The following is a 72,089-nucleotide window of genomic DNA, read 5'->3' as shown; positions in this document are numbered from 1 at the left end:
TTCCTAGCTTACAGATGTGCATCCTCACGTGAGGAAGAGAGGGCTCCAGTGTCTCTTCCTCTTCTTATAAGGATGCCAGCCCTATTGATTTAAGGCCCCACTTTTATGGCCTCATTAAACCCATATCACCCCCCAATAAGCCCTATCTCCAAATACAGTCACATTGAGGGGTTAGGACTTAAGCATATGAATTGAGGGGGCATATTCAGTCCATAACATTCTGACCCCTGGGCCCCCCCAAATTCATGTCCTTCTCACAGGCAAATACATGTACTCCATCCTAACAACCCCTAAGGTTTTAATTTATTCTAGCATCAACTCTAAAGTCTAAAGTCCAGAGTCTAATCTAAATAGCATCTAAACCAGAAATGGGTGAGACTCATCCTAAAGAAAAATTCCTTTCCTAACCAGACAAGTTATATGTTCAAAATACAGTGGGGAGGCAGGCATAGTATAGACATTCTTGTTCCAGAAGGAAGAGACAGGAAAGAAGGAAAGGGTGACAGGTCCCAGGCAAGTCTAAAACCTAGCAAGAGAAATTCCATTAGATCTTAAAGGCTTGGGTATAATCCTCTTTGGTTTGATGCATTGCCCTCGGGGCCCCTGAGGTGGCAGTGTCACCCCCAAGACTCTGTGGGCAGCCCTGCTCCTCCAGTTCTCTGCTGAGAGCCCCCACCATGGCTTTTTTCAAGGGCCCCAAGTTCTGAAACCAGGAAGGAAACAGCCTTGCCCCCTGGGCCTATGTTAGGCAGCCCTCTGAATCACCTTCATATCATTCTGTTTTCTTGAAGGATAGCCCATGTTAGCAACCTTCCTTCATTCTGTCCCATTTTCTTGAAGCTAGCAGCATTTCTGGTGGTATAATCTCTATTTCTGGCATCTACTGAAGTGACTGATTGGATCTATGGTTCATACTCATCTTAATTTCATTAAAAGGCTGTTCAGCCACCCACACCCTTAGAGTTCTCTTCAGAACATCTACTTCATTTTTTTTGCAATGGATAGTTTGAGAATTTTCCAGTCTTTAACTTCTAGTTCCTTTTTGCTTAAAGATTCTTTCTTCAACTCATCTCTTTCCTCTTGTATTTTATTAAAAGTAGTAAGGATGACTAAAGCTACATCTTCAATACTTTGCTTTAGAAATCACCTTTCCTAAATACCCAGTTTCATTGCTGGCAAGTTTCAGTTCAGTTCAGTCGCTCAGTTGTGTCCGACTCTTTGCGACTTCATGAATCGCAGCACACCAGGCCTCCCTGTCCATCACCCAACTCCCGGAGTTCACTCAAATTCATGTCCATCGAGTTGGTGATGCCATCCAGCCATCTCATCCTCTGTCGTCCCCTTTTCTTCCTGCCCCCAATCCCTACCAGCATCAGAGTCTTTTCCAATGAGTCAACTCTTCCCATGAGATGGCCAGAGTACTGGAGTTTCAGCTTTAGCATCATTCCTTCCAAAGAACACCCAGGACTGATCTCCTTTAGAATGGACTGGTTGGATCCCCTTGCAGTCCAAGGGACTCTCAAGAGTCTTCTCCAACACCACAGTTCAAAAGCATCAATTCTTCAGCACTCAGCTTTCTTCACACTGACTGACTGGATCTACGGTTCACACTCATCTTAATTTCATTAAAAAGCTATTCAGCCACCCACACCCTTAGAGTTCTTTTCAGAACATCTACTTCATTTTTTTTTTGTGATGGATAGTTTGAGACTTTTCCAGTCTTTAAGTTCCAGTTCCTTTTTGCTTAAAGATTCTCTCTTCAACTCATCTCTTTCCTCTTGTATTTTATTAAAAGTAGTAAGGATGATTAAAGCTACATTTTCAATACTTTGCTTTAGAAAACTTTGCTAAATACCCAGTTTCATTGCTGGCAAGTTTAATCTTTCACAAAACACTAGAGCACAGTTCAGCCAAGTTCTTATCCATTATATAATAAAGAGCACCTTTCCTCCAGTTTCCAATAACTTATTCCTCACTTCTACTTGAAATTTCATGAGAATAGTCTTTAACATTCACATTTCTTCAAACATTCTGCTAAGTATTTTCCAAGAAGATGCAGGCTTTCTCTCTAGCTCTCTTTTTTTCTTTCTGAGCTCTCACCAGAATCACCTTTAACATCCATGTTTCTATACCACTAGTCCCTTAATCACTTCATGGGAAATAGATGGGGAAACAGTAGAGACAGTGTCAGACTTTATTTTTTGGGGCTCCAAAATCACTGCAGATGGTGACTGCAGCCATGAAATTAAAAGACGCTTACTCCTTGGAAGAAAAGTTATGACCAACCTAGATAGCATATTCAAAAGCAGAGACATTACTTTGCTGACTAAGGTCCGTCTAGTCAAGGCTATGGTTTTTCCTGTGGTCATGTATGGATGTGGGAGTTGGACTGTGAAGAAGGCTGAGCGCCGAAGAATTGATGCATTTGAACTGTGGTGTTGGAGAAGACTCTTGAGGGTCCCTTGGACTACAAGGAGATCCAACCAGTCCATTCTGAAGGAGATCAGCCCTGGGATTTCTTTGGAAGGAATGATGCTAAAGCTGAAACTCCAGTACTTTGGACACCTCATGCGAAGAGTTGACTCATTGGAAAAGACTCTGATGCTGGGAGAGATTGGGGGCAGGAGGAGAAGGGGACAACCCAGGATGAGATGGCTGGATGGCATCACTGACTCGATGGACGTGAGTCTGAGTGAACTCCGGGAGATGGTGATGGACAGGAAGGCCTGGCATGCTGCAATTCATGGGGTCACAAAGAGTTGGACACAACTGAGCGACTGAACTGAACTGAACTGAGTCCCTTAATGGCAATATAGACTTTTTATTAGCATGCACCTCAAACCTCCTCTGGCCTCCACCTATTTTCCAGTTCCAAAGCAGCTTCCACATTTTTAGGTATTTTTTACAGCAGCATTCCACTTCATGGTACCAAAATCTATATTTGTCAGGGTTCTCTGGAGAATCAGAACCAATAGGATGAATATCTATATAGAAATAGATTTGTTGTAAGGAATTGTCTCACACAGTTATGGAGGTTGACAAGTCCCAGAATCTGCAGTCAGCACCTGGACCCATAAGAGTTAATGGTGTAGTTGCAGTCCAAGTTCAAAGGCCTGAGAACAAGGAGAGCCAATGATGTACAGTTAACCCTTGAACAACATCAGTTTGAACTTTACAAGTCCATTTATATGCAAATTTTTTCACTAAATACTTACTACTCCACCCAAGGTTGGTTGATTCTGCAGATGCAGCTTTGCAGATGAAGGCTAACTGTACAAAGTTATGCTTGGGGTTTTTTTTTACTGAGTTGAGGGTCGGTGCCCCAACAGTGGCATTGTTCAAGAACCAAGTATAGGCAGGAGGATGGCAACTCAGCCGCAGAGGCATTGCTCTCACTTTACAAAGCAGCTGTGGGGTGACTTTTGTGATGGGGATAAGAAGGCGATTGATGAACCTTCTTTTACAGCTTCCGTGGAGTGGGACATGCAAGTGGTGACAGGGTCTTCTCTGCTCAGCCCTGCAGGGCTAGGGCTGGAGGAGATGCCATCTAACCCACGACTGCTGTGGTGGTTGAAACCAGAGAGGTGCTCCATGTTCCAGTATGCACAGTACCATGCTGTGCTCCCTGACTCTGTGCACCTCCCCTGGGACCTGTTGAGAGCCCTTGGGGCCAAGAGCTTCTCCAGAGTCACAATAATGTAGTTTAGGAGGCTCCCTTCCTCGTTGGCCTTGAAAGTTCCCTCAAAGGCAACACTTAAAACCTTTTACTCTGTAGTTCCTGTGAGATTTCCATTGGTTTCCATCTGTATTCTGCCTATGCTGCCCTGACTGCCTCTAGAGGTCACGTCTGCCTTTCCAGTGACAAAATGGTGTGTTTCCTCTTAAAAGCAAAAGCCATAGTAAATGCACCCGAGATGGATATTCACAACACATCTCTACCAGAAATGGTTGCAAATCTGAAAGAGAAGATGATGTTAGTGCATACTCATTTAAATTTGCTCTTCAAGATTCTAAAGGAAGTGACTCTTGATTAGTTCAAGCCAAAAGACTGATCCAGAATCAAAGCTGGAGTATCAGGGTCAGGCCTTATTGCTGTCTTCAACAATAGGTGCTATTTGATCACTTCCCAAAAAAGATCAACTTCAGGAATGGATGAGAGGGGCTTCCCTGGTGGCTCAGTGGTAAAGAGTCTGCCTGCCAGTGCAGGAGATGTGGGTTCCATCACTGGTCCAGGAAGATCCTACATGTTGTAGAGCAACTAAGCCTGTGACCACAGCTACTGAGCCTGTGCTCTGGAGTCTGGAAGCCGCAACTACTGAATCCACATGCCACAACTACTAAAGCTCACGCACAAAACGGCCCATGCTGTGCAACAAGAGAAGCCACTGCAATGAGAAGCCCACGCACCACAACTAAGAGAGCAGCCCCTGCTCACCACAACTAGAGAAAAGCCTGCACAGCAGTGAAGACCCAGCACAGCCAATAAATAAATAAAATTATAAAAAGAAAAGAAATCAGCTGTAGCTCCAGTCCAAGGACTGGTGGTCTCAAGATCCAAGAAGAACCGATGTTTCAAGTCCAAAGGCAGGAAAAAACTGATATCCCAGCTCAAAGGCTGTCAAGTAGGAGATGTTCCCTCTTACTCCTCTTTTTGTTTTATTCAAGTCCTCAACTGATGCTTAGGCCCCACTCACATTAGGAAGGCCAGTCTGCTTTACTCAGCTGCTGATTTGAATGTTTACTTCAGTCCAAAACACCCCCACAGACACATCCAGAATAATGTCTGACCAAATATCTGGGCATCCCTTGGCTCATTCAAGTTGATACATAAAATTAAACATCACAGTTCTCAACCTCATAAATCACCTTAGATGCATAAGTGCACATTGCAATCCCACTTTAAATTGGAGCTTTAAAAACATACCATTCTATAGTCCTACCCTCAGAAATCCTTATATAGTTGGTCTGAGGTGCATCTTAGAAATTTTCAGAGCTCCTCTGATGACTCTTAAAATGCAGTTAAGATGGCCAGATAAAGTGCTTCAGCAAGCAATCTTTGAAGCAGAGAAGTCACATGGGAGCACTTTATGTGTGTGGCTCAGCCACCACCAACTAGCCACTAAGAGACTGTTAATTCATTTAGTTGAGGGTCCTTTATACATTCCTAACCATAACAGCAAAAGAAATATGTAGCAGTTTAACAACATGCTAAGTACACATTACAATAAAACTGAAATCAAAGGTACAAAGCTTTGGGGGGTAGGAATAGAGATCCTTTGGATGGAGGAGATAATTGCTTTACAATGTTGTGTTAGTTTCTATTGTACAACAATGAGAATCAGCTGTAAGTATACATATATCCCCTCCCTCTTGAGCCTCTCTCCTACCCCATCCCCATCCCACCCCCTAGGTCATCACAGAGTACCAAGCTGAGCTGCCTGTGCTATACAGCAGCTTCAGTGTTGGGGTATTATTTAAAATTTTCGTGTCGATAACCTATAGAGCTATGATATGGGCTTCCCCAGTGGCTCAGTGATAAAGAATCCTTCTGCCAATTCAGGAGATACAGGAGATAGGAGTTCGATCCCTGGGTTGAGAAGATCCCCTGGAGGAGAGCGTGGCAACCCACTCTAGTATTTTTGCCTGGAGAATCCCATGGACAGAGGAGCCTGGTGGGCTAAAATCCATAGGGTTGAAAAGAGTTGGGCACGACAGAAGCAACTGAGCACACAGAGAGAGCTAAGACATGTAAAGCTTGTGTTTCATAATTTATGTGTTTTTTTATTCCATGCGCTTTTAATCATTTAGCTGTTTGACAGTTACTACTATTTCCTCTGTAAAGCTGGGGACACTTGCCCTCCTTCTTTTTCCCCAGCCCTGTGCCTTCAGCCAGGAAGAGGGAGGGATAACTAAAGGGGCTGCTCACAGGATGTTTGTTAGTGGCAGATGCTGTTCCAGGCCCTGGTCTGAACCATGAAGTTTAGCCTCCTGTGTAGGGAGGAGCTGGGAAGATGACAGAGGAAAGGAACTCTCCTTGGCTGAGAAAGACAAGGGCCTCGGTGTGAGTAACTTTAATGTGTATAATAGTAGTTTTGGTCCTTTCCATGGTGATGCTAAGAACTGAGAGTGACACTTCCTTCTCTGAGCAACTTACCCACTCTGGGGTGGCCTAAGTAAGGCAAACCAAAATGGCGATGTACTGTCTAGGTGAGGTTTTGTTCGGTATTTGCTCAATATCAGTCCAGAGAGACACAGAGGTACATGGAAATGTTTTGCATGGTAAACAAGGGCCACATTGTATTGTTCCAACTTTTGCCATTGAAGAATTATGCAAAAACTCCCAAGACTAAAAGATGCTGATTCCTTAAGAACTTACTGATAACTGAGAAAACCATGGAACCAACCCTGTAATGTAGTTTAAAAAATAAGTATCACAGTGTAGACAGTTGGGGAAGATGGATGGTGGTGATAGGTACACAATAAAGTGAATGTACTTAATGCCACTGAATTGTACACTTAAAAATAGTTTAAATGAATAGTTTAAATGATGTAGAGGAAAAAAAGTTCTATATTAAAAAATAAAGGCATTTCATATTCAGAATTAACACCACCTTAAATACATAATACCAAAACAGAAGCCCTGAAGGCTCTACTGTCTAAATTACAAATTCTGGGTTCAAGTAAGCACCAGAGACAAGAAACGGGATGGCAGAGAGGTCTTGACTATGCAACCACCACCAAACACTCAGACTTTTCTATTTCCCTTGTGGTTTTCAAGATGGCAAAGAGACTCAAAAGTTTTTCCTTAGTTGAACTAGTGTTTTGATTGCAGAGAATCAACAGGAAGGGAGAGAGACAGGGAGAAATCTTCCTCAAAGCAACCAGAAGAGTCCGGGCGCCCACCAGACCCGGACAGCCGCGTCCAGCCCGAGCTGCCCTCGTCCTCGGGCTGCTGGAGCCGCGGTGCTGCCTCAGAGCGTCTGGCAGCGCGGCCCACCCCGGGGGAGAGCTCCTAACTCCCAGGGCCTCCTGCGGCTTCGAGGCGGGAGCAGAAGCTTCTCCCGCCTCCCTCGCGCTCCCTCGCCTTCCAGGTTCAATAAGGATTACATCATGGAACAAGAATGCGGGGCAGCCTGAGAATCAAAGCCGTCACAATCAGCGGCTGGTTAACTGTACTGTTGCTGAAACACATCCTTCCCACCCCCTCCGCTCTCCCCTCCCCCACCCCAGACCTCTGCTTTTCGTACTATTAAGGATAGCATTATTGGGGAGAGGAAAATCTGATCAAAACTGTCGGCCGCCAACAGCAGACTTTCTATGGATTCTATAAAGGCCACCTTAACGATTTCCCTAATTAATGGATGACATCTTTGGCTGAAGGAGAGGCGATGGATTCGACTCCGTCTTCGTCTTTGTTAACCTTCTAATTAACTTTCGTAGGTCACCCAGGTCTCCCAAACCTAAAAAGTGAAGAGGCCCATTGTGCCAGGAGCAGTAAACTTACTTTTTCTGCTGGGGTACTTAAAAGGGAGAACGATTATAGGCTGAGAAAAATAACTCCATTTAAAAGCTTTGTGGCTGCAGAGAATGCATAGGTCCCTCCCTTAGAAAATAATTGAAACACCTTTTATACCAATATTTCTATGCATAATAAAAACAAATTAGCAAAATGCATCTAAATTCAGCAGCACTTTCAAATTACCTTTTTTGGAATGTAAGCCTCTACAAGTCAACAAAGGAGCAGGAGTTTAGAGAGAATATTGCAACTGCAACAGCTCTCAGTCTGTATGCAGAGTGAGTGCAGCATTGGGCCAGGCTGGGATATCTGAGTCACCTCCTGGAAGAAATGCTTCTAATTTACTGCCTTTGCCCAGGCAGGGTATGGACTGCCAGTGAGCAAGTCTTTTTTTTGGATAGCATTGTCTTTGGAAGTTCAGAATGTTTAATGGTCATGGTGAAAAACAGAAACCACCATCGTAGAAAAGCCAGAAAGCAAGTGAAACTCCACCATGATCACTGAAATTGATAAAACACATTTTAAAAATATAAGAAGCATTCTTGTTGGAATTTTCATTTTGGTAGCTTTTTCAGACTATGCAGATGTGTTGTGGTTTCTGCCCCAGTTCCTTGGCATCTCTGGCCCAGCAGAGGAGACACTGAGGGAAGAGCAGGCGCTCAGCCTAAAGAGGAACTGAAATGAAGGCTGCTTTAAAGGAGAGCTTTGCCTAAAGGGAATGAGGTTCCTAACCCAAGGACAACAGTAGTGTGACTTTACTATTGTTTTCTGATTACAAACAGAACCAGAGTTAATTGTAGAAAAGTATAAAGATTTTAAATACTGTCAATATTTTAATCATGCTTTCCATTCATTCTCCTATGCATCCTCAAATTTTTACCCATTTCATTGTTATATTCTTTTTTTAGTTCCTGTAATACCATTTTTTTCTGTATTAAAAGTGAGAATAAGATCTTGTCCTGCCCACACACCCAGATTGAAGGTGCAGGGGTGACTTTAAGAAATCTCTTTTATGGGATGCTGCCACTTGTGGAGAAAACAGTGCTCTCATGCATTGCTGTGGGAATTTAAATTGCTATACCATCTCTGGAATAGAGAGAAATTTGAGGTACTAATGTCTCTTTAGGAAGCTTCCCTAGAGATATAACTAGCATAAGTACAAAATGACATATGTAGAAGTTACTCTTTGTAGCACTATTCATAATATATTGAAAGCTATCTAAATGTCCACTAATAGGGGACTGGTTAAAGAAATACAGTATATCCATTGAGTGGAATATTATGGAGCCATAAAGAAGAGATGAGTATGCTCATTATATGCCAATTTGGAATGATCTTCATAACAGCCTGTTGGGTAAAAAACAGCAACAACAAAATGCAGCAGAACAACAATGGTGTAAATTATGCTATTTGTAGGGAAAGGCGAGGTTTAAATATTCATAAACATTTTCTTCTAGTAGCAGTTATCTTGGGAGAAGAGACCTGAGTGGCTGAGGAACAACTGTGGGAGGGAGAATGCTATATAACTTTTGTATCTTTTGAATTTGTACTGTGTGAATATGTTGCCTATTCGAAAAATTAAAACATAATTTTAAAATGTCAAAAAGAGAAAGGTTGCCATTTTCTAATCTGCTCTGTGCATAGCTCTATACAATTCAAGGGTAGCCCAGTCATGAGACGTCCTATTCATTTCCATACACTAAATAGCTTATTTTAGATTTCTCAAAGTCTGCCTAGATTAAAAGACCCCTAAAATGGAAGGTACACAGTCACTCTCTCTTTGAAATCTTTAAATGTTTCTTAATGAAAACAGAATAATGCATTCTGTGATTTAATTGTTCAAAATTAAAATTTAACAAACTGTTAAGTCTGTATAAATGAAACATTCATGGGCTTCATCAGCACGTACATTGGGACAAATGCTTTGGGCCTCAGAATTGTGGTGATACTTTGAGATGTGCCAAGAAACATATAAAGAAGTCAAATAAAATATTTTGTTATTATTCTGCTGTTTATTTTGGCTGCACAGCATGGCTTTCAGGATCTTAGTTACCCGACCAAGGATTGAACCCTGGCTCAAGGCAGTGAAAGCATAGTCCCAACCACTGGACTGCCAGGGACTTTCCAAATAAAATCCTGTATTACACAAATTCTTTTTGCTCACAATAGTCTGATTTACTTGTATCAATCAGTTTAACTTATTCATGGTTTATAAGCTATACTATTTTTAGTGATTAAACGAAAACCTGGAACCAGTGTTACCCTCTCCTCATTCCTCAGCCCAGTCTGTCAAATGGCATTGGAAATGATTAGGCTGAACATATGAAATTAGTGTGTGTCAGTGGTACAATAGCAGCAGTTTCAAATTACAGCCTAATATTTTTCATCATCTTAATGTTGTTGCCTATAGCTATATAACAGGGATATTGTTACAGTTGTCTGTCCACCATCCATTTCTCCTTTCTTCCTTGTTAGCAGAATTCCCATTTAATTCCCATTTAGTAAGGCAATAAATCTCAATTCAACTATATACATGGGATTCTCATTTCTTTCATCTGTGACTGGTTTAGATTTGGGCATGTGATACCGTTCTAGGCCAATGAGATATAAGAAAAGACAACTAAAAGTTTCTGAGATAGATTTCTCTTCCACCAGACATTTTCAGGTCCAGATGGATTGCCCAGAGTTCCTGCAGTCATCTTGCTACTGTTAATACAAAATGTGCAGACATAATGGGCATGCTAGATGACACAATAGGAGAAAGGAAGTTGGATCTGCATAATAGTACTGAGTGGTTGTATTAACCAGCTCTGTAATCCTCTGACCTTGTGCTTCTTGTTAAATGACATGATAATTTTCTGCACAGTTTAAGCCATTTTGAATTGGTTTTCTGTTACATTCCAAATACTAATAGAACATTGTGGTAAATATTTTTACCACTTTAAGTGGTGTGAAGCCCAGGTAGTATCCTGTAAAAGCTCCTCAAGAAAAAAAAGCTACTCAAGTAGTTGTGTTTTGTAGTCCTCTAGTAAAAATTATCTTAAATCATAAAAATATATGCCCCCTCAACATCTTTAGTCATTAGTGAAATGCAAATTAACACCATAATGAGATACTGCTTCACACCCACTAGAATGGCTATAAGCAAAAAGATGGACAATTACAAATGTTGGCAATGATGTACATTGCTGATGAAAATATAAAATGATGCAGCCACTTTGGAAAATAGTTTGGCAATTCCCCTGAAAAGTTAAACATAGAATTATTGTATAACCAGATAATTCTACTCCTAGATATATATTCAAGAATATTAAAAATATAACATTCACACAAAAACATACATAGGAATGTTCATAACAGCATTATTCATAAAAACCAAAAGGGAGGAAAAGCACAAATGTTGATAAACTGATGAATGGATAAATAAAATGTGGCATATTCATATATAGAATATTATTTGGTAATAGAAATGAAATACTGATGCATACTACAAGATGAATCTTGAAAACATTATGCTAAATGAAAGCCAAACATAAAATACCACACAGTATATGATTTCACTTATATGAAATGTCCAGAATAGGCAAATTCATAGAAACAGAAAGTTTCAAAATACATATGACAAATTTGTTAAAAGACTAATTTTTATGTAATCAAAGCTGCATTTTTGCAGTCATTTAAGCAAAAATGAGTGAAGATTCTATCCTCCAGAAAACTATAAACTTCATGAAAGCATTGTCCCCCTCCTGGGTCTTGGTGCCAGCACATCCAACTGGACCACACACACTGCAGAATACGTAAGTGAATGGATCTTGGTGCATTTGCTGAACAATTCTGGGCTTAGTTCGTAAAATAGGCCTCTGTTTACTTATCTGCAAAATGGGGCTAGAGCAGTAACTACTTTAGAGGATGAATGTGAGGATTAAATGAGATATGAGAGCTCATTTAAACTTTGCAGAGTTCCTGGGACATAATAAGCATCAATAAGAGGTAGTTATTGCTGTTTTGTTTTATTGTTGTTTTAAGTATTAGCACTATTATTATATTTTGGAACCTTATGCCCACTCATCACAAGATGTAGAAATTTCTTATCAGCTGGCATGAACAGTTCTTGAGTGATATTGTTTAAGTATATATTCATTCTTATAAATTAAAGAAGAAAGGATTAGTAATTTTCAGGGTTAGTAATTTCCAACAAAAATAGTTGGAAATTCAGATTCAACAATCATAGGATTTTATAACACTATATTAGTACATGAAAAAAATTTACAAAAGTATAGTAGATTTGCTATTGTTCAGTTGTTCAGTCATGTCCAACTCTTTGCAACCCCATGGACTGCAGCAAGATAGGCTTCCCTGTCCTTCACTATCTCCCGGAGTTTGCTCAAACTCATGTCCATTGAGTCAATGATGCCATCCAACCATCTCGTCCTCTGTCATCCCTTTCTCCTCCTGCCTTCTGTCTTTCCCAGCATCAGGGTCTTTTCCAGTGAGTCAGCTCTTTGCATCAGGTGGCCAAAATATTGTAGCTTCAGCTTCAGCATCAGTCCTTCCAATGAATATTTAGGGTTGATTTCCTTTAGAATTGACTGGTTTGATCTCCTTGCTGTCCAAGGCACTGTCAAGAGTCTTCTCCAGCACCACAATTCAAAAGCATCAATTCTTTGATGCTCAGCCCACTTTGTGGTTCAATTCTCACATCCATACATGACTACTGGAAAAACTACGTGTGCTTAGTCGCTCAGTCATGTCCAACCCTTTGCGACCCCATGGACTGTAGCCCGCCAAGCTCCTTTGTCCATGGGCACTCTCCAGGCAAGAACACTGGAGTGGGTTGCCATGCCCTCCTCCAGGGTATCTTCCCAACCCAGGGATCGAACCCATGTCTCCCGCATTGCAAGTGGATTCTCTACTGACTGAGCTACCAGGGAAGCCTGGAAAAACCGTAGCTTTGTCTATACAGACAAAGTATAGACAAAGTAATAGCCCTGCTTTTTAATATGCTGTCTAGGTTTGTCATAGCTTTCCTTCCAAGGAGCAAGCGTCTTTTAATTTCATGGCTGCAGTCACCGTCCACAGTGATTTTGGAGCCCTAGAAAATAAAGTCTGGCACTGTTCCCATTTTCCCCCCATCTATTTGCCATGAAGTAATGGGACCAGATGCCATGATCTTAGTTTTCTGAATGTTGTGTTTTATTGAATTTCTATAAATGACCAGTCTGAAACATTATTTTTCTAAACTATTTTTCATATACTCCTCTAAACTTAGAATACCAGAGTCCTTAAGTTAACTTTAGGTTATTTTTCAGCCTCTGTTACAAGTTTATAAATTGTCTCCCTCATCCCCAACCCTTCCCACTTACCAATTTATAACATGTATCTTATTTGAATGAAATATTTTTCACTATATGTGAAATTTAACTTATACTCATAGGATATAGATTGAGTCAACAATTGTTTGGGGGTAGGTAGGGGTGTGCTAGAGGCCAAACTTTTCCTCCCATCTCAAGGAAAAAATTTAGGTAAGTGATTTATCTAGTGTCACATAACCTGCTAATGGGATTTTAAAAGGAAATTCAGGACAAAGGTACTCTTCTTTTCTGCTGCTACAGCACACAAACTGTCTCCATCATACAACACATGGGCAAACAATAGACAAGCAGCAAAACATTTCCCTAGCTGTGACATCAAATATTATGAGGACAAGCATAGGGAAAATGAAAAGTACATAGTTTTTAAGTGCATTCTTCCAGGTTTCAATCCATATTTTGATCATTTATATGTTCACAAGTTTCCATTAGGTCAATATGCTTCATTAATCCTGTTTGCCCTTGTGAGAAAAATATAGCAGCCAGGGGAAAATGGGGAAAAGATGAGCAAATAAGTGATTTGCTGGAGAGGTTAGAAAATCTGTCAGAATCAATTCTGTGTATTCACACCAACCCTTAACTACCCTCTCTTCACCCCACAAAAATAGAACAGACAGTAGCAAAGAAATAGGAGATCTTCTGATACTAGGCAGTAATAGAGTTAGCTGTCACCAAACTGGGCCAGAAATAATGGATGGCAACCTCACCCTTGCACAGCATTCCTAGTATCAGTTCCTTTCCCTTTCTTCTCATTACCAGTAAGACCCACCTACAAGGGAGAAGATTTCCTCCCAGTGTGAAGAAACTCACATAAGTTGGATGTTTTCTCTGCTGAAAGGTTATATCTTGTTTATGGACAGGGTTCTCTATGGTTCTTAAAAGTCCATGGGGAGAGGGGCCCTGTGGAGATGGATTATTCCTCATTTCCCCAAAATTTAATCCCTTCATTCAATTCCCCCTTTCTGATTCCTCTCTTCCTTTCTCTTCTCTCTTCTTATTTTGTGCCTCCATCTCAACTTTCCTTCCCTTCTCTTTTATCACATCAGTCTTTAGTAGTATATTAATGTTACTCAAAGTGATAAAGTCTTGATTCTGAAATTCTAAGTCTTGATTCTGAATTTGTTTTTCTAAACAAGATAGGTTTAACATTAAGAACTACAGGTGGCCCAGCATCCCTTTTTATATCCATCCATCCACCAAACAAAGAGGCCATATATTTATCTAGGGATGTATTGTATAACATAATTCAGTATACATGCAATTTATGTATACATGTACCTTAAAGAATCTTCTGGATCTGTGTAAGGGTCTTTGAAGTTTCTTCTGCATGTTAACTTCTCTCCTAATCCAGATGCCACTGCTCTTTGTGACATTTCAGAGAGGTCACTGAGCACCATCCTTATAACCCTCTAGAGAAGAACAATGGAATGCAGAACTTTTTTTTATTACCCAACCTTTTAGTATTCTTCTTTTTCTTTTCAAGAAACTTCAGTCAAGTCCTAGGAGGTCTTACCACTAATACTGCTTTCTCTCTATTCAGTCCGTATTTACACTCTGCAGAGAAAATTATGAATGTATCTGTGTTCACAGATTTATACATTTCCTGTTTTATGTGATTACTCCCCAGAAGAGACTACCTTGAGCCTCTGCCTAAACCAGTCTTTCTGGCCTCCCCATGATTATGCAGTTCATAGAATCACAGCTTTTACAAATGAACTTCCCTCCTGATTTGGAATTCTAAGAGCTCCAACTATAATTAACCTGTATATAAACTATAGGGATTTGAAAAAGGTAACAAATGTTAGAGACTGCAGCTTTTCAAGCTATATATTTCATAAACAAAATGCAAGCTTAAATTAGAAGCTGGAAAAATATTTTAGTTTTAGCAAAGCAGGTTTTTAAAATCTGCTAATAAAAAATTCATAAATTCTGGAGGAATTAATCTAAAATATTGATACTTCCCACATAAATGCATCAGATGATCTAAATGTATAACCATTTGGGGAGTTTTAATTTTTCTAGCATGAAAACAAGTTTTCTGACACTGGAATATCTTATTTGAATATGGTTTTATACAGTGTAAAAGCTTAGTCTTATATACTGTGCATAAGGAAAACCCATTTGTGTTTAAAATAAAAATTCCTCAAGATATTTTAGGTTCTTGCTGTGTGCTATGTATTTAAAGATAAATTACATTCTGAGTATAAAGTTGTTTTTGTTTATGTAGAAGAATATAAAGAAGAAAATAATTGATAATTCCACCATCCAAATAACCACTATTCATATTTTCTTTCAGTCTTTTGCCTATGCATATATTTTGAAATTCCTTATTTAGACTTTCACTGTTCTGTTTTAAGCAGTAAAACTTCATACTGAGGCAAGGCTTGATTTTTAGTGACAGGGAGGGAGAAAAAAAGAGGAAGATCAAGGAAGAGGAGCATGGAGGGCACAGGATTCTCTTGCTTTCCTTCCTACTGACTGTTGACACTACTCTCCCACACCTTCTTCTAGAGGCACTCCCCAAATCCTCAAATAGAAAGAACACACACACACACGAAAGAAAACTTTTCCAAACCTGAAAAACATTGTGAACCTACTGATAATCACTGTGAAGAAAACATCAGCATTCTCTATGTGGCTAGCTGGGTTTCCCTTGTAGCTCAGATGGTGAAGAATCCACCTGCAATGCGGGAGACCTAGGTTTGATCCCTGGGTTGGAAAGAGCCCCTGGAGAAGGGAATGGTAACCCACTCCTGTATTCGTGGCTGGAGAATCCCCATGGACAGAGGAGCATGGCAGGCTACAGTCCATGGGGTCTCAAAGAGTTGGACACAGCTAAGAGACTAAGCACACAGGTAATTTGTGGATTTTTGCATTTCTATATTCATCTGTTTCTAGGCTTCTAAGAAATCATGAATATCTTTTTTAAAAAAGAATTGACAGTATATTTTTAATCACCTGAAAACACCCTTTAGAATCTAAAATGGGTATGCCCATTATTCTTATCCCCCTGCAGTATATCAACAGTAGTAACTCTTCTCAGCCTAACGCACTGTCTATTTTTAGCTTGAGATACTTAATGAATTTTGACAAGGTTGAGTAAATATCATAGTTTTCCAGAATAGCCTGCATCATTATGACCTAGAACTTAAAACAATTGTGTCTTCCTTTTCCTATAGTTTTGTATGAAAAGCACATTTACCACAAGAACCCCTGGAGAAGGGAATGGCTACCCCTTCCAGTATTCTTGCCTGGAGAATTCGTGGACAGAGGAGCCTGGCAGGCTATAGGCCATGGCGTCACAAAGAGTCAGATATGACTAACACTTTCACTTTCATAGTACTCATAGTAAGCACTGTAGGCTTATAGTAGCACTAGACTGTGAAAACAGTAGCGTGTCAGCCTCCTAAGAGGATGCTCAATGTCTCCTCAGACCTATTTTCACTGAAGCCTCCAAGAAAGACATTACTGTATTGTGCTCTGTGATTGGACTATCATTTCACCACCAGAAATTATAGCACTGGCTTCTGTTTCTAGCACTTTGGTGGATTTGCTGCTGCAAAAGTTAGTTTTACATGGCAACTTGGCTAGGCTATGGTGCACAGTGTTTGGTCAAACACTAGTCTACGTATTGCTATAAAGGTATTTCTTAAATGTGGTTAAAGTAAATTTTTGAGTAAAGCAGATTACTCTCCACAGTGTGGGTGAGCCTCATCCACTCAGTTGATGGCCTTAAGAGAAAAGACAGGTCCCCTGAAGATGAAGGAATTCTGCATCCAGACCTGCCTTTGGACTCAAAACTGTAATATCTACTCTTGCTAGAATTTCCAGCCTACCAGTCTGCCCTGTGAATTTTGGGTTTGCCAGTCCCCACAGTCTCATGGGTCAATTCCTTAGATTCTCTCTATAAATATATTGTGTTGGCCAATAAGTTCGTTTGGGTTTTTCCGTAACATCTGACAGAAAAACCTGAACAAACATTTTGGGCAACCCAATAGATATATACATATTCTATATTGTGATAAAATATAATCTCTTTCTTTGGAGGATTGTGACTTACACAGATACCCTGAATGATAATCTCAGCTAAGATGACTAAAATGTTTGTTAAAATATTTTTTAAATGGCTTTTTACATACATCACTGAGCCTGCGCAAAATGGAAGGCTTTTTCAGATCCCAAAAAGTGAACTAAAGCAGGAATCCTGATAGATAAACAAGTTCCAAAGCCAGCTTTCACCCTGAAACTTTCCATCAGACTCTGGAGACCCTGAATCTCAACTCTGAGATGATGGTCAGGGATTGCCTAAAGTGGGGGACCTGTTAGGAGAATCTTTACATAAAGTTGAAAATACAAAGAACTACATCCTCAGTGTAAAGATAAATTTAAAAAAAAAATAACCTCTGTCCCAAAGAGGGATGCTATTGCAAGGACATTTGCCTATCTTAATGTTGACACTGGGAAGACAGAAAGAAAGAAAAAACTTCCCTAAGAATTTGGAAGCACAATAAGATCCATCACAGGAGACCTTTCTACCTAAATCCATACCACCTATATAACCTCTCAAAGTTTGGAACTATAAAATTTGAGTATTTCAATATAAAAGGATTCCACGTTGGTAGTACAACCAAGTAACTCAGCCAGAAAGAGCAAGTGCGGATCTCCCCCACACCAGTCTATCTCCAACTCTGGCTTTTAAGAATCCCCATAGATAAACTGTCAAGACAAATGAGAAGCTCACAGAAGAAAAACTTCATAAAACCTAGGAAGAAATGTGGTACCATGAGGATAACAACCAGAAGCAAGCAGCAGACATCAAAAGTGGTCCTGCAAAGACATCAAATATTGACATTAGTGACCAAATACAGATTTTATATGATTAATGAAATAAAAGAGAAGCTTGAAAATATTAGAAAGGAATAAGACATTATAGAAAAACATCCAAGCAGATCTGATATGGAGCCAAATAGCACTTCAGGAAATTTAAAAAAAAATTTTTAATGGAGGAAAGTGACTTTTAAACAGCTGTTTAGGCCCCATGAAAAAAAGAATCAGTGAACTAGAAAATATATTTAAACATTTTCCAGAACACAGTCCAGGAGACAAAGAGACAAAAACTATAAAAGATGTATTGAGTTTTATAACTCCTTATCAGAATTCAGGATCTAACAGAGTAGGGAAAAAGTAACTTCCAAAGAGATAAAGAGATAATAATAGAGGAGAATTTCCCAATATTGTTAAAGGCAACAGTGATCAGATTCAGGAAGCCAAGTGCATCCCAAGCATGATAAATAAAATCTATATGGAGAATTCCAAAGGGTTTCCATGACTGTAAAAATGTAGAATTCCAAAGGGGAGGGAAAACTTTAAAAGCAGACAGAAAGAAAAAAAGATCATCTGTGAATGTGCAGCCTTAGACCCAATAACTGACTTTTTAACAAAAAGCAGTAGGAACATGAGCGTGCACAGACACACACACACACAATAGCAAAATCATCATCAGTGTGCTGAGAGAAAATAACTATGAATAAACCTAGACAGCATATTAAAAAGCAGAGACATCGTTTTGCCAACAAAGGTCCATATAGTCAAAGCTATGGTTTTTCCAGTAGTCATGTACAGAGATGTGAGTGTTGAACCATAAAGAAGGCTGAGTGCTGAAGAACTGATGCTTTTGAACTGTGGTACAGAAGAAGACTCTTGAGAGTCCCTTGGACAGCAAGGAGATCAAACCAGTCTATCCTAAAGAAAATCAACCCTGAATATTCATTGGAAGGACTGACGCTGAAGCTGAAGCTCCAGTGCTTTGGCCACATGATGCAAAGAGCCGACTCACTGAAAAAGACCCTGATGCTGGGAAAGATTGAAGGCAAGAGGAGAAGAGGGTAACAGAGGATGTGATGGTTGGATGACATCACTCACTCAATGGACATGAGTTTGAGTGAACTCCCAAGAGACAGTGAAAGACATGAAAGCCTGGTGTGCTGCAGTTCATGGGCTCGCAAAGAGTCAGACACGACTGAGCGACTGAACAACAACAAGTATTATATTCCCAGTGAAATATCTTCTAAGAATGAGTGTAAAATATATTTTCAGTCAGCCAAAAATTGAGAGACTTTAACATCTGGTAGACCCTCACCAAGGAAAAGTTTAAGGAGTGTAATCCAAAAAGAAGGAAATATTAATAATCAGAAAAAGTGAAAGTGAAGTCACTCAGTCTTGTCCAACTCTTTGCTACCCCATGGACTGTAGCCCACCAAGCTCCTCTGTCTATGGGATTCTCCAGGCAAGAATACTGGAGTGGGTTGCCATTTCCTTCTCCAGGGGATCTTCCCAACCCAGGGATCGAACCCAGGTCTCCTGCATTGCAGGCAGACACTTTCTCTGAGCCACCAGGGAAGCAGAATAATCAGAAAAGATACAGCCAAATATGTGGGTAAATCTAATAAATTTGATTTTATTAATAATTTCTAATCTGTGAGGGGAAAGTAATTAACTAGAATTGGATTCCAAAACTACAAAAGGATACAGTGAAAAGATCTCTAAGGTCCTCATATTGTTTAGGAGGAAAAAAGATACTGATTAACCTTTTTAAGTGAAAATGTTAAAATAGCTAGGCAACCACTAAAAGAACAGACACACAGAGACCATCATCACCCTAATACCAAAACCAGACAAAGATACTGCAAAAATAGAAAATTACAGGTCAATATCACTGATGAACATAGGTGCAAAAATCCTCAATTAAATTCTAGCAAACAGAATTCAATAATATATTAAAAGGATCACCAGAGATGCAAGGATTCTTCAATATATGGAAATCAATCAGTGTGATACACTATATTAACAAATTGAAAGATTAAAAACCATATGATCATCTCAATAGATGCAGAGAAAGCTTTCAACAAAATTCAACACCCATTTATAATAAAAACTCTCCAGAAAGTAGGCATAGAAGGAACATTGCTGTTGTTCAGTTGCCCAGTTGTGTCCAACTCTTTGTGACCCGATGGTCTACAGCACCCCAGGCCTCCCTGTCCCTCACCATCTCCCAAAACTTGCCCAAGTTCAGGTCCATTGCATCATGATTCCATCCAGCCATCTCATCCTCTGACACCCTCAGAGTTATGTTCCTCAGAAGGAACATACCTCAACATAATAAAGCCCATATATGACAAACCCACAGCAAACTTAATTCTCAACAGTGAGAAACTGAAAGCATTTCCTCTAAGATCAGAAACAAGACAAGTGTGCCCACTCTCGCCACTATTATTCAACATGGTATTGGAAGTCCTAGCCACAGCAGTCAGAGAAGAAATATCATATATTAACACACATATATGGAATCTAGAATGGTACTTATGAACCTATTTGCAGGGAAGGAATAGAGACTCAGATAAAGAGAATGGACTAGTGGACCCAGTGGGGGAAGGAGAGAGTGGGACGAATGGAGAAAGTAGCATCGGCATATATACACATGTTTTACCATGTGTAAAACAGATATCTGATGAGAAGTTGCTGTATAACACAGGGAGCCCAGCCTGGCACTCTGTGATGACCTAAAGGGGCAAGATGGGGAGGGAGTTGGAGGGAGGCTCAGGAGGGAAGGAAGATTCACACACACACACATACATATAGTTATGACTGATTCACGTTTTATGGTAGAAACCAATACAATACTGTAAAGCAATTTCACTCAATTATAAATAAATTGAAAAACAACAACAACAAAAAAGAATAGACACACGAAGAATATAACTTCCAAACAAAAAGTTCTCAATCAATGCAAAGTAAGCAAAAGGAGAAGAAACAAAGAAATATAAAGCAATAAAAAGATCACAGTAATAAATCCAAGTACACATATCAGTATTTATAATAATGTAAATGTATGAATAAGTAAATGTACAGTTTAATGATAAAGATTATCAGAATGAATTAAAAAATTATAAACTTGTTTAAAAGAGATTCTTAAAACATAAAGTTACAGAAAGGTTGAACGTCAAAGGATGGAAAACCAAATATTAACAGAAGAAAGCTACTGTGGCAAAATTAATATCAGAGAAAATAAACTATGGCCAAAGCATTACTAGAAATGAAAACAGTTGCCACCTAATTCACCAAGATGTTGAGAGACCCTGGCAGTCCAGTGGTTAAGACTCCATTTCCTGATCAGAGAACTAATATCCTACTTGCCATGCAGCCAAGAAAAAAAAGATAATGTCAAGTCTATACCTGGGTGTACCCACAATCATATATATCCTTTTAGTTCAGCAAAAATGCAAAGTTACTGCCATTACCACTGCTATTCAATATTGTATTCAAAATCCTAACCTGTGTAAGTATGACAAAAACAGAAAATAAGTTAAAGGTTTAGGGATTTTTAAAAAAGATTAAAAGGCTGTTATTTACACATAATATTATTAGTCACATAGAAAACTCAAAAGAAACTATAGGTGAATTATTAGAATTAATAAGAATTTTTCAGTCAGTATATACTTCCATATAGCAAAACTATCAATAAGAAAAGATAACTGTGAAAGAATGCCATTATATAGCAAAAATATAATAAATCTGGATACAATCTAATAGAAGTTGTGTACCTCATTTATAGAGAAAAATAATACCTTATTGAAAGGAATATTAAAGAAGACTTAAATAAGTACCAGGTTATTAGTAGAAAGCTTCAACATATGAAAACGTCAATTCTCCCCATATTGATTAAATCCAATTCTGATGAAAATCCCAGAAATAATTTTTTCTGGAACTTGACAAACTAATTCTGAAATCAAAATGGAAGAACAAAGGGTCAAATGTAGCCAAGTATACCTAAGAAAAAGTACAAGGTAAGGAGAATTCCCCTCCTGATTATTAAGACACAGCATACAAGCTAAGTAAGTAAGAAAATAGGATGCTGGCAAAGGGCTAGATAAGGGGGGTAAAGGAATTATGATAGGGAAGCTGGAAATAAATCAAGGCATATATAGAGACTTGCTTTTATAATAGAGTGGGCACTAAAGATAAACAGAGAAGAGATTAAACTAATAGTACTAAGAAAATTTATTAAACAACTGTTAAGAAAAACCTAAATTGAACCCTTCAGTGCAGTTCAGTTCAGTTGCTCATTTATGTCCGACTCTTTGCCATCCCATGGACTGCAGCACGCCAGGCCTCCCTGTCCATCACCAACTCAAACTCATGTCTATTGAGTCGGTGATTCCATCCAACCATCTCACCCTCTGTTGTCCCCTCTCCTCCTGCCTTCAATCTTTCCCAGCATCAGGGTCTTTTCAGTTGGGTCAGTTCTTCGCACCAGGTGGCCAAAGTATTGGAGTTTCAGCTTCAACATTAGTCCTTCCAGTGAATATTCAGGACTGATTTCCTTTAGGATGGACTGGTTTGATCTTGCAGTTCAAGGGACTCTCAAGAGTCTTCTCCACTACCACAGTTCAAAAGCATCAATTCTTTGGCCCTCAACTTTCTTTATAATACAATTCTCACATCCATACATGACTACTGGAAAAACCATAGCTTTGACTAGACGGACCTTTGTTGGCAAAGTGATGTCTCTGCTGTCTAGGTTGGTCATAACTTTTCTTCCAGGTTGTACCATCTTTTAATTTCATGGCTGCAGTCACTATCTGCAGTGATTTTGGAGCCCCCAAAAATAAAGTCTGCCACTGTTGCCACTGTTTCCCCATCTATTTGCCAGGAAGTGATGGGACCTGATGCCATGATCTTAGTTTTTTGAATGTTGAGCATTAAGCCAACTTTTTCACTCTCCTCTTTCACTTTCATCAAGAGGCTCTTTAGTTCCTCTTCACTTTCTGCCATAAGGGTGGTGTCATCTGCATATCTGATTCCAGCTTGTGCTTCATCCAGTCCAGCATGTCTCATGATGTACTCTACATATAAGTTATATAAGCAGGGTGACAATATACAGCCCTGATGTACTCCTTTTCCTATTAGGAACCAGTCTGTTGTTCCATGTCCAGTTCTAACTGTTGCTTCCTGACCTGCATATAGATTTCTCAAGAAGCAGGTCAGGTGGTCTGGTATTCCCATCTCTTAAAGAATTTTCCACAGTTTGTGGTGATCCACACAGTCAAAGGCTTTGGCATAATCAATAAAGCAGAAATAAATGTTTTCTGGAACCCTTACCTCACACTGTATATAAAAATTCACTCCAGTTGGATTAAAAACTTAGATATGGAAAGGTGAAGCTATAAAAGTTCTGGGAAACAGTTCAGAAGCACATTACAATCTTGCAGTAGTGAAGGCTTTCTAAAATAAGACACAAAAACATCAACCAATGAAGGGAAATATTGATAAATTCCACCATAAAATTAAAACTTTAGTTCATCAAAAGACATTAGAAGACAAATGAAAAGACAGTCACTAAAGGGGAGAGAAGATTTGCCATTCCTATAATTCAGATAATAAATTAGTATCCAAAATATATTCAGAAATTTCCAGCAAATAAAAGCCCAGGACCAGACAGCTTCACAGCAGAATTCTACAAAAAATTTAGAGAAAAGCTTTTTCATTTTCATGAATTGGAGAAGGAAATGGAAACCCACTCCAGTGTTCTTGCCTGGAGAATCCCAGGGATGGGAGCCTGATGGGCTGCCATCTATGGGGTCGCACAGAGTCAGACACAAAGCAGCAACACCTATCCTACTCAAACTCTTCCAGAAAATTGCAGAGGAAGGTAAACTTCCAAACTCATTCTATCAGGCCACCGTCACCCTAATACCAAAACCAGACAAAGATGCCACAAAAAAAGAAAACTACAGGCCAATATCACTGATGAACATAGATACAAAAATCCTCAATAAAATTCTAGCAAACAGAATCCAACAACATATTAAAAAGATCATACACCATGACCAAGTGGGCTTTATCCCAGGGATGCAAGGATTCTTCAGTATTTGCAAATCAATCAATGTGATACACCACATTAACAAGTTGAAAGATAAAAACCATATGATTATCTCAATAGATGCAGAGAAAGCCTTTGACAAAATTCAACATCCATTTATGATAAAAACCCTCCAGAAATCAGGCATAGAAGGAACATACCTCAACATAACAAAAGCCATATATAATAAACCCACAGCAAACATTATCCTCAATGGTGAAAAATTGAAAGCATTTCCCCTTAAATCAGGAACAAGACAAGAGTGCCCACTCTCACCACTGCTATTCAACATAGTTTTGGAAGTTTTAGCCACAGCAATCAGAGAAGAAAAAGAAATAAAAGGAATCCAGATTGGAAAAGAAGAAGTAAAACTCTTACTGTTTGCAGATAACATGATCCTCTACATAGAAAACCCTAAAGACTCCACCAGAAAATTACTAGAGCTAATCAACGAATATAGTAAAGTTGCAGGATATAAAATTAACACACAGAAATCCCTTACATTCCTATACACTAACAATGAGAAAACAGAAAGAGAAATTAAGGAAACAATTCCATTCACCATTGCAACGAAAAGAATAAAATACTTAAGAATAAATCTACCTAAAGAAAGAAAAGACCTCTATATACAAAACTATAACACTGATGAAAGAAATCAAAGATGACACAAACAGATGGAGAAATATACCATGTTCATGGATTGGAAGAATCAATATAGTGAAAATGAGTATACTACCCAAAGTAATCTATAGATTCAATGCAATCCCTATCAAGCTACCAACAGTATTTTTCAGAGAACTGGAACAAATAATTTCACAATTTGTATGGAAATACAGAAAACTTCAAATAGCCAAAGCAATCTTGGGAAAGAAGAATGGAACTGGAGGAATCAACCTGCCTGACTTCAGATTATACTACAAAGCTACAGTCATCAAGACAGTATGGTAGTGGCACAAACACAGAAATATAGATCAATGGAGCAAAATAGAAAGCCCAGAGATAAACCCGTGCACCTGTGGACACCTTATCTTTGATAAAGGAGGCAAGAATATACAATGGAGAAAAGACAGTATCTTTAACAAATGGTGCTGGGAAAACTGGTCAACCACTGGTAAAAGAATGAAACTAGAACACTTTCTAACACCATACACAAAGATAAACTCAAAATGAATTAAAGATCTAAATGTAAGACCAGAAACTATAAAACTGCTAGAGGAAAACATAGGCAAAACACTCTCTGACATAAATCACAGCAGGATCCTCTATGACCCACCTCCCAGAGTAATGGAAATAAAAGCAAAAATAAACAAATGGGACCTAATTAAGCTTAAAAGCTTTTGCACAATGAAGGAAACTATAAGCAAGGTGAAAAGACAGCCTTCAGAATGGGAGAAAATAATAGCAAACAAAGCAACTGACAAAGAATTAATCTCAAAACTATACAAGCAGTTCCTGCAGCTCAATTCCAGAAAAATAAATGACCCAATCAAAAAATGGGCCAAAGAACTAAACAGACATTTCTCCAAAGAAGACGTACAGATGGCTAACAAACACATGAAAGATACTCAACATCACTCATCAGAGAAATGCAAATCAAAACCACAATGAGGTACCATCTCACACTGGTCAGAATTGCTGCTATCAAAAAGTCTACAAACAATAAATGCTGGAAGGTTGCGGAGAAAAGAGAACCCTCTTACACTGTTGGTGGGAATGCAAACTAGTACAGCCACTATGGAGAACAGCATGAAGATTCCTTTAGGAACTGGAAATAGAACTGCCATATGAACCAGCAATCCCACTGCTGGGCATACACAGCGAGGAAACCAGAACTGAAAGAGATATGTGTACCCCAATGTTCATCGCAGCACTGTTTACAATATCCAGGACATGGAAGCAACCTGGATGTCCATCAGCAGATGAATGGATAAGAAAGCTGTGGTACATGCACACAATAGAATGTTACTCAGCCATTAAAAAGAATGCATTTGAATCAGTTCTAATGAGGTGGATGAAACTGGAGCCTATTATACAGAGTGAAGTAAGTCAGAAAGAAAAACACCAATATAGTATCAGTTCAGTTCAGTCGCTCAGTCGTGTCTGACTCTTTGCGATCCCATGAATCGCAGCACGCCAGGCCTCCTTGTCCATCACCAACTCCTGGAGTTCACTCAGACTCACGTCCATCGAGTCCGTGATGCCATCCAGCCATCTCATCCTCGGTTGCCCCCTTCTCCTCCTGCCCCCAATCCCTCCCAGCATCAGAGTCTTTTCCAATGAGTCAACTCTTCGCATGAGGTGGCCAAAGTCCTGGAGTTTCAGCTTTAGCATCATTCCTTCCAAAGAAATCCCAGGGCTGATCTCCTTCAGAATGGACTGGTTGGATCTCCTTGCAATCCAAGGGACTCTCAAGAGTCTTCTCCAACACCACAGTTCAAAAGCATCAATTTTTCGGTGCTCAGCCTTCTTCACAGTCCAACTCTCACATCCATACATGACCACAGGAAAAACCATAGCCTTGACTAGATGGACCTTAGTCGGCAAAATAATGTCTCTGCTTTTGAATATGCTATCTAGGTTGGTCATAACTTTTCTTCCAAGGAGTAAGCATCTTTTAATTTCATGGCTGCAGTCACCATCTGCAGTGATTTTGGAGCCCAAAAAAATAAAGTCTGACACTGTTTCTACTGTTTCCCCATCTATTTCCCATGAAGTGATGGGACCAGATGCCATGATCTTCGTTTTCTGAATGTTGAGCTTTAAGCCAACTTTTTCACTCTCCTCTTTCACTTTCATCAAGAGGCTTTTTAGCTCCTCTTCACTTTCTGCCATAAGGGTGGTGTCATCTGCATATCTGAGGTTATTGATATTTCTCCCGGCAGTCTTGATTCCAGCTTGTGTTTCTTCCAGTCCAGCGTTTCTCATGATGTACTCTGCATATAAGTTAAATAAGCAGGGTGACAATAGACAGCCTTGACGTACTCCTTTTCCTTTTAGGAACCAGTCTGTTGTTTCATGTTCAGTTCTAACTGTTGCTTCCTGACCTGCATACAGATTTCTCAAGAGGCAGGTCAGGTGCTCTGGTATTCCCATCTCTTGAAGAATTTTCCACAGAGTATTGTGATCCACACAGTCAAAGGCTTTGGCATAGTCAATAAAGCAGAAGTAGATGTTTTTCTGGAACTCTCTTGCTTTTTCCATGATCCAGCAGATGTTGGCAATTTGATCTCTGGTTCCTCTGCCTTTTCTAAAACCAGCTTAAACATCAGGAAGTTCACGGTTCACATATTGCTGAAGCCTGGCTTGGAGAGTTTTGAGTATTACTTTACTAGCGTGTGAGATGAATGCACTTGTGCGGTAGTTTGAGCATTCTTTGGCATTGCCTTTCTTTGGAATTGGAATGAAAACTGACCTTTTCCAGTCTGTGGCCACTGCTGAGTTTTCCAAATTTGCTGGCATATTGAGTGCAGCACTTTAACAGCATTATCTTTCAGGATTTGAAACAGCTCAACTGGAATTCTATCACCTCCACTAGCTTTGTTCGTAGTGATGCTTTCTAAGGCCTACTTGACTTCATATTCCAAGATGTCTGGCTCAAGATTAGTGATCACATCATCATGATTATCTGGGTCATGAAGATCTTTTTTGTACAGTTCTTCTGTGTATTCTTGCCACCTCTTCTTAATATCTTCTGCTTCTGTTAGGTCCATACCATTTCTCTCCTTTATCGAGCCCATCTTTGCATGAAATGTTCCCTTGGTATCTCTAATTTTCTTGAAGAGATCTCTAGTCTTTCCCATTCTGTTGTTTTCCTCTATTTCTTTGCATTGATCACTGAAGAAGGCTTTCTTATCTCTTCTTGCTGTTCTTTGGAACTCTGCATTCAGACGATTATATCTTTCCTTGTCTCCTTTGCTTTTCGCCTCTCTTCTTTTCACAGCTATTTGTAAGGCCTCCCCAGACAGCCATTTTGCTTTTTTGCATTTCTTTTCCATGGGGATGGTCTTGATCCCTGTCCCCTGTACAATGTCACGAACCTCATTCCATAGTCCATCAGGCACTCTATCTATCAGATCTAGGCCCTTAAATCTATTTCTCACTTCCACTGTATAATCATAAGGGATTTGATTTAGGTCATACCTGGATGGTCTAGTGGTTTTCCCTGCTTTCTTCAATTTGAGTCTGAATTTGGTAATAAGAAGTTCATGATCTGAGCCACAGTCAGCTCCTGGTCTTGTTTTTGTTGACTGTATAGAGCTTCTCCATCTTTGGCTGCAAAGAATATAATCAATCTGATTTTGGCATTGACCATCTGGTGATGTCCATGTGTAGAGTCTTCTCTTGTAAGCACAGGCGGCGGCGGTGGCGGGCCGGTGCACTAAGCACAGCTGAGAGCTACCCCACGTCTGAAGTCAGGGACAGCGGCCCAGAGTGCCAGGCTGCGACGGCGCAGGAATGGCCGGGCAGAGCCACCCCGCGTCCGAGGTCAGGGGCAGCGGCCGAGAGGAGCTACCCAGCATCCAGTACAGTATACTAATGCATATATATGGAAATTAGAAAGATGGTAATGATTACCCTATATGCAAGACATCAAAAGAGACACAGATGTAAAGAACAGTCTTTTGGACTCTGTGGGAGAAGGTAGGGGTGGGATGGGAGAAGGTAAGGGTGGGATGATTTGAGAGAATAGCATTGCAACATGTATATTACCATATGTGTAATAGATCGCCAGCCCAGGTTCGGTGCATGAGAGGGTGCTCAGGGGTGGTGCACTGGGATAACCCTGAGGGATGGGATGGGGAGGGAGGTGGGAGTGGGGTTCAGGAGGGGGAACACATGTACACCCATGGCTGATTCATGTCAATGTATGGCAAAAACCACTACAATAATGTAATTAGCCTCCAATTAAAATTAATTAATTAATTAAAAATATATATATATATATACTTTAGGGCTCCTGTGAATCAAATGAAAAACAACTCAATGGGAAAATGAGAAACATCATGAACAGGTATTTCACAAAAGAAAATAAAAGTGGCTAATAGCACAAGGACCTACTGTATAGCACAGGGAACTATATTAAATATCTTGTAATAACTTGCAATAGAAAAGAATCAGAAATATATATATATGTTAAATCTCTTTGTTGTACACTTGAAAATTGTAAATCAACTGTACTTCAATTTTTAAAAAATAGATGGCCCACAGACACCTGAAAAATGTTCAACCTTATTATTAGTCAGAAAAATACAAATTAAAACTAGAGATAATTATCTGATATGAATAACAAACATTTTGCATAAGCCAATAATAACTGTTCACCAGGATGGGAAGCAGGATCTTCCCTGGTGGTCCAGTGGTTAAGAATTCACCTGCCAGTGCAGGGGACATGGGTTGGATTCCTGGTCCAGGAAGATTCCACATGCCACAGGGCAACTAAGCTGGTGCATCACAACTGCTGATGCCGGCATGCCTAGAGCCCACGCTCCACAACAAGAGAAGCCACTGCAGCAAGAAGCCCACACACTGCAACAAAGAGTAGCCCTGCTCCCCACAGCTAGAGGAAGCCTGAGAGCAGCAGCGAGGACCCAGTGCAGCCATAAACACAGAACTGATTTTAAAAAGGACAGGAAGCACAGTCACTCTTATCACCTCCTGCTGGGAATGTAAATTAATAGAATCATATAAGGGAACAGTTTGAGTAGGTAATAAGGCTGAATAAGAAAGAAGTTCTACTCCTGGGTTTATATACTAGAGAAACTCTAGCATATGTATATAAGAAGCATGCACAAGAGAGAATCTGAGAGATAAGAGACAGAGAAAGGGAAATGGAAGGGAAGAAGCCAAATGTCCATTCCTACTAGTGAGGAGCAAGCACCTGTGGCATGCTCACACAGTGGATTACTACATAACAATGAGAATGAAGAAACCATACTGTGTGAGTGTACAATTCATTTAATACCAAAACTAAACACAGTATTGGGAGAAAAATCACTGAAGACTGTGTTATATGTTATTATATAATATACATAATTTAGGGATACATACATAAGTAGTAAAATTATGAAGAAAGCAAGCAACTGAGTAAAACACAATTCAAAGTGGTGATTATTTCTGGTGTGTTGGTAGGGAGGAGAGATGCAATCCAAGAAGCACAAAGGAGTCTCCTTTCAGATACTACTGAGATTGTTTTTTCTAATGTGCTGCTAGGATAGAGGAGTCATTTTATTTCATTCTTTAGTGGAAGTCACTCAGTCATGTCCAGCTCTTTGTGACTCCATGGACTGTAGCCCAGCAGGGTCCTCTGTCCGTGGAATTCTCCAGGCAAGAATACTGGAGTGGATTGGCATTCCCTTCTCCAGAGGATCTTCCCAACGCAGGGATCGAACCTGGTTCTGCACTGTAGGCGGATTCTTTACCATCTGAGTATATTTATATTCATACAGTATTGTATATGTATGATACAGTCACAGTCAAATGTTAGATATATGTTAGGATCTTAGCTTCATTCTCTTATTGATTTAAATCTAGTCCATCTCTGGGTGAAGTGCCCTTCATTTTGACTTACGACTATCATATTCTAGATCTGGAGCTGACCTTGCACCTCCTCTACCATTATCAGAAGTCAGGTTTCTGTCCTTTTCTGGCAACCTAAGCCTGGGGGTACCAAGATCATCATCCTTTCCAGCAGTGTTTGCTCAGCCAGTAAATGTAAGAGGAGAAAAAAAGAGTTTAATTATAATCAAATTTCCAGGAGATTCTTTCCTCTAATGATGTTCACATAAAGTGACTCCAAAATAATTCAAGAGAGTAATGTAGGCCTTGAAAGCGAACCAGATTACTGACAAGAGTGAGTGATGGAAAGACTTGATGCCAGTATATCACCCCTTTCAGGAGTGGACCTTATCAAAATCATTTAGTGTCCCCCTCTCAGAAGACCTTCATTGGTAAAATAAAAATGATAAGCAGTTATGCTGGGTATTCTTAGAAGCTGTGGTCATAAGCTCTCTATTAATAGACAGTAGAGCCTGTCATCAGTTCTGTCTAAACCTACACATTGCTGTTAAATGATTCCTTCAATGTGGAAGTTTTATCACTGACTCACACTTGTATTTTCATTTTTCATCCTAATAATGTGTTGTCGCAGTCTCTACACACTCAACTTTTGCTGACATGGAAAAAGCAAAAGATCCTGTCATTTATTTTACTGGAATTTGCAAAGGCATCAATAAACTAAAATCATACTGAGAATTGGTGGGGAAAAATGTTGATTTCCAAATGGGAATTCAAAATATACAGTGGAGTTACAGCTATTCTAGATGTCCACCAGAGATTAGCACATAAGGCACTACTGAAATTCAGAGTTGTGACATCTTTAGATAAATATTTGCCCTTAATCTTCACAGCCTTAGATTCAAAAGAAATCTACAATGGCTCAGATTCTGGCCCAGAGAAGATAATTTTAAATCTACAGTTTTAAACTGCGGTTGAAAAGGAGCCCAGGTTGGATTCCGCCAGCAGGTATCTGCTGCTATTGTTTTCTGTCGTCGATGTCTAGGTCTTTCTGTCTCCAACCATGGTTTAGCCTATCATTGAAGGCGTTCCTCACTCCTCTTATTGAGCCTGCCACAGATTCAGCACCTGCCATCAGAGCTCCCCTCTCACTGTGCCAATATCCTAGCCTGATGTCTTTGGAGGGTTTCTGTACTAAAGCTTAGCCATTTAAGACTTCAGTTAGCCAGACTCAGAGCACAAAAATGCCTGCGGGTTCAAGACAAGAAGTGTTCCCCCATAAGATAAAAACACTGGGATATCATCTGTTAGCACATGCCAGCCCTTCACCCAATAAATGGCTTCCCTTACACCAGCACTTGGTCCTTCCTTCCTGTTGATTCACTTGGGAACCTAGTCCTTGAAGAGGAATGCACCAGTCACTTGTATGGAACCACTGCCAACCAAGCTTAGGACTATGTCAGAGAGGCTTCTGCATTTTGAAAGGAAACAAGAAGAGATGAACTCCTAGTTCCTCCATAAGTGCTTTTCAGACCAGTGACAATACTAATCCTACAATTTGGTTTTCTTAAATTACTGCCACTTCTCGCACTACTGTATATCTACAAAGTAAGTAGATATCTTTTCCCATATATTAAATGGGCAAGTCCACCTCATAACTACATAGGGATGGTGAAGTCTTTCTTAGGGGCCCCCATCCTGGTATCCTGTCTCCCTCATCTGCTCATTGATATAGGAATCTGCCTTCCCAACGTGTGTGTAAACAGAGGGCAAACTCATTTTTGCCTCCCTTCTATCAGGACCACAGTAGTTGTTCAATCTGATGAATGGTCACACAGGGTACCAAGGGGACGTTTCTTTTCCTTCCTCCTCAACCACTTGCCAATACTTCCACCAGCCTGGTGCATTCAACCCTCACAGGGCTCCTGCCATCACCTCATCCGCATTTTCTGAAGCTGCTAGGCCTTGGGCAGGAATCTAGGATCCTGCCTGGAAGGTGGGTTCGGCCAGGAGGTGGCAGCGGAGGCGGGGACAGGGACGCGGCAGCCACACCCACGTCCCTTCCCACTCCGCGGCTCCCCCACGCCCCTCTCCTTCCAGTCTCCCCCCATCCAATCCCCCCACCCTTGCGGCAAGACTGAGGCAAAGGAGCAAGAGGAGAATCTTGGCCGCGGCCCCCTCCCCCGCCTTATAAAAAAGAAATTGACTTTTGTTTGGAGTTTGTGAAAAGTGGGGCTCGGGGTCCAGTCAATGGGGCGCCCCGCGGTGCGGGCTGAGTGGAGCTAGCGCGAATCGCTCAGCCGCGGCCCCAATTAATCCGCCCTTTGTGCGGCCCGCCCGGCCGCCCCCGCCGCAGTAGCACCAGCGGCCCATTGTTCAGCCTCGCCGGGCCGCGGGATTTACCCTTTTCAAACAGCCGGTTTTGTCCACGGCAGTTCGAGCGGAAGTTTCTCACTGACAATTTGCCCCAAATAGATAGATTTGTCAGAAGCGACCTTCGGGAAGGAAGCAAAAAGCCACCGGCCTGAAGGTTGGACTGAAGACTCGACGTCCCACCCGCGGTCACGCCGCCCTCGGCGCCCCTAGCCCGGAGGCCCGAAGCCCCTCGGGGGTCCCTGATCCCTGGCACCGGCTGAGCAAGACACTTCGAGGATTGATCTCCATTTACCCATCTGTAAAATGGAACAGCTTGGCGCTTACAAGCCGTAAGTCCAGTGCTTTGGGTCAATTATCGCGTACAGCGTTAATTTCCTCTCTCCACTCTCACCTCCTTAAAAAAAAAAAACAAAAAACAAAAAAACAAAAAACTGTAAGAAAATAAAACCTTCCGACATCAGGGACGACTTGAAACAGCCTTGAAGGTGAGTCTTGGTAACAAGTTCCGTATTGCGCACGTGTTGTTTCTCTTCTGCCCTTCGGCTCCTTCTTAACAAAGATGTCAACCGTGCTAAATCACAGGTGGTGCCTTTGTAAGACCGACTATTGTCCCCTCATAAGTCAAGATATAAAACGCTTTGTACTGAATGGGCCGTGATCTGGAGCTCTCAACTTGGGAGTCAGGCTGTTAGATTTTTTTTCCCACCCACCAGAGCCGCTCTTCCCCCAAATGACCTCACTTAATAAGCAAAATCTAAAGGTGGGGGGAACCCAACATGCTGTTGATGAAAAGAATAGTTACTGATTTCTTCACACTTAATGGCAAGTATGAGTCTTTTAAAATACCAAACAGTTCTGTGAATTTTAAGCAAAACTGAATTGTATTAATCAGTTGATGGTTTGTTCATTTTCTATCACTAGAGAAGAAATACAAAGGTTGGGCCTCTACAGATTCTATTTTTACTGTACTCAGGCAATCTCTTGCTTTAGAAAATTTCCTGCTAGTTGCACATGAGAGAAAAAAATTTTTAATCTGTTTTTTGTTTATCCATCAGGTGAATACACACTTCAGCATCATACAGAGGAAACCCTAGGTGGTCTTTAACAAGATTTCAGTGGTTAAGAGCTACAATTTAGAGAAGATGACAATACATACACAGTGTCAATAGTATTTAAACAAACATCCCAGACAACAGAATAATGATTATTAACTATGATGCTTTGGGCTTCTGACTAATTTCCCCTGCCTGTCTGCAGCCAAACAGCTGCAGGATTTCCACACATACCCCCTCCTTAAAACTGTTTATGTGCATCATTTTTAAAATCGCATTTAACAACCATATCCTTCAAACAGTTCTTCTGTGTGAAATGGTTTAGTAATAGTGACAAAGCCAGTAGCAAGAATGTCTTTCATGCTAAAAGGACTCTAACAGAAATCAACTCCTTCAAAAGATTTTACATCTCTTGAAATGTGGACCAGTGTCTGATGCTGTATGTTCTGGAGCATGGGTTTACATGTCTAAATAAATAAAGCTTTTTAACCCTACTCAACATTTGCACAGTGTTTTCAAAAGTGATTAAATTGTACAACTGTCCTGAAGTGTACACCCTCCTAGGATTTGAAAATATAGAAATCAAAAGAAAAGGTAATCCACTTAGCAAAAAAAAAAAGGTGAGATTATTTTGTGTAATTCCTTTCTCACTTCCAGACAAATACTAAGTTTTAAAAATTACTTTACTGATCAGGACATTAAAATGAATACATTCCTTGTACACTCCCAACATGCAACTCCAAACATAGTTGCTCATGCAACTGGAAAACATATTTAGAGATCCAAATATGTGCGGTTATGAATACTTGGGTAATTATACATTATTTTAGCTAATCATAAATGTATGGATTAAAGTTGAATTACCTCCACTGTTCCCATTGTCGTTTAGCCTTTATTAAGCATCTCCTTGTACTAAAAGGTGGTCAAAATAGCCTTCAAAAAAGGCATCTAAATAGTTATATCTTTAGAGAGAGAAATATATGTTATACATGGTACATGTGGGCATTTCAAATATCTCATTATTCAATATCTTCATCTGAAAAAAAAACAGTAGATTTCAAATGTTTCATCTATTCCAAAATCATGTCAATTACACCTGAAATTTTAGAGCCTGGGAGAAATGTCTGCAGCCTACCTCCTGGGTCGTGCAGTCCTATACCTGAAAGGCCAAATCCTCCTCCTCTCAGCAGGCAATCATCTTATGCCCTGAAGCATGAGATCTGATTACCCCTATCATCATCTTAGCTTGCATAGATACAGATGTTATTAACGGCTGTAGTTTATCCAACCCCTTTTAAAAACGCAGCTGCAGCATTTGACTTGGGGACCTCCTGTGAATCCCACTGGTTGACTCCGTCTTGCACAAAACACGTGGGGTTGGGGGGAGGGAGACGAGAGGGGGAGGTTTGTTTTGTTTTGGAGGATTTTTTTTTTTTTTGATTCAGACTTCCCTAAATAGCCACTCGGCATCTTTGTAAGTGATGTGAATTCTGAAATTACTTACTAGAATAGGGGGACAACGGAGTACTGAGTGAACTAGATCATTTAGAAACAAAGCATACTAGAATGTAAGCTTTTCACTGCATTGGCGGAGATGGATATGTGGTCCTGACACACTTATTGACTGAATGAAGAATCGAATCTCTAGTTTATTCTCAAATACATTAGTGACATTTAACCCAGGCTATCCCATTTTACATAACAATTGTTTCTACTAGTGTAATCTGGATAAAGCAGGTTCTCAACCTGCTGTGGAGGGAATAGAGAGGTGTTTTTAAAATCTGAAAGGCCCAGATTGACAGTCCACACTGATCAAATTCAGTGATTAATTGTTCAGTCTAATCATTGACCTTTTTCTCTGCATCTACAATTAGTGTCTCTAAGTAGTTTCTCTTGTAGCCTACATCATCCCCTCTACAAAATAAAAAGAGACCTCATATGTCTTCTATCCATTTGGACAAGTAAATTTTAAGTACTTACAGAGGGAGAGTTTGAAAAAAAATCTGTTAAGTGGAAGAGTCTGAAGTTCCAGAAATACTGAACTATTGCTTCAAGATGCACAAAACACTTTTCTTAATTCTGATTACTTCTCTTGTGAGTGAAATTGCCTTAATTGGAGCTTCTAGAAGCCCTCCTAGGAAATGAGAGGTAGCTCCTAGGAATTAATATTTCAAAGAGCATTAGATTCAGCAAGAAGAAATCTGGGTTCTGGGATTGGCCTTTGTCTCTAGAAGAGTGACTTAGGACAAGCTTTGTTTCTAAGGGTCTCAGTTTCCTCATCTGTAAAATGATGAAATTGGATGAGTACTGATCTCCAAGGTTGCCTCTAACTTGTATGCTCTATATTTCTGGGCTAAATGGAAGCCAAGTTGAACTGTGCAATTCACAGGAAATTAAGAGGTTGAAGGAGGCTTGGTGGTTAATCTTTCCCTTTCTTGTTTCTCTCGTCATGATTTTGTTTTAGAAAATAAAAAATTACCTCTTCCCGAGGTTTGAGGTCTAGAGGACCTGTCCCTACTCCCTATCCTCCCCATTGCTGGGGCAAAGCAAAAGCAAGTCCCTCACCCAGTCTCAGCTTTCTTTGTGAGTACCATCAGTTAGGACCACTATTACAGCCCACGTTTATCAAGCAGTGGTATGTGCCAGAGTGTTAGGGCTGGCAACCGAAAATGACTCAGACAGTCGGCTTCATGGAGCTCCCTGTCTAGTTGGGAAGCTGGGTATCCCTTACGTGTTCTCTGAACTTTTTGCTCTGGTGATTAGGAGCAAAGAAAACAGACATAAAAAAGAGGCAGCTTTTTCTCTGTTGATCTATCTTTCTGGGGAACACCATTTTCTTTTTCTTTTGTTCCTAGTAACATCTCAGGTTGTTTCTGTTTTAAATACATTTCAGGTGTGTCATCTTGTAGGGAGGGATACTAGGTCTTAAAGCAATTTGACGTGAGAGCCATAGTAAATTCTTCCTGCAACAAGGCAGGAGACAAACAACTAAAATATTATATGTAGGAAATAAAAGTAAAATATGGGAGAAAGATGTTTCCATTTGCTTATTCTTGGGGCAAGATGAATATAAAAGCGCAGTGAGACTCTAGAAGCTTCTAATCCTCAGCCTGCCCCTAAACTTTAATTTCTTCTGCTGATGTGACCCTAAGAGAATGTGTGAATAAATATAGAGACACAATTTGTTACTTGTTAAGAAAAAAATGAGCCCATCACACAGGGCATTGTCTTACTGCTGCTGCTGTTAGCACCAATACTAGATTGTATGAGAGAGGCATGGGCACAGGGGTGCTATTAGTGAGGAGTAACAGACAGTTAGCTAACAGAGTTCTAGAAAATGTCAAGGAAAAACTCTACAACTCAGCACCAGTTGAGTCTAGAGCACCTGGGTCTCTTTTCTGGATTATTCTCAGTGTTGATGAGAGAGTTACCTAACAGGAGCCAAACAACTTGTAGAGAGATCCGCAACAGACTCAGGAGCAAGCCTGACGAGATTCACTTACTGAGCCCTCACTTACTGAGTCCTCACTGAGTACCTGCTTTGTACTAGACACTCTGCTCCATGACCCACCTTTTCTCTAACTCCCCATCCACTTAGGAAGCAATAACCAACTGTAGGTTGAATTATGACCTGGAAACAAATGAAAATCAACTCTCCCTTTCATGTAAACAAACAAAACTTGTGCTAGAGTGTCTTAGAAACTGAACATCAAACCTCAGTCAACCTTAACTGGGAGATTTTTGCCAGATGTTTTCTGGATCTGGGTATTTCTCAACTCTGCTTGTCCTTGAGGTGAGGGGAATTTTAAAGGAATGGATCTCTAGAGGAAGGATAACCTCTGAGAGGGGGCTGATCACTGGTTGGGGAGGGGAGTCTGTTCCACACCAACTTTAGGTCTGCTTGCTGATGGGAAAGCTTTTCCTTTCTTTACTGTTTTAATTTAGCATATTGGAAGAGACAGTTAATGGAGAAAATGGTACCTCTTTTGGGGGAAGCTAAGTGAATGGAGATCTAGGGGTCAGGCCCAGATAATCTGATGCTAGAGGGGTGTCCTGCACCCCTGCACCTCTCATGCAATCTAGTTCATAGGACCCTACTTCCCCCCTTCTTTTGTTGTTCTAAAACATTTTTAAAACTAAGTATAGTTGATTTACAATATTTCAGGTGTATAGCAAAGTGATTCAGCTGTATATATAACATTTTTTCAGATTCTTTTCCGTTACAGATTACTATAAGATTATTGAATACAGTTCCCTGTGCTATACAGTAGGTCCTTGTTGATTATCTACTTTATATATAGTAGCATGTATCTATTAATCCCAAATTCCTAATTTATCCCTCTCCCTCCATTCCCCTTTGGTAACTGTCAGTTTGTCTCCTATGTCTGTGAGTCTGTTTTTCTGCTTCCCTGTTTAAATGATGAGAAGGAGGATTAGTAGGAGAGTGAGCTATGGTAGAAGACATTTTTCAGAGGCAATAGATTCCCCTGACTCATAACCAGTTTTCCAAGGGGCGTTGACAGTCTACCTAACTCCTCACTGATTTAGGGTCCCTTGGATATTTTTCCAGAATGTCCTGTATTTTCCTCCAGTCCAAAGCAGTTATCACCTTTTATGAGTCTGCTCTCCCTGTGACTCCTTGAAAAAGAGGTCATGTCATTAATCTCTGGCACATAGTAGGCACTCAGTGTTTGATGAATGGGGTAGATTGCTGGATGGCGAGAGAGACCCCTAGATTCCATCATCCTTCTCACGGTCCATCTCATTTCTTATCTCCTGGACAAAAATGTAACCCTGTAATAAAATGTCTTCCCTTTTTTTTTTTGCTTCCCTTTTGTTGAGAACCTCATTCTCACAAAAGGATAGAGGAAGTTAGAGACTGTGTTTGGACCTGGTCAGAAATGCTTCAGAACCTCTGGGGTATGACCACCCCTTTCCAAGTCAACTTTATAAACCCGTCCTTACAGTTAATATCTTGTCTGTGTTAAAAGGTATTTCTGATACATGGCATTTCCCCTTTATCAATCACTTCTCATTGTAGACTCACAGGAAAAAATCTTTGAAAGTTAATATTGAACAGGACTTAATCATTTTACAGATAATTACCTGGAGCCCAGAGAGGTCTAGTCACTTGCCCAAGTTTACACAGCTTGCTGGGACAGAGCCTGAACACCCCCTCAGTCTCCCCTCCCACCACCACCCCCAACCCCATCAGCCACCCTCTCCGAGCGGGCTCCCAGTGATTAGCCTTGCTGTGTCTCCAGCTACTTCTTGGGAAGTCTGCAGGCAACTTCCACCTTCATTCATGTGCCCAGTGTTTCTGCAGCACATAATAGGAATCAGGCAGCGTACTTGAGCCCATGGACACGAAGATGAAAAGTAACAGTCCCTACCTTGCAGAGTCTTTCTTTGAGGTCCGACCTCAAGAGTTCCAAGTTTCTGCACCTTAGATCCGAGGTCCCTGTGTCCTGCAGCAGCTTCCAGTGAGCAGAAGCTAGAGAACACTCGGGTGCCAGGCTCCTGCTGGACCTGGTGGGCAATTGGGCCCTAGCCCCTCCTGCCTACCCTGGATCTTGTAGCTGCCGTTGCCACCAAACCAATCATGCCAGAAAGTCATCATGATGATTTCAGAACTGCATTGTGATTTATGCAAAGCACGCAGATAATTACAGCCAGGCGCACAGAACACAGGATGAACATGCTGTGGGTGTGTGCGCGTGTTGTCTTTTGCCAGAGCTGGATGGTGTGTGTGTGTGTTTCTATTTAGTGGAATTCTTGACACCCTGTGAATCGAAACCAGTGGCAGGAGAAAAGATGGGACATTCCTGTTTTGACTTTGAGACAATTGGTGAACCTCAGGAGTATTTTCCACAAGTTTAGGTGCCTACAACTGAGCCGGTAGGGCGAGTCTCTGGAGTAGGGAAATCAGTCTTTAGACCCTTTACCACAGTCCTCCTACCTCGAAGCCTCCACACCTGCAAAGCGATGTTCAGGTCTCCCGGTCACAGACTAGTAAACTTTTATCTTGAAGACCGGCAGGGCCGAATCTTCCATGCCGGCCTTCATCTTTGCCCGAAATAAATTATTTGGACTCTTTAAAGTTCTTTAGCTTTAACTAAGCTCCCCTCTTTGCATCCACATGGCAGGTGTTTTCGGTGGTGATGGCGATTGTTGTAGCAGTGGTGGCAAGTGTATTTCTGAAAGTCATAATCCCAGTGTCCAAAATAGAGCCTGGGATAGGAACTGTGTTTCTGAAACGCTGCCGGGAAATCATTTCTTTTTCTAGGTGCGGAGTTTGTAGTACTTCTCGGGCAGGGACAGCTGAGCACAAGTCTGCCCAACTTGTCAAAAATGTTGACTTACTGTCCTGTCTCCTAAAAAACCCTCAGGATTATGGTTTTGTATCTCATTTCCCTGATCTCCTTCCACTTTGAAAAACAGACGAGGTATAACTTGGGAGGTAGTCGTCTCCTTTCTTGCTCTTTCTGGGTATCCGCAGACCCGGGTCCTGCTTGCTGCGCAGCACTAGCACCGCGAGGCGTACACGGGCGCGGGCTCCAGGCCCAGCCCAGGCGTCTGCGGAAAGTTGCGGTCACGTGCTGTGGCAGCGAACAGGGGCGCACATCCCGCGCCCCTGAGCCTCCGGGGCCGAGGAACTGCTGCTCCCTCCAGAGGCCGGGGGCGGGGCGGGGAAGGGAGGAGAGGACGGGACGCAAACACTCACTTGCACACACATACTCAGATCGAAAGCCTGGAAAAGTGGGATCCTGAGCGGGCGGATAGAATTGCGGAGTTCTAGTATCTGTTCACTTCCCCCAGAGCGTGCGCTGAGGGCCAGAGAGCAGGAGTTGTGACCCTTGACCTTCGGCCAAGCCCACGCCAGGAGGTGAGGCTGGCAAACTCTTGTTCGACAAGTTCAGGCTGCTGGGAGAGCTTAAATAAGAATTAATCTCTTAGAGCTCGAGGATCACTCTCTAGGCGTGCGCTCTGCCGGCGCAGAACAGGAACCAGGGCACGAGAGAGCACAAGAATCGCGGGAAGGCAGGCAGGAGGAGTGGGGGACTGAGGCGGGGGAGGGAGCTCTCCAGAATCCCCGAACCCTGAGGGGAGGGGCCGGCCAGCGAAGTCCGCTGCGGACGAGCGGCGGGAGGAAAGCAGCTCTGCCCTCCCGCCGTGCAAATGCAGAAATAATGGAGGCGAAATAGATTCGCCCTGCTCGGAATGGGCTTTACTTCTGCAAGCCGGCAGCACCCTCCCGGCGGCTGGTACCCAAATAGACAACGCGAAGGCCCCGGGAACTCGGAGCCTCCAGCAAACCCCATCCCAGGCCCCACGTCCGCGCACAGCGTCCTCGCAGATAACTTTCCGTAGATAGTTGCAAAATGAATAATTACTCACCTCGGACCAGATCCAAGTTTTACCCAACAGAAGGGGCACGGGACCAAGAATGAACCAACTCACATGGCCATATCCGGCGTGCATAATCACACACACACAGCCACCCAGTTCTTCCACGAATCTGTCTGGCCCTCTGGAGAGAAAGAGGAAAGCGTTTAGAGAAAGCTCCGGCTCCACTCCCCTTCCCCTTTGCCATGAATATAATAATTCATTTTTTACTACAAGAGCAGCACCATCTTCACCGACGCACCCGCACAGAGCCACACTTCTATATTCACACTTAACTCCTCAGCTCCAAGAGCGCCTGCATTTTCTTTGGGAGCCGCTTGGAGGTTCATTAATATCATTAGCATTTAACCCCCTCCCTCTTACCATCTCCTCCCCGCACATGGCTGACGTCAGACCCCGCCAGGAGTTGGGGGAAAAGCTAAGTGGGCCAGGGACGCCCTATTCCCCTCCCCGCGGCTGCCTGTCAGAGCGCTTCTGGAGATATTACAGGGGACCCAGTCCGCAGCGACAGGCACAAAGTCACCGGGTAATGAACTTCGGGGACCCTCTGACGCTGCGTGCTCGGCTCTCCCCGGATACCGGGAGCTGGCCGCCTTTTCCCTCGGAAGACTTCCCAGCAATCTAGTTTTCCCACTCCGCGCTCGGATTTGGGCAGCGCGGAGCCCATCTGCCTGAGACTGCGGTTGTGTGTTTCCCTTCTTTCCGTAAAAGAGCAGCGGTCTGTAGCGATCTGCCCACACTCTGCATATGCCTAATATAGAGGGAGAAATTGAAGACTGAGATACAGGAACGGTGAAAGAGAGGGGTTTTGCCCTTTTTTTGCTCCGTAGAAAGACCATTTTCGTGTCTCCATCTCTGTTCTTCAATACCCCTCTCTTGCCTGTCCTCCCTTCTCCCTCGATCTGCCTGTCCATCTATCCATTTGTCCGTACATGCCTGTGTTCATACCAAGCAACATTCCCAGCGGCTGCGGTTTTGCAAGAGACGGGAAGAAACTTAAGGATGCTTAAATTTCCACTGTGGAACGAATTCTGAGCGCCCAGAGAGCAGCGCAGCGCGCAACCGACACCCACCTGTCTGGCCCCGGAGCCTCCCAGGCTGGAGGGCGGCTGGAGAGCGGCGGCGCCCGGCGGCGAAGCGGGCGTTGCCGGCCGAGACTCGGGCAGCGCCCACCAACCGCTCCGCCCCGGGACCGCCAGCATGAGCAAGCCGGCCGGATCAACAAGTGGGTACCTATCGGGCCGCAGCGGGGCTCCGGCCCGCAGGCTGGGGCGGGCGCGCGGGGTGGCCCGGGAGGTCCAACCCGGCTCTCCAAGGCTCCGAGCCCGGGAGAGGGATTCCAGCGGTGTGTGCGCTTTGGCCCAGCTCCCTGTATACTATGAGTCAGTGCCTTTCGTGGTGAGAGATGAACAATTTCGTTACCTCTGCATTGCTTGACCCCCAATCCCACCCCCAACTTCTCTCTGGTATGGTGGGAAGGTTGCGACCCAGGCAGCCCCCCAGTCCCTGTCGAGTAGCCTCCACTTAGCCGCCAGGTGGGAAGTGGGGGTGTAGGGGGAGTCGGCGGGGGCGGGAACTAGGCCGCAGCCCCAGGCAGCAGCACAATAACACGCTCACTCAAAACTCCGAGCTCCAGAGCGCAAAAGCAACTCTGCGCAAAGCGGATTTTGAATGGAATGCTTTGCACCCCGTTTCTAGCTATTTCAAATAATCCTGTAAATTGGGAAGCAGAAACAATTTAAAAGTCACATTTTCCTTAATCCTAAATCCGCGTAGGTCATAACTGGGGAATTTAAAGTATGGCGAACCGCTCTAGCAAGGCGAGGACCAAATCCCTAATCCCAAGGACTTTTCGAGCGGGAGTTCGGCAGAGGCAGGAGAGTGCGGCCTGTTCCCTTCGCGCGCTTCTCTCCTTCCTTAAACTTGCTTAGCTGGAGGCTCTCCCTTGGGACACCAAATCGCCGCCGATCTCTAACCGCCCCTAGACGCTCAAGTGCAGGGCTGAGTGTGTATGTACAAGGGTTTTTGCGTGCACCGTGTTTGCGGAACCCGAGAGTGCGCAGGGCAGAGCAGGCGCTGGGCTGGCGCGGCCGCAATGCTGGATCTCTGTGGGGGCGTTTCAGTTCCCGCCATCCGGTGGCCCGGGGCTGCGGTTTCGAGGGTCCCACGGCTGGAGGTGGCCGCTGCCCAAGTCCCCACATCCCGAAGTGCTCTCGCTGCCCTTGTTTTCGCTTATAGCATTTATGGCGCTCGTGATTTCCTCAAACACTCCCTCCCCTCACTCTCCCTTATTGTCCCGAGTCTTTGAAAGTTGGGAGAGTCCGAGATACTTCTGAGGACTGATAATGAAGTCCCACTTGAGTGGGATGCAATTCTTCCCCGCCCTCCCAAGAAGTGAGTTGTGTTTTCACTTTGTCCGTTTGATTTTGGGCGCTGCCATTTTAAAGATTAAAGTAAAGTGAACGTGAACTAAAAGAAAAAAAATGAGAAATGTTTGGAACTAAGGCAGAGAGAGGAGAGAAGGGATCTTAGATGCCGCCGGAATCAGAGCCGACCCTGGCAGAGGACTGACGTTTCCAGTTTGCCTCGGGCCTACCTGACCTTGGCTGTCCGAATCTCTGAGAAAGGAGGCGAATTCGCATATTTTTTTTGTGGCCCATGTTCTGGCGTGTGACTGTCCTTCCCAGGAGGCTCAGGAGGAACACTTTCCTGGTGCATTCCGAGCCTCCGTTGCAAAAACCGAAGCCGACAGTCCTAGGCAGGCCTCGGTGTGCTTGCTTGCCCTGTGACAGGCCCTTGGCTCTTTCCCTGGAAGTAAGGCGCCTAGCCCACTTAGGGTGCAGGGTCGCCGGGGTTGAGGAGCCTTGAAAAGTGAGGCCTCGAAAGTGAGAGAAGGGGCAGGCGCGAACTGGGTTCGCTGGGGACCGCGCCCCTGTGCAGCAGATGGCCTAGGACGCAGGCGGACCCTTTGGACTTTTAAGGGAAAAGGCAGAGGGCCACTGGGGAAGCTTTGGAGTTTTCCAGCTTCCCAAGAGCCTGAGCTGGGCCTCCTAAACCTCGAGGCCGACACTGGTCCAGACGGCTCCACAGAGGTTTCTCAGGGCCGCAGGACAGCAGCCCCCGCCCGCGGCGCCGCGGCATGCAGGCCTTCTCCAGACCGGTGGCGGCAGCCAGACCGAGGCTTGCAGCCCTCGAGCCCCGAGAGCGAGGAGGTCGGCTCGCAGCGGGCGAGGTCAGACCCGAGCCAGGCTGCGAGGTCTGCAACCCCAGCCTCGCTCGGATTCTCACAGCTGGAGAGCAGAGCGATGTCACCCGGGAGCCCCGCCTGGGTGGTAACAAGACCCCGGCCAGTCACCCCTGCAGCCCAGACTAACTTCTTTCAACAGCCTCTGATGGTAATTACAGTAATCGAAGCTGCCATATATCTTTAGGCAATTATGACACACAAAAAGCCCCGAGGGGACCCCCTGGCGAGGGAAGTTAAGAACGGTTTTCCAGCCTCAGGAAACTCCCGCCTGCCTCACGTCGGAGCTCGCTCGACTTGCTAAATGAGAGGAGCTTTGCAACGGGGTTAACCAGCTTGTCTCGTGACCCAAGTCACCTTAACGTGGCTGGGTGGCGGAGTCTGAGGCGCACACCCGCTCTGCCTCGGAATTTTCTCGTCCTCTCTCCTGTGCTCCGCCCCAGACGGGTGGGCCGGCTTCTACTGTGCCCCGGGAGCCGCGGCCCGGAGGTCTGCGCAGGGACAGGGCCGACCTGGCGCGCCGGCTAGCCCTGGGGGCAGAGGAGCGAGGAGCCCCGCCCCGGGAGACCGAAGGTGTGGCCCGCACCTCTGGTCCTTTCTTCACCGCACCGGGGTTCTCCAGAGATGCCTGTCCCTGGCCTCCTTTCTGGATAGGAAGCGGAAAAGAGAACCCTCACCACTGCTCCTTCCTCGCGCTTATCTTGGCATCATCAAAAGTGCCACCGGGAAGAGGAGGGTAGAGAAGGTGGCAAGATGACTGGACCCCCAAATACAGACCCCAGCTCAGCCAGAGGGAGCGTGTTGTGCAGAGGAGTATGGCTGCAAAACATGGAGACCAAGTTTACTGCTTTCCAGAGTGAGGGCGGCTGCTGGGCGGCTGTTGAGTTCCCTTGGGCGCAGTGACAGGCCCGAAGGGGTGAGGGACAAGACCCGAGGTGACCTCCCCTGGCTCCCTCCAACTCCCTCCTCCTCCCCAGCACAACCTCTCCTCCCACCCTGTGGGAGAAGGGGCGCCGAGGCGGTGGTCGCCGCGCCGCGCGCCTCCCCCGCCGGCCTTTGTCGCCATCCGAATTCCCATGCTACTCTTTTTGACGGGTCACTGGTGGCTCTATAGGCAGGTGCTATGGCGGGGTTGTAATTGCCCGGGCCGAGCCTGGTGGTTACCAAACCCGCCTCCCCAACCCTGCCGCCCGCGTTCTCCCCGCCCCCACCCCCTGCAGCTCCTCCAAGGCCGCGCTCGGAGGTGCTCGCCCACTGGACGCCTCAGAGTCCACTAGCAAGTTTCCACCCTGAGGCCTCGGGCCTTCCCCGCGCTGCGCCCACGCTTCCCTTCCTCCCCTGGCCCAGCTGTCCTCGCCCTCGCCTCCCATCACCCCAGTGGTCCCCAACCCGAGCTTCACCCAGACCAAGCCGGAGGCCGCCCGGGCCCAGACTAGAGGCCTTCGAAGCGGTAGCAAAGGGAAAATTAAATGTAAAGAAGTTAATTATTAAGTAGTATTGTTGACTATCCCATCATCATTATCAGAGTATTAATTAAGGTAACCTTGTATTTACTCCTTTTGTTTGCGGGAGGAAGGATTTCTAAGTCTCTATGAACCGCTTCGGTCTTGCTGGACCCTTGAGCCCTATGGAAATATAGTCCCTTTCCTTCTGAGTTTTTGAATTTTACCCTCTCCGAAACAGTCCTCCGGGCTCCGCGGTCACCCCAGACTTGAGGGGATTCTAAGGAGATTTCCCTTGAGTCAAGCGACTGTCAAGGCCACTGGGGTTGGAGGGCAGTCAAGAGAAACCAGTCAGATGGCTTTTAAAAATCAGCCTCAGACAGCGGTGAAAAAGTGGGAGTGAGGGACCCCATGCAGGATTTAGTGTGAGGAGATAGGACTTCAAGTAGGAAGACCCTGGGAAGTGGAGGGGGTCCTGTCCCACCCTCACTTGCCAGGAAATCAACATACTTACAACACTCTCCCCCTACTTGCCTAGCTCGGTGCTAGTTACTTTGAGGAGAAAAAAAAATTTTTTTTTTTCCTGAAAGAAATTGTCAAAAGCGATCCATCAAGCATTATTTTAAATAGGTAAAGTGAAAGTTGGGCAATTACCACTACCCTTATTATCATTAATAATCCTAGTATTAGCATTACAATAATAATCCTAATAATAACCACCGCCCGGCAGCTCAGCGAAACCTCGATTGCCTTCCAGCTGCCATCCCTGGTTCCAGCCGTGTTTGTTTTTCTTCTTTTCCCTTTTACATTTCAAGTTTGTCTCCTCGCGCGCTCACTAACAACTTTCTCTGTTAAATGCAAGAGCAAGGGAGGGAGGCGGCCAAACTTTCCGCGGAGCAGAAAGGCAGCAGCGGGCCGCGCTGCCGCCCTGGCCTGCTGTAATCTTTTATTCCAAAATGGGTCTCGGCGATTAGAGGAGACCCAAATACATGTAGCGGTGCATGAATAATGCTCATTGTAGGAAACTGACACTTGCTCAAGGAAAAAAAGTTTGGCTATAAAATCACTTCATTATTTGCTTTTACCGCAGCTTCGGTGCTAATCCCTTCGGAGGTCAGATTGCTTAGCATCTCTCTCTCCCTCTCCCCTTTCCTCCTTCTCCGCCCTCCTCTCTCTCTCACCCCTTCCACACACACCCCCACCCCCTCCTTGTCTTTCCTGCGATTTCAGGCCGTATTTTAGATATTCCCTGTAAAGTGTGTGGCGACCGAAGCTCGGGGAAACACTACGGGGTCTACGCCTGCGACGGCTGCTCGGGGTTTTTCAAACGAAGTATCCGAAGGAATAGGACGTATGTCTGCAAATCTGGAAACCAGGTACCTTAGCAGGGCTGTGCTGCCCGGCTCCCCTCTGCCGTCTCCCCTTCTTTTGTTTGTGCCAAGGCCTCCTCTGAGTTTCCAAACTGCTAGGAAGAGACCAGGCCCTGACCACTCCTGCCCTCTCCCCTCCTTCCTGCCTCAACTCTCGCCTCAACTCTCAGTGGCGCTTTTGCCTGGGAAAGGTGGGAAGAGGTAAAGGAAGAGAGCTGAGTATGAAGGAGGAAAGCTGAAATCCCAGTGCCTCTTAATGTCCTCTCTCAATCCCCCACCCCGCCCTTTTTTTCTAAATCCTCTGACACATTTTTACACTGCATAAGGCCCATACTCTGACTATAAAGGCAGCCCAGGGGATCTAAGGAAATTTAGGATCTAAACCACAAGCGCAGGCAGGTGAAAGGGCTGTTATATGTTGCCTGCCACCCCACCGCCATTTTTAGCAGCACCCAAGCTCAATGCTGTGACCTGGGTCTCAGGGCAGAAGTGAATCGCACAAGGCATCTCAGTCAAGGTTGAGATGCGAAGTGAGTATTGGCCAGTTGGGACAGACAGGATGTGTTGAATGAAGAACTGTGCCCTTTCCGTTTCAGAGAAGCAGGACTACTTGGCAGTGGGTAGTGGGCCTTCAGCACCCTTGTGAATTCAGTTGAGCCTTGTCAGAAAAGGACAGAGTGAGCAAGAAGAGAAGGTGCCCAAGGAAGGAGTAACTGGCAGCCTTTCCATGGTTCCCATATCTTCTTCTCTGCTTAGAAGGGGTGCTTGGTTGATTCTGTTTTGGTCTTGAGCAGGAACTGTCTTAAAGAGACATAGGAGTAGGAGCACGGGCTAAGTGTGAGCTAAAACTCCCAGAAAGAGTGAACTCCCTCCCCCTGACTCAGTTTCCAGCTCAGAAGATCAGCCTTTTGGTCCCACACTTTCTTGGCCTTCTCCTTGGCCAGGCATACAGATCCTAAGTATAGAATGACCATCTCCACTCCCAAGAAGATCCTGAAGAGTGCAGTGGTCAGAAGTCATCCTTTGGTTACCAAAATGGTAAAAACATTTTCACTAATTAGTATATGTATTAATGTCTATGATATACTTACACATATATTGCTTGCTGCTAGTGAATTATTTATCTTTTTCTGAAGCTATGTCTGCTCATGCCAAGTTCTGATAGATTTGGATTATCAACAGAAACAAGAACAAGAAGATAGTGCATTTGGATAAGTTATTTTGAACTCTCCAGCCCTATTACCTGTTTAATTAAGTCCATAACTCTGTGTCAGTTTCTCATGTCACCATTTGAACATCATGTTATATATACCCAGGACTGTATCCCAGTAGCTCCACAGGAATATGGGATTACTGTGGATCATCACATTTGAGCAGGCCTCCACTTTATCTTTTATGCAATGTACAGAATTGGGGCATCAAAATCTCAGATGTTATGCTTGATATTTTCAAAGGGGTTGGCTGTCAACTCAAACATATTGATGTCAGTCCAAGTGCTTGTAAAGGAGTGATAATAGACTCATCAGGCATGGTGGTCCTTTTCTTGCACAGAGAATAAATGGCCCAAACAGAGGTATGCATCTTTCTCTCAGGCTCCAGATATTTATATGCAGTTGATCTGATTTGAAGGCACTCTTAAGAACTAATGTAAGCTTCTATTTTGCATTAGTATGTTTCTCAGAATACTAGAAGGATAACATTTGAGGATAGACATATGATTGCATTTATTTACATTGAGCTATTTAAACTTCTTTACATTGAGCTATTACACTAGCCAGCAAAGATGCCCAGAAGAATTCAGTTAGGAAAAAAAAGTATTTCCGTTTTCTCTTTTATTCTAAGGTTAGGTAAATAGCATTCCAATTCATCATTAACAGTAATGAGAATGTTTAGAAATTGTTATGAACTTCTGCTCTACCTTCATTTTGAATAAATCAACATATTTCAAATCAGAGGGGTATGATCTCATAAAACTGTGGTTTGAGTCTGTAATTTTTTCCTAAGGGGTATTTCAGAAAAATATGCTTACTCCAAATTCAGAGTATATGAGTTTTAAGGTTATGGAACAAAATAAAAATACATTTATTTTATTATCTTTCTTTCCACTGTAAATGTAACAGTAGCACGTAATAAAAACAGAGGAGAGCACCAAAATTCTTACGTATTTACTGTGTATAAAATACACATGTAGATATGACTCTTTTTGTATCTATATATATGTTCCCTCAGTAATAACACCTAACATTGAATAAATTTCATTAGAAATTTTCTCTGTACTTTCCTCTTTTAATGGACAATATTTTTCCAGAAAATTTCACTGGATAAAACATTTATTTTCTCATGCGTCTCAGATAAATATTTCTAAGGCAGCAGTTACCGATATTTTTTCAGTTATCATGCTAATATTCTCAGTCCATATTATAATTTTTTCAGACAGTCCCTCACATTATTTTCCAGGTCATATTTACATTGTGGACATTTCTAGAATTTGTCCAGGCCTTGGGCTCTTCCCTTCCTACCCTCATATCTGTAAGCCTTGCCCTCCTAACCACTCTGGCTTCTGCCTCACCTTCCAGGAATGGCTGTGTTTCTATGAATCTGGGCTGAGGGTAGTCTTTAAAACAACTCTCAACCTGCTGGTTATAAGGATGGCTTCGAACACGTAGACAAGAGAGGAAACAGGAGAGTGGAGAATAATGAAATATTTATCTGACAGATAAATGGGCTCACCCAGAGAGTGACAGAAAGAGGTAGACTCAAGAGCTGAAAGCGGAAAGAACAGTCCGCGGGAGAGGAATGTGGCAGGGATCCGTGCAGGCAAGCCGGCTCGGTACAGTGCTCTGAAGCCTCCCTCCACCCGGGCAGGTCGCTGTCTTCGGTCCTGAAAAGTCTCGCCCCCTACTCCACCACCACTGCGCCTGGCGGAAGTTCCCCCTCGTGAGCTCCTCCCCGCACAGCGGGGTCTGGCAGTCCAGTCGCTCTGACCCTTCACCTGCTTGGACTCCAGCAGGACTTTCCTTCCTGTCTGCTTTCATAGGGTCAGGGACTGGTTTTGTTGAAGTAGCTCTGAGAATCCTAGCCCTTTCTCCCCCTGGCCCTGCCAGTGCCCAAGGCCCTCGCGTTTCGCGGACCCATGCTTGCCGCTTCGCGGTCTTTGGCCGGGTCCGTACTCGGCCTCCACGCGTTTTCCTCCGCCCAGAGCCGGCTTCTAGTCCCCACTCTAAAGGCCCTTGGGGCCGCTGACCACCTGCGCTCTGTTCCAGGGAGGCTGCCCGGTGGACAAGACTCACAGAAACCAGTGCAGGGCGTGTCGGCTGAAGAAGTGTTTGGAAGTCAACATGAACAAAGATGGTAATCTACTTATTCTTAGTTCATCTTATGTTGGTTGAGTAGTAAGTAAATTATGTATACAGAAAATAATGGCACTCCTATGCATGTAAATCATCTCCTGAACATTTCTTTCCAGACTCTGGGAATTGGCCTCAGGCTTTAGTCATCTCCCGGCTTGAGTCCCAGCCCCACCCCACTGAACTCCCCAGGGTAAGACCCATGCCTTCATGGGGCCCTTGCACCTCGCAACCATCCCCACTAAGCTAGCGTTCCTGAGGCCCCCACTCTGCTGGGGACACACTTGTGACGTTTCCGATCTCCCATCCAGATTCCTCTTCTCACCTCTCCTGGCAGCCCTTTTGTGGCCAGTCTTAAGTCTGTTAGCCTCTCACAGGGTCTTGCTGTCTGGATGTCTCTGGTAGAGAATATCCTATGGACTAGGAGACTGGTTGAAGGAGGAAGGGCAGAGACATGAACAGGCAGAATGTCTAGCCCTTGTTTGTAGACTCACCAAGATCACAAAATTAGGACGGCTGTTGAGATCTGTGCTTCTCTCAGTTCTAAAGAAAGGGGCTGTAGCGGCAAGGTAACACTAGTGGGTGTCTGGGGCACCCAGCTCCCAGACGTCTCAGCAAGAACTAGGTCGTCAGGATGCTTCTTGGGCTTAGAGTGCAATCCAAGGGCGTGGCCGGCGGTGGCCTGGCCAGGGCGCCCCAGGCCTGGAAGGGAGTGGGAAGGGGGCGGGAGTCATGGCCAGGAGGGAGGAACGGGGCCTCAGGACTGGGTGCGGAGTGGGCTTTGCTGTGAAGGAGGCCTGCCGTGAAGGAGGCATCCCCCTGAGGTACATGCAGCTCCCAGTGGGGAAGTTACTTCCTCCGCGGCGCAGGAAGCAGGAGGGAGCGTCCAACCTGTTGAACTTGTGTATTGACAAGTTGTCAAGCTCGTGGAGCGGAAGATTGCCCTGAATTAATTTGTTTGTTTAAACTGTTGGTGGTAATTGTCACATCTCCCTTGCCTTCCTCCAGCACATTTTGAGAGGGCTTTCCCTCATCCCATCCCCCGGCGGGCCCGGGCTCGGGTTCTTTTCTCCCGGGCCCTCTGAGGCCAAGTGGTATTTCCAAGTAGGGCGGGGGATGGAGGTGGGCGGAGTGGTCGTCGGACTGATTGACTAAAGTCTGTGCACAGACGCTGTGTGTGTGCGTGTGTGTGCGCGCGCGCAGACGCGCGCTCAGTGACTCAATCCTGTGTTACTCTGCGACGCCATGGATTGACTGTAGTCCTGACAGGCTCCTCTATCCATGGGATCTCCCAGGCAAGAATACTGGAGTGGGTTGCCATTTCCTCCTCCAGGGAATCTTCCCGACCCAGGGATCTAACGCTAGTCTCCTGCAATGCTCCCTCTACATTCAATTGAGGTCGAGACCTAGCCACTCCTGCCCAGAGGATCTCTGGTCTCCCTGTAACCTGCCTGGGCGCGGAGGAGCCCTGAACAGACAGAACACACGTAGTCTTGCCTGAGGCTCAGGCATTAGTGTGACACTATGGGCCGCTCTTCTCGGCTTCAGCTTCCTTATGCAAACAGTGTAAGGGTTAGACGGTCTCAGAGCGCCTCCACCCTCACGTTCCTTCTCCCCGCTTCTCTTCATCTCCCGGGTGCCCTTGCCTGCCTAGACGCGCCGGTTGGCCGGAGAGCGCGGCAGCGTCTGTGTGATGACCACGTCTCTGATCTCGGGCGCGCGCCGGTCTGTGTGTCTCTGCAGCCGTGCAGCATGAGCGGGGCCCTCGGACGTCCACCATCCGCAAGCAGGTGGCCCTCTACTTCCGTGGACACAAGGAAGAGAACGGAGCGGCCGCGCACTTCCCCTCCGCCGCACTGCCGGCGCCGGCGTTCTTCACCGCGGTCACGCAGCTGGATCCCCACGGCCTGGAGCTGGCCGCCGTGTCAGCCACCCCGGAGCGCCAGACACTTGTGAACCTGGCTCAGCCCACGCCCAAGGTCAGTGGCCTTGCTGGGCCCGAGGCCGTTCTGAGTGGTGGGCGGAGAGGGGCACGCCCATTCTTTCTCAGCTGGGATAGCTCGAGCAACACTTAGGGAGAGAGACCTGGCAGGGTCCTCAGTGCTTGGCCGAGCTCTGCGGGGAGCACTCGACCTCCCGCTCTCCCCTGTTGAGCTGGGGTGCTCAAGCTTCAGTGTGTGGTAAAGTCACTCTCTGAGCTGACTACAACTGTGGACTTCTAGGCCCATTCCCCCTTACAGCAAATTTGAGGTGGATCCCACCCAGGAACCTGGGCCTTTAGAAAATACCTCTAGTGTGAAAGCCTGTCTGAACCAAGAGGGCAGCCTAAAGTATTCCTGAAGGACAGAAGAGCAGAGTTGTTTTTAGAAGAAAGAAGTTGCCTGCAGCTGACAAAAGAGCACCTTGAATTCCAACTGCAGGGATCTAATCTCTTGGACAAAGGTCCTTAATGCAAGAGAGAAATGTGGAGCTCACCCTGTTAGGACAGTATGAAGAACCTGGCTTCATTTCCCACTCCACTTCTGAGTCACATGAATTTACATAAGGAATGAGCCTCTCCTAGGAGGGCCACAGCCAGAACCACCTCAAAAGGTACCCCTAGGGACTACCTTCCAGACTTCCGGCTGGTACCTACACAGATGCCCCACTTCAGGCCAAGAAGGCCTCCAGATCTCCCCCAGACAAGGGCCAGCTGCAGCCCCACACTGCAGGGAAGCCAAACACCTGGGCGCATGCACAATATTTAATATTGCTTTCTTACCCTTGATGTGTATAATAAGCTTGGGAAAGTAGTGTTATGAATATGTTGTCAGTTATGAATGGGAATGCTCTGTGAATGATTAAGATGTCTAATTGAAATATTTCCATAATATACTAATCCTTTCTAAAAATACTCGTATGCATATTTGTGTTTGGGATGCCTATTAATTTATACTTTTTTCCCACATCTATTTTTATTTACTCAAATGCAAGAAGCTCTAGTCTAAATTGGGAGATAGGCCTGGCACTTGGCTCAGCCCGAGGAAAATTTGCTGCACAGGATAGAAAAGCCACATGCCCCTCTTGATGGAAAAGGCCGCCAAAGAGTGGCATGAGCCTCTCCCAGTAATTATTATTTCCCAGACTCTGTAGATGTTCCCGTCTCCTTCCTTGGTCTAGTTAGAAAACTTTAATAGTGGCTCTTCTTGCAGAGCTGTTGTTTCCTTACTCCCTGATTTTTCTCTTTCTTCCCCACCCAGTATCCCCATGAAGTGAATGGGACCCCAATGTATCTCTATGAAGTGGCCACAGAGTCAGTGTGTGAATCAGCTGCCAGGCTTCTATTTATGAGCATCAAGTGGGCTAAGAGTGTGCCAGCTTTCTCCACGCTATCTTTGCAAGACCAGGTAGGACCAAGAGGGCACTGAGCTCTTGGGGGAAGAGGGTTGGGAAAGAAGCAACAGTTGTTAGGCTTATTAAACTAAATGCTACTTGGATAAATCACCAGAGCCAGGCATCCATTCTTAACAGCAGTGAGAAAGTGATTTTTCTTAGCTTCATGCTATGGCTTCAAAATATCTAGCTATGGAATCCTTACTAAGAAGTGTAATTGTGTTATTTCAGGAAAGTTGGATATGATCTGCAAGAAACAAATACACAAGATCATTTTCTTTTTTAGTTTAATTGGAACATCAAATTTAATCACAAATTTTAAAAATCATAAATCTTAATGATGTTTTAAATTTTTAATAAAGCAATGTTTGCTTAAGAACACTGGAACTGAGAGAAATAGAAGGTGATGAGAGTATTCCGTGGTTAGATTTTGAGAACTAGTCTCATATTTGCAGCTTTTATTTTTCATTATGATGCTCACAGTTTTGGCCACTGATGTATCAGCATGAAGGATTAAAGGGTGTGTTGCACAGCTCCCTTGATTCTTTAAATGCTTTTAGAGATTTTGTGAACAAATAGGTCTGGTGCATAATCCTGTGATTGTAAATGACAGTAAGTGGGAGAAAAAAGTATGTGCTGTTAAAATTGTGTCATACCAAAACTCAGAAGTTTTATTGTTAGGAATATCATAAATGGCCTCTGCCATAATTTTTCTATCCTTAAGGGAAAAAAAGAAAATGAAGTATTCACAAAAATTGGCTGTTACCAGTACATTCATGGAAATTAATGACAAATTTCCCAAAAGGCTAATAAGTAGTTCCAAAAGCAAAGGATTTGTTTCTTTAATTCATTTTATACCTAATTAAAGCATAATAGTGCCCCTTAATATGAAGTATGTTTCCACAGAGAGACCTGGCAATGTGCTCAAAACATTTAATCTTCTAGCATGGGATATTCTTTCTTTTGTGGCCTGGACTTTCAGACATGGTTAGAATTAGACGTTGTTTACCTTGCATTTTGAAAGTATTATTTTCTGTACTTAATGCAATAAAGCTGAAAATAAAGCATTTTGAAAATTAAACCCTTTGGTCTAATTGTGATTTTGGTTAAAAGCCTTCACAATTCAGCCCTTAGCACTCAGAAAGAAATCCTCTCACATAAATCATCCAGGATTACTGGTTTTGGAGAGATTTTTCAAAAACAGATTTTTCAAGATGGTTAGTTTTTATCTTTGACCAGATTTACTTGTAGACTCTGACCATTTGCTGTGTGTGTGTGTGTGTGTGTGTGTAAGTTGGCTATTTTTTCTGAAAACAAGTATTTGTAGACTCCTTAATCCAAACAAAATTTACTTACTATCTGCCACTTAGCCCTTCAGTGGAAACCCTTCAACAAGCAAACTGCAGTGAAGTGTAATCCAGTATATTAATTTGGAAAAGGAGCCAGATTTTCATTTTAAATATTCAGTAGCACATTTCAATAGAATGAAAATGACAAGCACCTTGATGCTGTCCACTTATGAGTCTCAGAAAAATCAGGCAGTGAGATGAGGTAAACTCAGCAAAACCCAATTAACATAATTACACCCTGATTTCCCTGCATGCCTCTTGGGAATTAGTGATCGCTCTCCCAGCCCAGCCCCCTCAACCCTCCAGGGAGATTGGGGCCCACATCAGCATGCTTAGTCTGGAATCCTCAACCCTGATAATATCAACATTTTCTATGAGGGGAATCTGCCTGCTCGCCTGTTGTTGGCATTTCATAGGGCCTGGGTCACCCATGAAGTTTCTAGGTAGTCAGGAACAAATGGATGCAAGGACAAGAAGGGTAAACCCTTTTCCAAGGGAAGCAAAATTGGGGGAACTGGAGTGACTGACTCTCGAGTGCATGTGCAAGTATAGACACCTTTTAAAAAGGAAAATATGAGAAAATAAGGGAAAGCTAAAATATTCAGAGGAAAAATTACCAGGACAGGCATTTAAAACACTTTTTAAAATGATAGAAATTTACATATTGCAATTGTTTATAAATTTATAAATTACACACTATATTATATTATACATCTATTGTATGACAGCTGATGCTTTTGGAAGATGCTTGGAGAGAACTGTTTGTTCTAGGAATAGCACAATGGGCCATTCCGGTTGATGCTAACACTCTACTGGCTGTATCTGGTAAGAATTGCACAATTTAATGACTTTGTTGTAGAAATTACCATAAAAATACATTACTGAAAAAAGAACAACATGTAAAGAATAACAAATTCCTGCTGAACAATAGAGTATACCTGTCATTTATAAATCTATATTTAAATGCAAATAATGTTGTTTTGTTGTATTCATGACTGCTTGCATTGTTATTTAAATGCAAATTACTGTGTTTGTTATTATCCAAGAGAAGATTTTATATTAACTTTCATACAATATAGCCAGTTTACATAGAATCAGATATCTTAGAGTGACAATTGAATAGATATTGATATGCAGGATTTTGTCAAAAATCAATATTAAATCATGAAAATGCCTTCATGTTAGAGCATTTATTGCATATTTTTATTCTAGGCATGAATGGTGACAACACAGATTCCCAGAAGCTGAACAAGATCATATCTGAAATACAGGCTTTACAAGAGGTGGTGGCTCGGTTTAGACAACTCCGGTTAGATGCTACCGAATTTGCCTGTCTAAAATGCATCGTCACTTTCAAAGCTGGTAAGCAGATACAGACTGCTGTCTCTTCTTCCAGTTTTGCCATCTCACTAACTCAGTTCAGTTCAGTCGCTCAGTTGTGTCCGACCCCTTGTGACCCCATGGACTGCAGCACGCCTGGTCTCCCTGTCCATCACCAACTCCCAGAGCTCACTCAAACTCATGTCCATTGAGTCAGTGATGCCATCCAACCATCTCATCCCCTGTCGTCCCCTTCTCCTCCCACCTTCAGTCTTTCCCAGCATCTGGGTCTTTTCAAATGAGTCAGTTCTTCACATCAGGTGGCCAAAGTATTAGAGTTTCAGCTTTAGCATCAGTCCTTCCAGTGAATTCAGGACTGATTTCTTTTAGGATAGACTAGCTGGATCTTCTTGCAGTCTATGATACTCTCAAGAGTCTTCTCCAACACCACAGTTCAAAAGCATCTTCTTTGGTGCTCAGCTTTCTTTATAGTCCAACTCTCACATCCATACATGACTACTGGAAAAACCATAGCTTTGACTAAATGGACCTTAGTTGGCAAAGTAATGTCTCTGCTTTTTAATGTGCTGTCTAGGTTGGTCATAACTTTTCTTCCAAGTTGTAAGCATCTTTTAATTTCATGGCTGCAGTCACCATCTCCAGTGATTTTGGAGCCCCCCCAAAATAAAGTCTCTCACTGTTTCCCCATCTATTTGCCATGAAGTGATGGGACCAAATGCCATGATCTTAGTTTTCTGAATGTTGAGTTTTAAGCCAGCTTTTTCACTTTCCTCTTTCACTTTCATCAAGAAGCTCTTTATTTAGCTCTTCTTTGCTTTCTGCCATAAGGGTGGTGTCATCTGCAAATCTGAGGTTATTGATATTTCTCCTGGCAATCTTGATTCCAGCTTGTGCTTCATCCAGTCCAGCGCTTCTCATGATGTACTCACTCTTATCCACCTCCAAGTCCAAAAGAGAGGTGATGGTTTTCAAGAGAGCTGATACTCTTAGTCTGACTCCACTGGACCTGCATGTTCTTCTTCTTGTTGACTATCCCCTTCCAGAGAGTGCTTGCCCCATCTGCGTTTCTGTGCTGCTTCTCACAATTTCCTGGTCTTCATTTCTAGTTCCTACACACAGTGGTTCTGAACTGAGAAGTTTCCGGAATGCTGCCGCCATTGCAGCTCTTCAAGACGAGGCTCAGCTAACTCTCAACAGCTACATCCATACCAGGTGACCCTTGTTTGCCTTGAACATGTACTTAAGAAAATTGTTTCCATTGTGAATGTGTGAGCAGGCAGTAAAAAGCCAGTTCAAACACTGCAACTAATTATCCTGTTGCCAAACTAGTTAATTTAGTTAGAATCTATGTCCTCATCTATTTCTAAGGGTAGGGGAGAGAAGCAAATCAAATTAGGTTATCAAAGTGAAACCACTGCCAGACACCTTACTCTTGTCCCAGATGAACAAGTTGATCCATCAGTATGGCTGAACACATCTAGGTGAATGCATATCACCCATCGGCTATCCGTAGAAACTCTCAGTCACTGGGGTTCCGGCAGTGCTCCTCCTGGCCCACCAAACAGGCAAATCCACCACGAGGTCTGTAGACCTTCTGTTTCCATTTTCATATGAAAAAAGTAAGGCTTTTAAAAGAGCAGTGGAACCTTGCTAGTTTACTAAGTTAGGACTGCAGTAGATCTGAGGTTAGAATACAGATGCTATTCTTTTTTATTCTCTAGATTGATCTTGAAGGGAAGCCCATGGGAACCTGTCTCTATCATCTCAGCATCACCCACAGACACTCTGCTGGGAGTAACTATATCAAATGGGTAGAGGGCATTAATACTTTCGTTATTAAAGAGGGTCAGAGAAACCCTGAGTCACCTGTATTCACTGGGGATGATACCACTTCTGCAAAGATCACCTTATTTCTTTATAAATCCTCTTTTAAATACTAATAAGTAAAACTGTTCCCTGTCCCAGAGTCGTTGAAGGTCACATTCAGAGCTCCTATTCCTGAAAGCTTTACGGTTCACAGCAGATCTTTAGTAGCTGACAGCAACCAGTATCTATTGAGTGCTTACCATGTACCCTACAACCCAGCATGTTGTGATTTTCCCTGAAAGTAGAGGGAGTATATAAACAAATAAATTTGTAAAATGTGAGTTTAAAAACAACACCACTGTTCCCTGTCCATGGAATATCACTGAAACTGTGATGTGTGATAGTGCATGTATATGTTTTTCCAAACTAAAGTCTCATGGCTTTTAAATTTAAAATCCACATTAAATTTTAGAATCTATATAGTAAGCACTTAAGACTTGTTCAGAATTATAAAATGGAGCAGTGCATAATTTGGGCACTTTTTCCCCCATTAAAAACTAACTTGTATAACATAACTGACCTCTGACATACAGAGTCTTTAAGGTATAAAGAACATCACACCAGAAGAATATGACACTAGGTATTGATTCAGCCCTTTCTGAGTCCTCACTTTTTGTAGGGTGGCTCATTGAACACTGTGGGACACGAGAAAGGACTGTCCATTATCATTGCAGGAAGTAGGCAGAAGTGTTCATCAGACCAGGGAAGAGAAAAAGTAAAGTGGGGAGTGAGAGAGATGAATTCTAGTTGGATGGAGTAGGAAAAAAATCTGGAAAGTCTGGTGGGTGGAGAAGACAGGTGAGCTGGTCCTTGGATTCCAGCAGGGGAAAAGGTGACCGACAGGAGCCGGAGAAAGGGCTGGTAGAGGGGCCAGGGGAGGTGCCAGAGAGGGAGTAAGGAGAGTCTGAGAGAGCCTGACATTTCGAGAGCTGCTTTTAGGATGACTTGAGAGAGTTAAGGGCTTCCCAGGTGGTACTAGTGGTAAAGAACCTGCCTGCCAATTCAGGAGATGTAACAGAAGTAGGTTCTATCCCTAGGTCAGGAAGACGCCCTCGTGGAGGGCATGGCAATCTGCTCCAGTATGCTTGCCTAGAGAATCCCATTACACGGGAGCCTGGGGGGCTACAGTCAGTCTATAGAGTCACACAGAGTCAGACAGGACTGAAGTGACTTAGCACGCACGAGAGCATTAAACCACAAATTAACAGAAGTCTATTTTGGAAAAATGATAACTATACTACTTCTCCCTCACCCTCAAAACAAAGAAATTATTAAGGGAAGGAACACATCTACTTTGACATGAGCTTTGTATTTCGTGATATCAGTTACGCTATAATGTAACATTGATGTCTACAGTCATAAATGTGACAAAACTAACTATACCTTACTTCTTAGCTCCTTCGAGCCGGTGAACATTCTCCTCTAGCACTTTCCTGTCTAGAAGAATCTGAACTCTAAATGAAAAGTTAATGTTGCAAACTGAGCTAACTATGCATTAATTGTTAAACCTGCAAACTGACCTAATTGTTACAGCCCTGTAAGTGATTTCTCTAATAATCTAGGACATAAGGAGAGGGCTAGAAATTGGCATTTCACACAAACTATACATAACTATGTGTAATAACCATATATAATAATGAACAATTTAGTAATATATAATAAACTATATAGCTGACAATCAAATACATGGATCTGTGACAGACAGAACAGTTACACTTGAAACAAGAAAACTTCCAGTTATGTATGCTGATAGATGGAGTCAGGGGCCTAGATATTCTACAGAATAATTTTGAGCAGTCAGAGAGCCTCTTTCTTTCTCTCTGTCTCTGTCTCACACACACACGCATACACATGGTTGTTGTTTCTGGGTAGTACAGTACTCCACATATAATAAACACTTAATTTGTCTTGACTGACTAACCAGCCCCTTCCTAATTAGAGGATAAAAGAAGTGGTGAGTAGGTGAGTGGATAATCTACTCACGGAAAATCAAGAGTTAATTGTCTATGAAGTCTCCCAAAGCCATCCTTTCGGTCATTATTTCCCTGTGTTTTCTTTCTCACTGGGGGAAACGCCAACACACTGAGTGGTTGCTGCAGACAAGATGGGGGCTTGTCTAGGCCACCACCGCTTCCCACCCACTGCAGGGGCTTTTCTCTTCTGCCTGCCTGGGAAAGGAAGCAGTTGTTGAAGAGTAAGTGGCCAAGGTGAGAGGGAAACATGGGTCTTCCTCTACTTTCCAGGAAACATAGAAGATGCTTTCAGCAAGGAGAGCAAATGTGATTTATGTGTTGTTGTTTTTTCTCTCCTGTGGGGAGGCTCCACCATGTCCATTCCACATCATTAAATGTGGTCTGGCTGGGCAGTGAAAGAGCCAAATGAGATCCTCAGAGACCCAGGATGAATTGTCAGCCTGAATGAAGTATCAGGTTGAAGAGAGGGACTCTCTTTGGCTCAAAACTTAGAGACAAGCATGAAAGTTGTTCCCCTGGTCTCTGTTTGCACCGTCGGGTTATTGGGCATTTAAACTCAATGTTCAGTTACCTAAGTCCTGTGTAGGATATGATATCTGTCAGTTTCTAGCACTTGTGGCCATGAGTTGAACCTGGCTGAGTCAGTCTCTTGGGTGGTTTGTGTCAGTGCACGGAGCCCTCCTGTATTGATAACCTGATTCCAAGCTATAGACTGAAGAAGCATCAGAGCTGGAGTGAGGAGGTGGCTTATAGGCATCTAAAAGCAGCAGAAGATTGAACTTGCACATCTGAGTACAGATATATGTTGGACATCAAGAGAGGAAATTGTTCAGCAATCTCTCACATCTTTAATTATATGCCAATTTCATTGACATGAAAGTTGGGTGGCACTGCCATGCAACAGAGCTTAGTCTTTAATTTGCAGTGTAATAAAGATGGAATTATTCCTGAGAGTGACTAAGTATAGTGGCTGAATAATAATTTGGATAATTGCTCGGAAAAAGAATCCATTTCATTTGAGGGAAATAGCCTGGTGAAGGAGTCTTGAGAATCAGAAAATGTGTATGTTGTCACTAGTTTTTACATCAGTACTAGTGGTTGGTGTCTACACTAGCAACCGTAAGTTTATTATTTGGTCTAAATTGACTACCATATTTCTTAAAAAATTTTTTTTTCCAAATAAAATGCAACCCCTGTGCTAATGACGAGACTGTCACCACGTGCTTTTGGCAGTGTCATTATGTTCTCTGTGCCTGTTATTCCACCTGCCGAATAGGGACAGTACTGCCTGGATAGGACCCTGTAGTATGTTATTAAAGAGGCTGAGTCAGGAAGTTATGCTGAAGATGATGTGTGTTCAAGGACCGATATTAAGCCTGTTCGTGATGGATCTTACCTTGCTTTCATGGCTTCTCCTATTCCAGATACCCCACTCAACCTTGTCGCTTTGGAAAACTCCTGTTACTCTTGCCAGCTTTACGTTCTATTAGCCCATCAACCATAGAGGAAGTGTTTTTCAAAAAAACCATCGGCAATGTGCCAATTACAAGACTGCTTTCAGATATGTACAAATCCAGTGATATCTAAGCTCTCCAAGTCCCCACTTTTCAGGATGGAACAGTATGTGATGAACTTCAACCCACGGAGAACAAACCTCAACTAACAAACCCTTCAGGAAGCATAAACCTGGGAATGTGTAGCCTTCAGAAAAGAAATGTCAATTGACACGAAACGATTCCAGTAGCTCTGACCTGCTGCCTCACCCAGGGTAGGGCAGCCTGGAAGGAAAGGGGTGTAGAAGGACCGCCTGAGCAGAGAGGACTCACTGCTGCCGTGCCCTGGGAGGGGGCCGAATTTGGGGTTGCCATAGGCCGTGCCATTCTGCCTCTTACCTGGAAGATCAGGCTGAACTACCAATAGCTGAAATATAAGTAGAACTTTCTTTTCCCTTTTAGCATATAAAGTTGGGTAACCAAATATAGCTCTGTGTATAACATCATACAGCAGCCTTCAGAACTATTTTATGTTGAAGAATTTATTTTAAAAATAATGGTTAGGTTTTAAATCAAAAGTTTTATCAAAAGTTTCCCTTCTATTGTACTGCATCATAAAGTGGCCTTCAGAACTGAATTAATACGTGAAGGGTAGCTTATGCTGTGAGATTTGCTTTTTCTCTTTCTTTTTCCTTTCTTTCTTGCTTCCTCCTCCTCCCCTTCCCCGCCTCTCCTCCTCCTCTTTCTTCTCAGTACCATAGGCCAGGCAACCTTGTCAAAGGAATTGGTGGACAAAAATGAGATTCTCACCACGACTTCAGGTTGGATAACATCTCAAAATTAGAAGAGCTTTACTAAAAGAACCCAAGTCGAGGGAGGATGAATAAAAACAGCAAAACCAAATAAAGTGGAGATGAATGATGGAGTGAGGCAGACCACTGTCCCATTAACATAGTGCTGAAACCAAAGGCAATGGGGGTCCAAACTCATGTTTCAGTGAGTTACACCAGATAGCAAATGAACAGAGACATGAGACCAGAAGGAATTTCAAGGAGATGGATGCTAAAAGGCGTCTTGACCCATTGCTAACAGCCTGAGACTCTTCAATGCCTTTCAGAAAACTGGTTTCTAGTAAAGCTTTGAATGCCTGCACATGCACACACACACACTTCGTCCTACACTGTAAGCTGCTCCTTTGGTATGAATCTCTACTTATGGAAGTGTAGAAACAAACATTTTAAAATAGCTGCTGTACTTTTCACATTTTGATTTATTAGGTACTAGCACTGAGGGAAAATATTCAGCACTTGGACTATTATAGGATGAGTAAAACTTTCCTTGTACAAAGTGGAATTAACTGATTTGTGAAGTTAAAAGGTTGTACTCATTGTATTTACAAAGAATAAAAAATATATTGAATTTAAATGAACTCTGCCTGGTTTCTTAGCCTCCATCCCTGGCTGGTCCTCATCCACTAGAGACAAGGTAGCAGTGGCAGCTGGTATAAAAACTGAAGCTCAGAGCACTGCAGCCTGAACAACTGAACCACAAAGGCAATTTCCTTGTTACAGTGAATCCCATTTGTAAAACGATGAATAAAGAAATAAAACATAAGATTCCATTTTCTGCCGCTTTCAAGTGTAATTGCATCCGTTAGAAAAATTGCTGTGTGAGGAAGAAAGAGGCCGATTAACAGAGTCTTCATTCACTTACTCCTCTGTTTCTAACTCTCTTGCCAACATTTCAGTCCTGACCAGGAACTTAAGAATTATTTAATGATAAAAAAGATAAAGTGTGAAGAACCATATTGGTGAGTAAGACGTGCAAGGAGCAGTAGAAAGTGAGTTGAGATGTTCTCAGCAAATCTCAGGGCACTGGTCCCACAGCCAAAAGCCAGTGATGGAAATCAGAGGTGCTGAAGACCAAGGGCACTGTAGCCTCCTCCTGGGCAGCATCTCCAGCAAGAGTCTGGAGCAGAGATACTTGCCACTCTTGATTTAACTGACCTGGTAGATAGCATGTGTGGAAATTCAGTCAGCCATCCACTCCTAGTCCACTGATTCCACTGAGAAAGAGAGGTTCCTCTTAAAGGAAAGCAAGATACTAAAAAACGTGTACAAGAATGTTCTTTTCAACACTGTAGAGAATATAGACACATTGCAGTAAATACAGATGGTGTTACAATAGTTAGTGAACGGACTAGAGCTGATGTATAACATGGGTAAACCTGGAATATGCTGTTGGGAGTGGTGGTATGTGAATCCCAGAGGATACATACAGGTTGGTTTTTATATAAAGTTTTGCAACCTACAGAACAATACTCCACCATGTTTATAGATATACAAATGTATAGCATATGTTAAAAACAAACATGAGTATGGTAACACTAACTGTATGATAGTGGTGTCTTTTGGGAATGGGTGGGATTGGTGAAGGGTACCAAGACGACCCTCCCTCAAATGTTTCTGAAATGGTCTATTTCGTAAGACAAAAGAGACTTGGGAACAAATATAAGATCAATGACAAGATTTGGTAAAGAATAGCAATGGATTCAAGGCTGTTTATCCATGTATTAATCAATTTTTACTTCAGTGATGCTGAATTGCTTCCAACAACAAACGTGTATTTCTTGTTCATGGGACTGCTGGGCTGGGCACCTGGCTACAGTTTGGGTGCAAATGGGATCCAGTGTTTCTTCATTCTGGACTCACATCTTCTCTAGAGCAACTTATTTGTATAGCAGAGTGTGAAAGTGCAAGGGGCTGAGCCAAACCACACAAACACATTTAAAGCTGCTGCTCCCATCACATGTATTCACCTTCCACAGGTCAAAGCTAAACACAAACACATGGCCAAACCCAACCTCACGAGGACCAGGAGTGTATGCTTTTCATGGAAGAGGAGGGAATCACTGACCTGTAATACAAGCTATTACAGTCCTAATCTGCTTTAATCTATTTGAAATATTCTCAGCAAAGTTAAAAAGGGAGTAAGTTTCCTGTGACATGCCACAAAAATACGGATTTCCCAATGGAATTGCCTTTGTTTTGGGGCATCTCTGCCATTACAAAGAAGAATCAAACCTGGCTGTCATAAATCAACTATAGTTTAAAAACAGAACAAAACCCTCGCTTTCAATATTTGACAAAGCCCAGAATTAAAAATCCAGTAGCAATGTCTTTTGGGATTTTGGAATCTTCGCTGTATGCAGCCTGGATACTTTAAGAACCTCACTGCTTGCTTGGATTTTAAGGCAGATATTCTTTAGGGCTGGTATTGTGGGGGAGGTGCCACAGTTGTCTTGGAATATACAAATTCCAGATAATGCAATTTCAATATATACAACTTGAATATACAAGCAAGAGAAGATGAACCCAGTCAAGTGATGACAGCAGTCAAAGAATAGTCTTCAGTGCTTCTCCTTTGACAACTTTTTTTCCTAAATCTAGGAGGGTCATCTTAAAGCAGTATTTGCATACAATGACAATTAGATATGGAGTCTCACATTTGTGTTTGAATTACTTTTAGTTGTTCTTTGATTCTGGGAAAGAGAGAGAGAAGAGGATGTTTAGAAACTGAATTGAGATTCCCAGTTTGCCACTTAGGGTTCAAGGTTTCAGTACAATTTAGGAGTACAAGAACTGAACCCACTGGCTAGAGACCAGCACAGGGGTTGCTGTCTTTAATCATTTATACAAAAATAGAAAGCTTCTGTGGAGATTGTTTTGTAATGTAAAGAAATACCAAATCACTGTGTTGTGTACCTGTATCTAACATAGTGTTGTTTATATCTCAACTATATCTCAGTTTTATAAAAAGAAAGGACATAAAATCACAGTATTCTAATAGGTTGTACAGGGAATAAAATTCACATTGTTATAATGATGCAAATGCTAATTATTGGTCTAATTAAAAGTATAAAATTTTGGGGAAAAGAGGGAGGAGTGGTGGAGGTACTAAGTCTTCACCTTATAGTATTTATAAATTTAAAAATTGCTTTTTTCTTTTCATTTATGAGATGATAGATGTTAACTGAACCTATTGTGGTAATCATTTCATAGTACATGTAAATCAAACCATCGTGCTATGCAACTTAAACTTATAGAGTGATGTATGTCAATTATTTCTAAATATAACTGGGGGAAAAACAAACAAGGTAGAGAGCAGGAAAAAAAAAAAAAGGAAACTGTCTACTTTTCTGCAAGTTACGTGTGTATGTGTGGCTCTCTCTCCCGTTGGTACTTACGGCTCTACCTCATTCGTGTTACCATCTGCCTAGTACTTCATTGTATGCACTATAGTTTACCCAACAAATTCCTTATTGGTCGACTTGGGTTGCTTGCAGTTTTTTCACTGTCATAAATTAAACTACAAAGTGCCATCCTTCTATGTACACTCCTGTGAACTTGTGGGGATTTTCTGGAGGATAAATTCTTAGAAGTGGTATTTCTGGGTCAAAAAGATTGTATGCATTTTTAATTTTGACACATACAACCAAATGGCTCTCCAAAAGGGTTGCATCAATTTGCACTCCTGCCAAGAGGGTGTGAGAGAGCCCATTGCATTGCTCAGAATTTAAAAGTGCTTAATCAGACAGGCTTGATGAACACTTCAGAAGCTATTAGAAAAATACAGAGAATACATATGTTTCAATTATGAATATGCCTCTGCTACTGGACTGATGAAGTAGGTTTCACTTTGCACCCATGGTTAGAGCTTGGTCCCCTAAATTTTGCAGTCCAGGCCACTTATATGAACTTTTGACAGTACCCATGTCATGATGAAGGCTGAGAGACATTAGATAAATGAAAATATAGAAAGAACTTGGCAGATACTTTCTGCTGCTAAGAAGCTGCACTAAGACTTTCAAATCATTCATTTTACAATAACACTTTTTATAATCGCTTATGGAGGGAGATCCCTGATGGTCTAGTGGTTAGGATTCTGGGTTTTCACTACAGTGGCCTAGGTTCAATCCCTGGTCAGGGAACTGAGATTGTGCAAAAAAGAAAAAAAATCATTTACGGAAACTGAAGAATAATAATAACTCTCTTTGAGTAGTTGCAGTACCTTTATGACACATGGCTTAATTTTTTTTTTAATGTAGTCTGTTTTTTAAATCATGATTTTAGATTTTTGAAGCTCATTTTGGAACATGAAGTGTTGTTTTTTTTTTTCTCCGAATAATTCTGACTTGCATATAAACCATTAGGGAGGGTGGTCAGAGTTTTCTACCACTGCTGAGCTGGGCTTGTCAGCAATGTGCAAAGGGCATTCTCTCTGATGGAGAAACCAGGATGTTGCCACATAGCCTGGGCATCCTTCTGATGTACCAAAGTGTTGCAATATTCTGCTGGGAAACTGTGAGAGGGTCAAGTATTGAGGAAGCCATAGTCATAGGTTTGATCCTCAAGGAGTCAGGCTTTGTTTTTGGCCCTAGTATCTCTAAAGTCCTTCAATGGCTATGTCCCAGGACGCTGAGCGAGTGGCAGTGGAGGCCTGGGGTCCTCCACTGTGAAGGCTGGAGAACAGCTCCCAGCTGTTGTCCTACAAGAAGATCCAGGGCATCTTCACACTGACCCAGCCATGAGCCTGGAGGAAGCAGTGCTGGCCAGGGTGAGGAGACTTGAGTTCTAGTTATGACCAATGTGATCTCAGTTAACCTCTCTGCACATTAGTGTTTTCATCTGTGCCAAGGAGCACTGGGCTTAATGATACCTAATTTCCCTTCCTCTTTGGGGGCACCAACTAATGAGATTGATTGGATTTCCAAAGGTATTCAGCCTTGACTACATGCTCACCAAATCCTTTCATTTGGACAAGTAGTTTCAATCTTGGCTGCACATAGAATCACTTCGGTAGCTTCTGAAATGCTCAGGGCCTAGGCTGCATCCACACCAGAGCAAGTACACCAGAATCTCTGAGGCAGGGTTCAGTTATTTGAAAACTCCCCAATGATTCCAGTGTGCAGCTAAGGATGAGAAGCCCTGATGTGGTCTTTGGTTGGGAGACCTGAGGCTGGACTCACGTTCAGGCTCCCAGATCATCTGTGTCCCTTGTTCCTCATGTCTGGTTACGCTCCCCCTACGCACTGGTGACCTTTAAAAAAGTTAATTCTTTCCCCTTTATCCCTGCTCTGGCCTGTCACTGAACTCACCCAGCTGATTGTGGTGCTTATGATTGAGAACCTCTTCTGACCGCTTCCCTTTCCCCAGAAATTAACGTGATCATTAAGGCTTATAATTTCACTCACCAGTGCTATCAATCAAGGGGCTGTGAAACAGAGTTAAGAGTGCTTTTGTAATTGGCAGCAGCCTGTGATTCGGAGCAGGGCATCCAGGGGCGGTGAGCAGGCTGGAGGAGGGGAGAGCTGGTGTGCAGGGAATGGCCATACCTCCTTGAACTGACTCCTTCAGTTCTTTTGACCAGCTCCCCAGGGGTCAGTAAGCTCCCAGCGTCATCTGGCCTGAATATCAAAGGGAGAAAACCAGTTCTTTGCTAGCAGTGCTTCAGGCTACCCCTTGCCTACCCCAAGCTCTCTGCAGTTGAAAGGAAGCTCTCCTCAGGTTGTGAAGAGAGGAATAGGAAAGATCAGTGGATTCTTTATACACTGGGCAACTTGAGTCTTGTCAGGGAGGAGCAGTCAGTCAGGATTATCTGTAGTTCAGAAGTGAGGTTAAGGCTGTCAAGCCCGAGGGACTGACACATTCCTCCTCTGTAAAACCCTTGCTTAGAGATACCTTTTGTGTGTGCTTGGCCCCTCAGTCGTATCTGACTCTTTGCAACCTCCTGGACTGTAGCCCACCAAGCTCCTCTGTCCATGGGATTCTCCAGGCAAGAATACTAGAGTGGGTTGCCATGCCCTCCTCCAGGGGATCTTCCCGATCCAAGGATTGAACCCAGGTCTCCTGCTTACCCGGGCCTCCGGGTAAAGGTGAATTCTTTACCACTGTTCAGTTCAGTTCAGTTGCTCAGTCGTGTCCGACTCTTTGCGACCCCATGAATCGCAGCACGCCAGGCCTCCCTGTCCATCACCATCTCCCAGAGTTCACTCAGACTCACGTCCATCGAGTCCATGATGCCATCCAGCCATCTCATCCTTGGCTACCCCCTTCTTCTCCTGCCCCCAATCCCTCCCAGCATCGGAGTCTTTTCCAATGAGTCAACTCTTTGCATGAGGTGGCCAAAGTACTGGAGCTTCAGCTTTAGCATCATTCCTTCCAAAGAAATCCCAGGGTTGATCTTCAGAATGGATTGGTTGGATTTCCCTGTAGTCCAAGGGACTCTCAAGAGTCTTCTCCAACACCACAGTTCAAAAGCATCAGTTCTTTGGCGCTCAGCACTGTGCCACCTGGGAAACCTCAGAGATACCTTGGAACCCCATAAACAGCAGCTGAGCATGGAGCAATCATACTCTGTGCCCCATCACCCCACCCAGATTGCCTCCAGGCTTCCTTCTGCATACTGGGAGCTGGTGATCAGGGTGGCCCTGAGACTCTTATCCCTCTTGGGAGGATTAGGGGGCTAACTCAGTTTCTGCTATACACGGTGCCTAGTGGAATAGCTCATACATACATGTAGGTGGGCCAGAGGTGAAGCAGTAGTAATTTTTGAAATAAATAAAATATAACATTAAAAGTGACTTTCATTTGATAGTAATACAAGAAATTTGGAGGGGAAAATTATCTATAATTCCACCTCCCTTACACTATTTTTATTTTTACCTTTTTTTCTAGTTCTTACATGTACACCTATATATTTTAACATAATCAGTGAACATATTTTCCATTCTGACACTACTTAACATTCTATCAATTGCATTTTTATAGTATCTGTGAAACTTCAGAATTCCTTTTGGTGCTTGCATATTAATTCTGATACTTGGTGTATGCCATAGTTTTCCTCTTTCACTGTTTTGGATACTTATTAACCCAAGTGTTTAATAAAATAAGTTTATGTTATATGGAGCAACATGGAAATATTGTTAAAATGTTTAACATTACCCATGGAAAACGTTAAAATGTAGTTTCCTGGTTCCCACTTCTTGAGATTGGGATTCAGCAAGTGTGAGGTGTGGCCTGGGCATCTGCATTTTGACAATCCTGATGCAGGTGGTCCCAGCACCATAGGCTTAGGCAGGTGCTGTATCTGCCTAAGATAGTCAGATCACACCGCTGCTCTGAACCCAGAAGCTCCCCAGCTTCTACAACTGAGTTTTGCAGTCCACATAAAAGACCAGTCCCCTGCTTCTTAATATGGAATGTGTCTACTGAGTTAGTGTGTTTATTAGGAGCTTACTTTTCTTCTCACTCATCTCCCTGGGCTCCTTCCAAGTGCTGCCTCCTCGGCAGTACTGGGACCCCAAGACTCAATGTGCTTGCATGCTCCCAGGAAGGGAAGAAAGTCTGGCCAGTGGTGTCATATTTCTGCATAAGAACTAGAGCTCTAGTTTGCTGGTTGCCTAGTGGTTAGGATTCTGGGCTGTCACTACCATGGCCCAGATTCAGAACCTGATTAGGGAACTGACATCCTGTAAGCTGCATAGTGTGGTCAAAACAAACAAACAAAAAAAAAAAAACAGCAAAACAGAGATCAAGGATGGAAAACACATTTTCTTAAAAAAAAAAAATTTATTTGGCTGCATTGAGTCTTAGTTGCGGCACCTGGGTTGCCCCAAAACATGTGGGATCTTAGCTCCCTGATCAGGGATTGAACCCGCATCCCATTGGAAGGTGGATTCTTACCACCAGGGAAGTCCCAACACATTTTCTCAACAAATTCTTAGAAATCATGGCTGCTCCCTTAAAGAACTGTTTTTTCCTTTGTTTGGTCTTTTAAGCAAATTACTGACACATGCACAACATGATTGAATTTTAAAACGTTATGTTGAACAAAAGAATTCAGACAAAAGACAGCGCTGGCCCAAGGATACAGAGCTGGGATTTGAAGCCAAGCATGAGTGACTTTAAAGCTTATCCCCTTTCTACTAGTCCTCAGCTCACCTCTTGGTTTTTAGCCTGGGGTCGGGGTCTGTGTCTGCTGTTAGGGGAGGCCTTGGCCAAGTCCCTTCCTGCATCTGAGAAATGAGAGGCTTGAATGGAATTGCTTCTAAGATTCCTTACAGTTCTAATGTCATATGAGTTTACAAGTCTAGTTCATTTAAAAATTTTACTTATTCTTGAATAGTTAATAGTCATATGATACAGATCCAAAAAGTTCTAAAGGGTATGTATACATGTCACAGAGCAGAAGAGATTAGAGAGACATGACAAATAAGCGTACTGGGTGTTCTGGGTGGGATCCTGGGACAGAAAGTCTGTTAGTAGAAAAGCTGGTGAAAGTCAGTTTGGAGTTTAGTTCATAGTAATGTACCAAAGCTGGCTTCCTAATTTTGACAAAATATTTTGGTCATATAAGATAAGGGGAAACTGAGTGATGGGGTGCATAGGAACTCTTTGTATTACCTTTGCAGCTTTTCTGTAGATCTGAAATTATTCCAAAATAAAAAAGCTTTTTCCTCTCACCTCCTCATCCTTGGGGCATCCACCCAGTCCACCCAACCAGGCAATCAATGTTGCTTGTTTTGAGATATTTAATTAATAAACAGAGAAAATATCTATATTGTATAAATATCATTTCTCAAAACAGAAAGTATGTCTGTGAGATAAATTCCTGGAAGTGAAATTCCTGGGCATATAGTTTTGATATTTATTGCCAAATTGCCTTCCGTGAAGGGTGTGCCAATTTAGCCTCCTGCCAGACACTGCGTAGAAGGGCCTGTCATTTCACCAACACAGACTGTTGTCTGAGAGACCAGTTTACTTCAGTTTAAGTCAGACTGTCAACTTCCAAAATATTCATGAACAAACTTCTCTAGAATGCTGCCAACAGAATGTGGGTCCATTCTGAAGCGTAAGCCAAGGCACATGGGGTGGCTGCTATGGGCAGAAGCAGCAAGGCTCTGGAGAAGTGATAGCAAATGAATAACATTCCTAACTTCAGCCACTACTGTCCTCAGGAGAGGATATTCACAGAAGGCCATTGTCTCTGCTCCCCAGCACACAAAGGGTCAAGCCTCACAAATTTGCTCATAGTGGGGAAAAAAAAACCCCAGCAGGTCAAAGTGTTCAGATTACAGGTC

The 72,089-nt window shown here is 43.0% G+C and overlaps 1 protein-coding gene, 1 non-coding gene and 1 pseudogene across 2 annotated transcripts; all 3 read left to right on the top strand.

Annotated features, from left to right (window-relative positions):
* Positions 1–3,363: 3,363 nt before the first annotated feature.
* Positions 3,364–4,052, top strand: LOC138089991 (protein Mis18-beta pseudogene; annotated as a pseudogene).
* Positions 4,053–42,351: 38,299 nt separating this feature from the next.
* On the top strand, positions 42,352–62,042 carry NR2E1 (nuclear receptor subfamily 2 group E member 1). Its single transcript, XM_068985349.1, has 9 exons — positions 42,352–42,376; positions 47,068–47,213; positions 50,471–50,558; positions 52,298–52,533; positions 53,794–53,940; positions 56,004–56,100; positions 56,488–56,637; positions 57,723–57,828; positions 61,880–62,042. Exons 1-9 carry the CDS (start codon positions 42,352–42,354, stop codon positions 62,040–62,042), a joined length of 1,158 nt encoding a protein of 385 aa, XP_068841450.1.
* A 4,824-nt stretch (positions 62,043–66,866) lies between these two features.
* TRNAE-UUC (transfer RNA glutamic acid (anticodon UUC)) lies at positions 66,867–66,938 on the top strand. The gene has a single exon. It is a non-coding gene; the product is annotated as a tRNA-Glu (tRNA).
* Positions 66,939–72,089: the final 5,151 nt, after the last annotated feature.

This window comes from Capricornis sumatraensis, chromosome 13, assembly GCF_032405125.1.
Source record: "Capricornis sumatraensis isolate serow.1 chromosome 13, serow.2, whole genome shotgun sequence".
Taxonomy (NCBI): Eukaryota; Metazoa; Chordata; class Mammalia; order Artiodactyla; family Bovidae; genus Capricornis; species Capricornis sumatraensis.
Note: the sequence above shows the minus strand (reverse complement) of the source record. Positions and strands in the feature narration are given on the sequence as shown.

Coding starts and splice junctions, on each gene's coding strand:
- NR2E1 (XM_068985349.1), top strand. CDS start 42,352: ATGAGCAAGCCGGCCGGATCAACAA. Junction 52,534..53,793: donor TGGCTCAGCCCACGCCCAAG/GTCAGTGGCCTT, acceptor TTCCCCACCCAG/TATCCCCATGAAGTGAATGG. Junction 53,941..56,003: donor CGCTATCTTTGCAAGACCAG/GTAGGACCAAGA, acceptor ATTGTATGACAG/CTGATGCTTTTGGAAGATGC.